Source organism: Eleutherodactylus coqui, chromosome 2, assembly GCF_035609145.1.
Source record: "Eleutherodactylus coqui strain aEleCoq1 chromosome 2, aEleCoq1.hap1, whole genome shotgun sequence".
NCBI lineage: Eukaryota > Metazoa > Chordata > Amphibia > Anura > Eleutherodactylidae > Eleutherodactylus > Eleutherodactylus coqui.
The window spans coordinates 310546284-310603992 of record NC_089838.1 but is presented as its reverse complement, the minus strand read 5'-3'; the positions used below and the strand labels follow the sequence as shown (position 1 = coordinate 310603992).

General features: G+C 46.6%; 1 protein-coding gene across 1 annotated transcript; it reads right to left on the bottom strand.

The window, feature by feature from the left end:
• Positions 1 to 13506: 13506 nt before the first annotated feature.
• Positions 13507 to 47815, bottom strand: LOC136610860 (hepatic lectin-like). Its single transcript, XM_066590059.1, has 7 exons — positions 47691 to 47815; positions 40386 to 40496; positions 39581 to 39646; positions 26290 to 26337; positions 22853 to 22995; positions 21268 to 21389; positions 13507 to 13850 (listed from the first exon to the last, which is right to left on the bottom strand). Exons 1-7 carry the CDS (start codon positions 47746 to 47748, stop codon positions 13718 to 13720), a joined length of 681 nt encoding a protein of 226 aa, XP_066446156.1. The 5' UTR covers positions 47749 to 47815; the 3' UTR covers positions 13507 to 13717.
• Between the last annotated feature and the right edge of the window lie 9894 nt (positions 47816 to 57709).

Below are 57709 nucleotides of genomic sequence, written 5' to 3'. Positions count from 1 at the left end.
ACCTTACAGGTGTTACCGCATTCGTAATGACTAGAGATGAGCGAGCACCAAAATGCTCGGGTGCTCGTTACTCGAGACGAACTTTTCGCGATGCTCGAGGGTTCGTTTCGAATAACGAACCCCATTGAAGTCAATGGGCGACCCGAGCATTTTTGTATATCGCCGATGCTCGCTAAGGTTTTCATGTGTGAAAATCTGGGCAATTCAAGAAAGTGATGGGAACGACACAGCAACGGATAGGGCAGGCGAGGGGCTACATGTTGGGCTACATCTAAAGTTCACAGGTCCCACTATTAAGCCACAATAGCGGCAAGAGTGGGCCCCCCCCCCCAACAACTTTTATTTCTGAAAAGCCCTCATTAGCAATGGATACCGAAAGCGACCCTCTTTAAAAGGGGCGGGGCGATAGTCCACAATGCTGTACAGAAGCAATGAGAAATCCAATCCTGTGCCACCTCCATCTGGAGCTGCACACGTGGGCATAGCAATGGGGAACCTATGTGCCACACACTATTCATTCTGTCAAGGTGTCTGCATGCCCCAGTCAGACCGGGGTTTTTTATAAATAGTCACAGGCAGGTACAACTCCGCAATGGGAATTCCGTGTGCACCCACAGCATGGGTGGCTCCCTGGAACCCACCCGCTGTACATAAATGTATGCCATTGCAGTGCCCTGGACAGCAGAGCTAACGTCAGATGAAATGCAGGTGGGCTTCGGCCCACACTGCATGCCCCAGTCCGACTGGGGTTCTTTAGAAGTGGACACAGATGCATTTACAACTCCCTGTGGACCCACAGCATGGGTGGCTCCCTGGAACCCACCGGCGGTACATAAAAATATCCCATTGCATTGCCCATCACAGCTGAGGTAATAATGTCATGTTTAATGCAGGTGGGCTTCGGCCCACACTGCATGCCCCAGTCCGACTGGGGTTCTTTAGAAGTGGGCACAGATGCATTTACAACTCCCTGTGGACCCACAGCATGGGTGGCTCCCTGGAACCCACCGGCGGTACATAAAAATATCCCATTGCATTGCCCATCACAGCTTAGGTAATAATGTCATGTTTAATGCAGGTGGGCTTCGGCCCACACTGCATGCCCCAGTCCGACTGGGGTTCTTTAGAAGTGGACACAGATGCATTTACAACTCCCTGTGGACCCACAGCATGGGTGGCTCCCTGGAACCCACCGGCGGTACATAAAAATATCCCATTGCATTGCCCATCACAGCTGAGGTAATAATGTCATGTTTAATGCAGGTGGGCTTCGGCCCACACTGCATGCCCCAGTCAGACTGGGGTTCTTTAGAAGTGGACACATGTAGTTACAACTCCCTGTGGACCCACAGCATGGGTGGGTGCCAGGAAGCCACCGGCGGTACATAAATATATCCCATGGCATTGCCCATCACAGCTGAGGTAATAATGTCATGTTTAATGCAGGTGGGCTTCGGCCCACACTGCATGCCCCAGTCAGACTGGGGTTCTTTAGAAGTGGACACATGTAGTTACAACTCCCTGTGGACCCACAGCATGGGTGGCTCCCTGGAACCCACCGGCGGTACATAAAAATATCCCATTGCATTGCCCATCACAGCTGATGTTATGTCAGCTGTAATGCAGGTGGGCAAAAAATTATTGGATTACACTGTAGGCGAGGGCCCACAAAAATTGGTGTACCAACAGTACTAATGTACCTCAGAAAAATTGCCCTTGCCCAACCGAGAGGGCAGGTGAAACCCATTAATGGCTTTCGTTAATGTGGCTTAATTGGTAACTAGGCCTGGAGGCAGCCCAGTTAAAATAAAAATTGGTTGAGGTGAAAGTTTCAACGCTTTAATGAGCATTGAAACGTATAAAAATTGTTTAGAAAAATTATATGAGTGAGCCTTGTGGGCCTAAGAAAAATTGCACGTTCGGCGTGATTATGTGAGGTTTCAGGAGGAGGAGCAGGAGGAGGAGGAGGAATATTATACACAGATTGATGAAGCAAAAAGGTCCCCATTTTGGATGGTGATAGAGAACGATCCTTCCATCCGCGGGTGCAGCCTACGTATTGCTTAGGTATCGATGCTGTCCGCTGGTGGAGAAGAGAAGTCTGGGGAAATCCAGGCTTTGTTCATCTTGATGAGTGTAAGCCTGTCGGCACTGTCGGTTGACAGGTGGGTACGCTTATCCGTGATGATTCCCCCAGCCACACTAAACACACTCTCTGACAAGACGCTAGCCGCAGGACAAGCAAGCACCTCCAGGGCATACAGCGCGAGTTCAGGCCACGTGTCCAGCTTCGACACCCAGTAGTTGTAGGGGGCAGAGGCGTCACCGAGGACGGTCGTGCGATCGGCTACGTACTCCCTCACCATCCTTTTACAGTGCTCCCGCCAACTCAGCCTTGACTGGGGACCGGTGACACAGTCTTGCTGGGGAGCCATAAAGCTGTCAAAGGCCTTAGAGAGTGCTCCCCTGCCTGCGCTGTACATGCTGCCTGATCTCTGCGCCTCCCCTGCTACCTGGGCCGCGGAAATGCGCCTTCGGCCACTAGCGCTGTCGGATGGGAAGTTTACCATCAGTTTGTCCACCAGCACCCTGTGGTATAGCATCATTCTCGAACCCCTTTCCTCTTCGGGAATGAGAGTGGAAAGGCTCTCCTTATACCGCGGATCGAGCAGTGTGTACACCCAGTAATCCGTAGTGGCCAGAATGCGTGTAACGCGAGGGTCACGAGAAAGGCATCCTAACATGAAGTCAGCCATGTGTGCCAGGGTACCTGTACGCAACACATGGCTGTCCTCACTCGGAAGATCACTTTCAGGATCCTCCTCCTCCTCCTCCTCTGGCCATACACGCTGAAAGGATGACAGGCAAGCAGCATCTGTCCCCTCAGCAGTGGGCCAAGCTGTCTCTTCCCCCTCCTCCTCATGCTCCTCCCCCTCCTCCTCAACGCGCTGAGATATAGACATGAGGTTGCTCTGACTATCCAGCGACATACTGTCTTCCCCCACCTCCGTTTCTGATTCCAAAGCGTCTGCCTTTATGCTTTGCAGGGAACTTCTCAAGAGGCATAGCAGAGGAATGGTGACGCTAATGATTGCAGCATCCCCGCTCACCACCTGGGTAGACTCCTCAAATTTTCCAAGGACCTGGCAGATGGCTGCCAACCAGGCCCACTCTTCTGTAAATAATTGAGGAGGCTGACTCCCACTGCGCCACGCAAGTTGGAGTTGGTATTCCACTACAGCTCTACGCTGCTCATAGAGTCTGGCCAACATGTGGAGCGTAGAGTTCCACCGTATGGGCACGTCGCACAGCAGTCGGTGCACTGGCAGATTAAACCGATGTTGCAGGGTCCGCAGGGTGGCAGCGTGCGTGTGGGATTTGCGGAAATGTGCGCAGAGCTGGCGCACCTTTCCGAGCAGGTATGACAAGTGGGGGTAGTTTTTCAGAAAGCGCTGAACCACCAAATTAAAGACGTGGGCCAGGCATGGCACGTGCGTGAGGCTGCCGAGCTGCAGAGCCGCCACCAGGTTACGGCCGTTGTCACACACGACCATGCCCGGTTGGAGGCTCAGCGGCGCAAGCCAGCGGTCGGTCTGATCTGTCAGACCCTGCAGCAGTTCGTGGGCCGTGTGGCTCTTCTCTCCTAAGCTGAGTAGTTTCAGCACGGCCTGCTGACGCTTGCCCACCGCTGTGATGCCACGCCGCGTGACACCGACTGCTGGCGACATGCTGCTGCTGACACATCTTGATTGCGAGACAGAGGTTGCGTAGGAGGAGGAGGAGGGTGGTTTAGTGGAGGAAGCATACACCGCCGCAGATACCACCACCGAGCTGGGGCACGCAATTCGGGGGGTGGGTAGGACGTGAGCGGTCCCAGGCTCTGACTCTGTCCCAGCCTCCACTAAATTCACCCAATGTGCCGTCAGGGAGATATAGTGGCCCTGCCCGCCTGTGCCTGTCCACGTGTCTGTTGTTAAGTGGACCTTGGCAGTAACCGCGTTGGTGAGGGCGCGTACAATGTTACGGGAGACGTGGTCGTGCAGGCTTGGGACGGCACATCGGGAAAAGTAGTGGCGACTGGGAACCGAGTAGCGCGGGGCCGCCGCCGCCATCATGCTTTTGAAAGCCTCCGTTTCCACAAGCCTATACAGCAGCATCTCCAGGCTGATCAATTTTGCAATGTGCACGTTTAACGCTTGAGCGTGCAGGTGCGTGGCGTCGTACTTGCGCTTGCGCTCAAACAGTGGCGCTAGCGACGTCTGGACGCTACGCTGAGAGACATTGCTGGATGGGGCCGAGGACAGCGGAGGTGAGGGTGTGGGTGCAGGCCAGGAGACGGTACTGCCTGTGTCCTCAGAGGGGGGTTGGATCTCAGTGGCAGGTTGGGGCACAGGGGGAGAGGCAGTGGTGCAAACCGGAGGCGGTGAACGGGCATCGTCCCACCTTGTGGGGTGCTTGGCCATCATATGCCTGCGCATGCTGGTGGTGGTGCCTCCCCAGCTGATCTTGGCGCGACAAAGGTTGCACACCACTGTTCGTCGGTCGTCAGGCGTCTCTGGGAAAAACTGCCACACCGTAGAGCACCTTGACCTCTGCAGGGTGGCATGGCGCGAGGGGGCGCTTTGGGAACCAGGTGGTGGATTATTCGGTCTGGCCCTGCCTCTACCCCTGGCCACCGCACTGGCTTGGCCTGTGCCCACACCCTGACTTGGGCCTCCGCGTCCTCGCCCGCGTCCACGTCCTATAGGCCTACCCCTACCCCTCAGCATGGTGTATTAGCAGTAGTGCAGAAACAGAACGCTGTAATTAAATGTGCCGCTTATTGGCCTGTGGTTGGAGGCTGACTTCATTTACGTAACCCCAGGAAATAATTTGGCGTACGCCTGCTGTAACACTTAGCTGGCTGCGTATTTATTTGGAGAACTACTACCCCCAGCAGACACGGACCCAGAACACTGAGCACAGTGACAGGCAGGCCAAATAGATTTTTTTCCAATATTTTTTTGCAAAGGACCACTGCGTATATTCAATCTATAATATATGTCTTCTGTCCCTGCCTACGCACTTCTGTCCCTGGAGTATTACTGCAGGGCGCAATGCTCTGCACGGCCGATATACCAAAAAAAAAAAAATGTGCAACACTGCTAAAAGCAGCCTCCACAGTACTGCACACGGTTAGATGTGGCCCTAAGAAGGACCGTTGGGGTTCTTGAAGCCTACACTAACTCCTAACACTCTCCCTACAGCAGCTCCAACACGATACCACTGTCCCTCAGCTATGTCACAAGGCATGTGTGGCGAGCCGTGGGAGGGGCCGATTTATATACTCGGGTGACACCTGATCTCGCCAGCCACTCACTGCAGGGGGGTGGTATAGGGCTTGAACATCGCAGGGGGAAGTTGTAATGCCTTCCCTGTCTTTCAATTGGCCAGAAAAGCGCGCTAACGTCTCAGAGATGAAAGTGAAAGTAACCCGAACATCGCGTGGTGCTCGTTACGAGTAACGAGCATCACGAACACGCTAATACTCGAACGAGTATCAAGCTCGGACGAGTACGTTCGCTCATCTCTAGTAATGACCCAAACAATGAACATATTTTAATAAGTAGAATAATTTCAAAAAGTAATGCCAGAATTGTCATTTTTCTTTTGTTCATCTCCCAAAAAAGTAATTTAAAAGTCACACGTAAAATTACCAATAAAAACTACAACTCTCACACAGCTCCCTTGCTGGAAATAACAAAAAATGTATGGGTCTTAGAATGCAGTGATGCAGATTCAACTGCTTTTGTTTAAGCTTTGTACAAAAGTAGTGAAAAATAAAAAAAAACTATATAAACTTGGAATTGCAGTAATTATACTGATCCAGATAAGAAAGTTATGTTATATCTGCCAAATGGTGAACTCTGTAAAAGCAAAACCCCAATAACAATGGTTGAATTTCTGGGCAATTTTTCCATCTCCTCACCTAAAAAAAATGTAATCAGTTACATAACACATTATATGTACCCTAGAGTGGTGCCATTAAAATATACAATTTCTCATACAACTATGTCAATCCAATAATGAAAATTGCTTGGCCCTTAAGACACAAAACAAAAAGTAGGAAATGTCCAGACAAGAAGACTTTGTTGAACTGTTTCTTCATTTTTACAAAATGCAAACATGAAAGGTAATATAGAAAATGGGGAGGGGCCCTTTAAGAGCTCTTGAGGGCCCCTTTACATGCAAAGATAACCTTTCAAACAAAGAAAAGATGGAAAGAGTTAGCGCTGTATTTGCATAAAGTGTATTTAATGCCCATTAAGACTTTATCATCTTAATTATATAATTATGTAAAAGGACCTCCAGGAGTTGTTTGAAGAGCCCAGCTTGTGATTAAACACATACCCAGCGGTGCAAACTGCTGCTGACACATTCCATTGTTCTCCTAGCGGCTGGTGTAAACATGTATTTGCTCAGTTTTTCAGCGGCTAAACGATGGATTTTATGTGAAGTAAAATTCATAATTCAAACGAAAACTGCATGATGCCCATGTTTACATGTAACGATTATTGCTAATTTTCAGCCATTTGGACGAATTTTGAGTGCTAATCGTTGCGTGTAAAAGGGCCTTTACACTATAAACAGTAGAGACATAAATCATGCAGAGATAAATGACATTGGAAGTATAATTCATCCTCATTTATAAAGTTCTCTGTTGGGTTCCAGATGTCTAAGACGAGCTCAGAGCTTCTTCTCACAAATCCCGTTGGTATATTCAGAATTACAAGGACCGTCATTCCACCCAAAGAAAGTCCAGTAGGCACAAACTTCAACTTTCCCATAATTATCTTCTCCATGATATCCTTTTATCCAACGCCTGAAAAGAAAATGATTATTATTAAAGATAATGCTGGGCAGTCACACCAGTAAGACTCTGTTTCCCACTACATAGGCATACAATGGGATATATCATGAATAGACTCCCATTACATATGTCTTGACTGTCCTGAATCTTGTAGGGCAGACCTGGATTATGACAACTGAAAGCATGTCCTGTCCTGCCAGACCCTCAATCCCTGCTTCCAAGCCCCAATTAGAAGTAGAACACCCACTATTCTAATCTTCTATTTTTATCCCTCACACAGGACTCAACCTCTCACACAGCAGCGCTCTGTACGTGGGTTCTTCCCCCGTCTTCACCAGACACACTTATTTACTAATACTGTCAAAAGTTAGACAGTCTTACAATGCGCCAGATTTATCATATGGGCTCTGCTGAATGATAAATATGTCAAATTTTAAGTCTGTATGGTCTAACTTTAGACCCCCCTCTTAGCTGGCTTAGCATACACGAAAAATTACACCAAAGTTTGTGCGCAATTTCGGCCATGTTTCTTTTTTTAACAAGTCAAATTGTCCCAAAATGTAAAAAAAAAAGTAAATTTGGCATAAAGCATGTAACAGTGTTTCGTGTTATTTTTGCCAGAAAATTGTATATACAAATGTACAAATGTATTTTGTATTTTAAATAAGGCCAACTGCGCTCAGAGCCGGAGAGGGGGGAGGAGCGTACCTACAAAGCGATGCTGTGTCCCATGTGAGGGATGCAAATAGAAAATGCGGTAGATGCTCTACTAATTGATTAAGGACCATAAGCAGGTAAATGAGAAGCAGAAGACTGACGATGGGGGGGGGGGGGGAAGCACATAGTTCACTTCCTTAGTTCACCTGGAGGGCTGGGGCTTTTTTTGGTTTGATTGACCTACTTCATATACCTCCAGCGTTAAGAAGAACAAGGAGTCCTGGAAGTGATGATCTGGAGCCCAGATCTCATCATCATCCAGTCTGCCTGGGAAAACATGAAGAGACAGAAGGATTTGAGCGAGCCGACATCCACAGAAGATCTGTGCTTTGTTCTCCAAGATGTCTGGGACAACCTCCCTGCCGAGTCCTTCAAAAACTATGTGCAAGTGTACCAAGAATAATTGATGCTGCTTTGAAGGCAAAAGATGGTCACCCCAAATTTTGATGTCCTTTACATTTCTCTTGTTCAGTCACTTAGCATTTTGTTAAGAAAAAAACTTTTAACACTTCTATTTTTGAAAATCGTCTTACTTTGCAGCATTCTTCCACACCCGCTTAAAACTTTTGCACAGTACTGCATTGTAAAACTTAAAAAAAAAAATTAAAAGTGGGGTGAAATGGAAAAAGATGCTATTGTACCATTATTTTTTTCTTCTCTTTTTGGGCGGGGCTTGTTTTTAAAGCATTTGCAGTGTGACCAGAATACACCAATGACGCGTTAAATGTATCCTATTGGTCAGTCCGGCTACGGCGTTAACAGATTCATAAAGTGTTGCACTACTTTTTTTTTTTTTTTTCAAAAGATGCATATTTTTAATTCTTTTTTGTCGCCATCTTTTGACAACCATGATGTTTTGTATTGCTGTCGATGGGGCTATGTGAAAGCTTTTTTTTTCGTGAGAAGAACTGTAGTTTCCATTGGTACACTTTTGGGGTATGTGTGACTTTTTGATCGCTTTTTATTAAATGTTATCGGAGATAGGGGTGACCAAAAAAAGAGAAATTCTGGCTTTGTGTATTACTTCTGACAGTGGTCACCATGCATGATGAATAATGAATGTTTAATAAATCAAACTTTTACAAACCCAGCGATACTAAATGTTTTTTTAACCTTTTGGTTTTTTTACTTTTAAAAACAGGAAATGCCTTTTTTAAAACTTAAGGCCCATTTAGACACAACTATTATCGCTCAAAATTCGCTCAGAAGCCGTCTTTTGAGCGATAATCGTTGTGTGTAGCTGCACTGACATCGTGCCGTTTTCGTTCAGCCATTGCTCATCGTCGTCTTTCAGCGTACTGAAAGACAACGATGAGGCTTATCAGGGATTCACAGCGGGATACAGCTGATACTATTGTTTCAGCTGTATCCCACTTCCTGATGACAGGCAGGGTAGGGAAAACAGAGCTGTTCAGCTCTGTTCTCCATACCCCGCACGGAGCGCTCAGCTGTATAACAGACGGCGCTCTGAGCAGAGAACAGCTGGATGCAGCAGACAAGCGGGGACAACCTGCTTGTCTTCTGTATCCTCCGCTCCGAGCGCTCGGTTGTATGACAGCCGGGCGCTCCCAGCGGGAAACAGCTGGATGCAGCAGACAAGCGGGGACACCCTGCTTGCCTTCTGTATTCTCCGCTCCCAGTGCTCAGCTGTATAACAGCCGGGCGCTCAGAGAAGAGAACAGATAAATGCAGCTGACAAGCGGGGACACCCCGCTTGTCTTCTGCATCCTCCACTGGCAGCGTAAGGTGATCGCTCATCTTGAGCAATCATCTTGCACTGTATATGAAACAACAATTATCGCTCAAAAGTCACGAGATCTTTTGAGCGATAAACGTTGTGTCTAAATTGGCCTTTAATATTTTATATTTTTGTTAAAAAGATAAGCCTTCATTAACCTTTTCATGACGTGGCCCTTTTTTTTCCATTTTCGTTCCCCCCCCCCTTTTTAAAAAAAATCATACCTCCTTTATTTATCCATCGACGTCGCTGTATGAGGGCTTGTTTTTTGTGGTACGAGTTGTAGTTTTTAATGGTGCTGTTTAATGTACCGTATAATGTAATGAAAAACTTTTAAAAAAATTATAAGTGGAGTAAAATGAAAAAAAAAACGACATTCTGCCATCTTTCAGTGCGTCTTGTTTCTACGGCGCACAAACTAAAACAAAAGCATCATGATAACTTTATTCTATGGGTCAGTACGATTACTACGATACCAAACTTGTATAGTTTTTTTTTACTATACTACTTTTTTTTTTCAAAGACATTTAATTTTTTTCAATTATTTTCTGTGGTCATTTTGTGCGCGCAATAACTTTTTTTTTTATTTTTCCGTCGACGTAGTTCAGCGAGGGCTCATTTTTTGCAGGATGTCGTGTTCTTTCCTAAAGTGCCAATTTGGATTATATAGGACTTTTTAATCGCTTTTTATTGTGTTTTTTTCTGGGAGACGGGAGTAACTGAAAAAGGCATTTCTGGCGTTCTTTATTTTTTTTTTCAGACGACGTTCACCGTGCAGGAAAAATAATGCACTACTTTGATAGATTGGACTTTTACGGACGCGGCAAAACCAAACATGTATTTTTATTTTATCAGAAACGCTCTTTTCTCCTTAGGGAGAGCAACTATATACTATAAATAATATAAATAAGTGAGGAGACTCAAATGGCCACGCACGCTCCTCTGGGTAATATGCAAATAAGGGAGATGGAATAAATCCTCCACAGTGCCACCTACTAAAAGGCAGCATTCCTTCGAGTCAAAGTGGGACTTGTAGCAAGACTTGTATAAAAAGTCCCACTTTGACTCGAAGGAATGCTGCCTTTTAGTAGGTGGCACTGTGGAGGATTTATTCCATCTCCCTTATTTGCATTTTTTTATTTTATGATTTACATTTTTTAATAATCGATATGGCAAAAGGAGGGTGATTCAAACTTTTATAACTTTTTGTTACAATTAATAAAACTTTATTGATTTTTTTTTTTTTTACTTTACTTTAAAGTCCCCCTGGGGGACCACAACCAGCGATGCTTTGATCGCTCCTGCAGTAGGACGTAATGCTATAGCATTACGTCATACTGCCATTTGACAGGCAGTCTATCAAGCCACCCCACGGGGATGGCTTGATAGGCAGTCTGCTAAGGCAGCCCTGGGGCCTTTCAAAAGGCCCCCGGCTGCCATGACACCTGCACGGCTCCCCCAATCTCACCACGGGGGGCCTGCGGGACCCCCGAACATTGTTCGGGGGATTTAAGCGGCATTTAAAGGGTTAATAGCCACAATCAGCCAAACAGACGATCGCGGCTATTGGCGCGGGTGTCAGCTGTAGTAAACAGCTGACACCCGCGCTGTATGCAGAGAGGTCGCCCCGCGACATCTCTTCATACATACCCCGACGCTATAGAACATAAATGTACGTCCTGGAGCGGGAAGGGGTTAAACTTACCTTTACAGTCCCCATTGGGGGACTTGAACGAGTCATTGTTTGATCGCTTCAACAATATATTGCAATACTTTAGTATATTGCATTTTATCATAAGGCCCTGGGCTACCATCACATCTAAAGAAAACCTCACAATCTTATTGTGTGATGGGCGATCAGGAGACAGAGGGGGCTCTCTTCCTCTGTCTGACCATCTAAAACACTGCTGACAGTCCTACGGTGAGAGACTACACATTACCCTGCTGCACATAATACTTATACAAGGATAGATCATGTCTTTATCCGTACGGGCCTGGTCCCGAGGGTGAGCCATGCAAAGATACTACCCTTGTTATCTTTCCTAAAATGAGACACTGGAGGTTGAACAAATCCATCCTTAATAATGATTCAATCCATTTGCGGATGCGCTGTGGATTTGAAGGTTAAATTCAATTGAAAGGTAGGGAAAAGGCTGGGAGGTGTTTTTTTCACGTGCAGATGATCCGCAGCGCATCCACATACATCCGTGCGTAAAAAAATCAGCAATATGCGATCTCCCACAAGCCAAATAAATACAATTTAATGATCCGCATCAAATATCCGCGCAGGCCGTATTATGCCCATGGACATGAGACCTAAGTGTAGTGTAGGTTCAAGCCAGAAAGCCATACACAGACAGCTGTTTCGGGGTGTTTGCCCTCATCAGTGTGCAGTATGTTTCTGACTTGGCTGGTGAGAGGTCTGTAACGTTGAAATATAATCCCTACCCCGAAAATCATGTCTAGCTGCAAAAAAAAAAAAAATCAAAACTCAACTAGAAGCGCTGTCCGGCTCTTCTCTGTGGTCCCTGGCAGTCTTCTTCTGTATTTCTGGTAGCCAGGGATTGAAAAAACCCCGCCTCCTGAAAGTGCTGCCTCTGATCGCCTGAGTGCTATGACCAATTAGAGGCAGCACTTAGCCATTCATTAAATGACAGCTGAGTGATGCCTTTGCTTCGTCACAGCGCTCAGCCAATGAGAGGCAGCGCTTTAAGGAGGCGGGGATTTTTCAATCCCCACACAGAAGAAATACAGAAGAAGACTGCCGGGGACCACAGAAAAGAGCCGGACAGCACTTCTAGGTGAGTTATGATTTTTTTTGTTCTGCAGCTGGGGTTGATTTTCGGGGTAGGGCTTACATTGCAAGCCTCACCCCCAAAAAATCATTGCTCTGGGGGTTGCCTTCATGCCATTGAAAGCAATGCGATAGCATCGCTCTCCTCTGTCACAGCTGTAGCAGGGGATTCTTTCGTCCCCGCTTCAGACCCCTCCTCACTGAACAGTCGCAGTGCTGTCACAGTGTTCAGTGATGAGGGGACCTTCTGGGAGCAGCTGTGCTTCTCCAAATACAGCTGCTCCAGTGAACAGGCCAAATTTCATGCACTGCGCATATGAAACTTTGCCTGTGCACACGTTTTCCGCTTATCCGAGCAGCGCATTTTTTTTGGAGCACAGAGTCACACAAAAAAACACGTTCATCTGACCTCGGCCTCAATGTATCAGAAATAATGGCCACTTTCTGTGATTTTTGTCTGTTTGATAATTCCCTTTCTATGAGTTTAAAGAGTAGTACATTGATTTGAAGGAATGCTGCCATCCAATAGGTGGCGCTGAAGAGGTATTGTTCCATCTTCCTTATTTGCAAATATTACCCAGAGGAGCATGCATGGCCTTATAAGTCTCCTCACTCACGTCTTAGGTGTCCCCACACACCTTCTGGGTGCTCTCCGTAGGGAGAGATGAAACCCCCCTCCACCCACTGTAATCAATGTGACCGGCACTATCTTATGGTGCTCTCAGTGAGGACTTCAAAAACATGGTGACGGGTTCCCTTTAAGTAGTTATATATAATAAAAAATATTTTAAGAAATTAATGCCAGAATTGTTAATTTTCATTTGTTCATCTCCCAAAAGCATAAGAAAAAGCAACTCAAAAGTCCCATGTACCTCCAAATAGTACCAATAAAAAGTGCAACTCTTCCTGCAAGAAACAAGTCCCAAAAGAGCTCCGTTGATGAAAAAATTAAAATGTTATGGCCGTGACAGAGCAGACCCGCACCGTATCCAGAGAGGTGAATAACATGTCTATGGCTGCGGGCACAAGTGGATTCTGCTGCGGATTTCTGCACTTGGAATCCGTGCGTGCCCGTGGACATGAGGCCTGAACTTGGCATCGCAGTAATCGTGCTGATCCAGGAGAGGAAGTTATCATGTTATATCTGTTGAATTGTGAACACTGTAAAAACAAACCCCCAAAACATGGAGGAACTTCTGAACATTTTTACCATCTCCCACCAAAAAAAATGTAATAAATTTCATATAACACATAATATGTACCCCAGAGTGGTGACATTAAAATGTATAACTTGTCCGAAAAACAAGCCCTCATACAACTATGTCAACAAGTTAAGGCTCTTGCAATGCCATAATGAAAATCGCTTGACTTAGGGCAAAAAATAGACTTGAGACTAAGGGGTTCAGAAACACTAGGAAAGGCCCAGACAAGAAGACTTTATTCAACCTTGTCTTCATTTTTACAAAAAACAAACATGAAAGTTAATGTAGAAATTGGGGAAGGGCCCTTTAAGAGCTCCTGACCCTATAAACAGTGGAGACATAAATCATGCAGAGATAAATGACATCGGAAGTATAATTCATCCTCATTTATAAAGTTCTAGATGTCTAAGATGAGCTCAGAGCCTCTTCTCACAAATCCCGTAGGCATCTTCATAATCACAGGAAATATCATTCCACTCTCCAAAGGCCTGCAATAGGGCACAATCTTCGCCTTGTTCCCAATCATTTGGCTCTCCTTTTATCCAACGCCTGAAAAGAAATTGATCATTATTAAAGATATTGGTCACATCTTCACATCAGTGGTATACGTTGGGAGAATCCCACCACATAGGCATACAACGGGATGTGTCGCGAATAGGCTCCTATTATATACGTCTCAACTGTCCTGGATCTTGCAGGGTAGTCTTGGATTATGACGACTGTCCCCGAAGGCATGTCCCACCCCTGCCAGATCCCCGCTCCTTGTTCCAAACCTCAGTAGAATTTCTACAGCAGCCTCTATTTTTATCCCTCACACAGGACTCAATCTCTCGCACAGCTGCGCTCTGTACGTGGGTTCTTTCCCCGTCTTCACCGGACACACTGGGGTTTATTTACTAATGCTGGCTAAAAGTTATATAGCCTTACAATGTGCCAGATTTTCAAATTAGCTCTGCTGAATGATAAATCTGTGTAATTTAAGACTGTCTAGTCTGAATTTAGGCCACTTAAAGGAGTTGTCCCGCGAAAGCAAGTGGGGTTATACACTTCTGTATGGCCATATACATGCACTTTGTAATATACATCGTGCATTAAATATGAGCCATACAGAAGTTATATACTCACCTTCCCTGCGCTGGCGTCCCCGTCTCAATGGTGTCGTCTAATTTTAGCGTCTAATCGCCCGATTAGACGCGCTTGCGCAGAAGGGTCTTCTCCCTTCTGGTCGGTCCGGGCACGAGCGGTGTTCTGGCTCCGCCCACTTCTACACGTCATCGCGTAGCTCCGCCCCATCACGTGTGCCGATTCCAGCCAATCAGGAGGCTGGAATCGGCAATGGACCGCGCAGAGCCCACGGTTCACCATGGGAGAAGACCCGCGGTGCATCGTGGGTGAAGATCCCGGCGGCCATCTTGGAGGAAAAGAAGGAAGAAGTTGCAGAGAGGGGATTCGGGTAAGTAAAATTTTTTTTTTTAATTTCAACACATCCCTTGGGTTTGTCCTGCGCTGAACGGGGGCCTATGCAAAAAAAACAAAAAAAAAACCCGTTTCGGAGCGGGACAACCCCTTTAATAGTTGACTTACTTTACGCCAACGATCGTGCCAATATTTATCGCAATTCATTGCAATTTAAAGCAATTTAGACCACACATCTTTTTTAAAAGCTCAGAAAAATTGTCCGAAAGTGTCCAAAAACACAAAGTGAATTTATCACAAAGGATGAAAGACAGAAGTGATTCCATATGGGAGCCTGAGACCCGTGTGAAGGATGGCGATAGACAATGCAGTCGATGTTCTACTAATTGACTGAGGTTTGAGAGCAGGAAAATGGGAAGAGGAGGCCTGCACTATGCCTGAAGCCACAAAATAGGTGCACTGTGCCTGGGGTCACAGAATCGGGCATTATGCCTAAATGGGGCCACAGAGGGGAATATTACTTTGTAAAGTCACAAAAGATCACCAGTACTAGACGGGGTTACTGAAAGGCTCATTGGGTGGTAGTGGCAGAATTGGGAAAGTGTGCAGAGATAGGTATTTGTATTGTGCAGAGACAATGAGAGGCTTGTCATGGCGATCTAGGCCTGGACAAAGAATAAAAAGCAGATGTCAATCAGAGAAAACATTACTTATGACAATTGCAGGTAACTGCACTGTATTCGCTATCACTGTTTAGAGCTGACATCTACTATTATTTAGAGGTGTACAAGTACTGTAAACAGTTCACTGGGGGACAGTTACTGTGCTGGGGGTCACTGAGGGGCACAAGACAGATCATCTGCCTTTTTGTTGATCCAAATTTGGAAGGTATGGTGGAGTCTACTACACTATAGTCCACATTGCAAAAAACGTTATGTCAATAGCACCCTGGAATAAGGCAAAAGAACAATAGTTACGTTCTGCATATATCTCAGGAGATTTACGACCACATACACCAAATGTAGGGTCAAAAGGTGATGTGAAGTGTGCAGTGTCCCAGAACACCATCCTGGTCCCCTCCATAAATGTCATACATGTTTTTCTCGTGTAGATGCCCTGTGCAGAGCTTGTCCTGTCTTTTCCAGTGTGTGTGTTGCACAGCTGTGGTGCTTGAGAGGTTAACTCTAATAAAATCATAGTCTGCCTGTGAATGTATCAGTTTGTCATGTCATGTGGTATGAGTAGAGGTTTATATAGGAGTGTTTGAGAGCTGGAAAGGGTCCATCTTCAAAGAGTTCCATATTCTGAAGCTGCAAGAGTACCACCTAACACGGAGCTACATCGAAGCACCTTCAGCTTCCTTGTGGTGAAGATGGAAGAAAAGGAGAGACTTCCTGTAGCAACTGCAGTTTGGATGTGAGTGAAGTAAACCCCAAGGGTGAGTTCACACGAGCATGTATTTACACGCTTGTATTTACAACAATGCATTCCCTATGGTGTGTGCACATGTCCGTGTTTTACAGGTGCGTGCCTGCAAAGATAGGACATGCGTGCACCATAGGGAATGCACGCATTGTTTTCAATGGAGCCGCTGCTGCTGCCGGCGGCTCCATTGAAGACAATGGTCTGCTGGCGCCACTGAATTTTTTTCAGGGAAGAGCTTTACATATAGGGTCCTCCCTGAAAAAGAAAAATTTTGGTGTAAAAAAAAAAATGCAGCCATTCACTTCAATGGAGCCGCTGCTGCTGCCGGCGGCTCCATTGAAGACAATGATCTGCTGGCACCACTGAATTGTTTTTCAGGGAAGAGCTTTACATATAGGGTCCTCCCTGAAAAAGAAAAATTTTAGTGTAAAAGAAAAAATGCAGCCATTCACTTCAATGGAGCCTCTGCCGGTGGCTCCATTGAAGACAATGGTCTGCTGGCACCACTGCATTGTTTTTCAGGGAAGAGCTTTACATATAGGCTCTTCCCTAAAAAAAAAAAATTTTGGTGTAAAAAAAAAATGCAGCCATTCACTTCAATGGAGCTGCTGCTGCTGCCAGCGGCTCCATTAAAGACAATGGTCTGCTGGCACACCTGAATTGTTTTTCAGGGAAGAGATTTACATATAGGCTCTTCCCTGAAAAGGAAAAATTTTGGTGTAAAAAAAAAAATGCAGCCATTCACTTCAATGGAGGTGCTGCTGCTGCCGGCGGCTCGATTGAAGACAATGGTCTGCTGGCACACCTGAATTGTTTTTCAGGGAAGAGCTTTACATATAAGCCCTTCCCTGAAAATCAAGTAAAAGTGATTTAAAAAGCAAAAAAAATAGATACTCACCTCCCTTCAGCTGCCGGGGCTCAGCCGTGTCTTCTCCTGCTGTCCCCTGCACTGTGGTGCTGATCTATCTGGTGAGAGCTGCCTGTGATTGGCTGAGCACCTCAGCCAATCACATTCAGCTGTTTCAGCAGGCGGGGATTTTAAAAGACCAGGCTGCTGATAGATCAGCACCACAGTGCAGGGGACAGCAGGAGAAGACGCGGCTGTGCCCCAGCAGCTGAAGGGAGGTGAGTATCCATTTTTTTTTTTTAAACCACTTTTACTTGATTTTAAGGTAAGGGCTTATATTCAAAGCCCTTCCCTGAAATCAATTGCCGGCTGCCGAAACCTCTAACGCAGCTGACATGTGTGACAGCTGCGGTAGAGAATTGAAGAATTCCTCTGCTGGGGACACAGCAGCGGCAGACAGGTAAGTTTTTTTTTTTTACACTACTTTTAATTGCTTTTCAGGGAAGGACTTATGAAGCCCTTCTCTGAAAAGCCATTGACAGCTACTGGGGCTCAGCGTTGACTTCTGCCGCTGTCCCCGACTCTGTAGCGCTGCTGAGCTATCAGTAGCCGGGGATTTAAAATCCCCGGCTGCTGCTAGCTGAGAGCTACAGAGACGGGGACAGCAGCAGAAGTCAACGCTGAGCCCCGGCAGGTGAGTATTATTTTTTTTTACTATTTTAAAAGGCTTTTCAGGGAAGGGCTTATGAAGCCCTTCCCTGCAAAGCCATTGACAGCTGCCAGGGCTCAGCAGAGACTTCTGCCGCTGTCCCCGGCTCTGTAGCGCTGCTGAGCTAAAGCACTTCAGCCAACCACCATCAGAGCTACCAGCAGGTGGGGATTTTAAATCCCCGGCTGCTGATAGCTCAGAACTACAGAGCCGGGGACAGCGCCAGAAGTCAGAAGTCGCGGCTTCCCTGCCATTCCCTGGCAGCTGAAGGGAGGTGAGTATTGTTTATTTATTTTTTTTTTTTTCACTATTTTAAATGGCTTTTCAGGGAATGGCTTAAGAAACACTTCCCTGAAAAGCCATAGACTGGATGCCGGCAGCAGGATTCTCTACCGCAGCTGTCATGTGTGACAGCTGCGGTGGAGAATTGAAGAATTCCCTTTGCTGCATCTGCCAGATGTGGCAGATGTAGCAGCAGGGAATTCTTTTAACGAGCGAGAGTGAAGGAAACATCTGATGCATGCGGCAGGTGTGTTCTTCATGCCCGCGGGGGTCACAGCAGTGGCGGAGGGGTACGTTTTTTTTATTTTTTTTTTTTGTTTTGCACTAAAATGTTTCTTTTTCAGGGAAGGGCTTATATGTAAAGCCCTTCCCTGAAAAAGAATGCAGGGGGCCGACAGAGCATTGTTTTCAATGGAGCTGCCGGCAGCAGCCACAGCTCCATTGACAACAAGCACGCAGCTGTGTTCACGCGTGTTTTTGCTCGTACCTAGGTACGAGGTTTTCTGCAGGGGTCTATGGGACTTGTAATGTTAAAACCGTGATTGCAATTTACCGTGAATTGCGATTTTACGCGAACGCGATTTTAACATTACAAGTCCCATAGACCCCTGCAGAAAAAAAAACGCTGCGAATTTCGCAGTGAAAAAAAAATGTAGTGGGTAGTCACCCTTAGAGAGAACATTTGTAAGTACAGGGATACTTTGGGTTAAGAGTGCCTCAGCTTACAAGCTTTTTGAATTCAGAGCAGGCTCTCTCACAAATTTTTGCTCTGATTTAAGAGCAAAACTTGGGTTAAGAGCCTTGCTCTTAAGGGGCCGCTGCTGCTGCTGGCCCCATTGAAAGCAGTGGCCTGCTGGCAACCCCTGCAGTGATCTTCGGGGAACGGCTTTAAATATAAATCCTTCCTTGAAAATCTTCCCTAGCTGTAGTAAAAAATAGATACTCACCTGTCTATCGCTGCCGGGGCTCAGGCATGTCTAGCCACTGCTTGTTCTTCCTGCATTTTTAATCCCAGCCTGCTGAAAAGCTTCAGAGCAGTGCAGGGAGAACAAGCAGCGGAAAGTTGTGCCTGAGCCCCGACAGACAGGTGAGTATATATATTTTTAATTTTTTTACTACAGCTAGGGATGATTTTTAGGGAAGGGTTATATTTAAAGCCCTTGCCTGAAAATCACTGTGGGCGTGCCGGCGTCCTATTGCTCTCAATGGGGCAATGCCATCCCCATTGAAATCAGTGGGAGAGCTTCGCGACCTGGAACGGATTATTGGCTTTTTCATTCATTTCAATGGGGAAAACGAATTGACTTACGAGTGTTTTGAGTTAAGAGCTTCGCCACGGAACAAATTAAACTCTTAACCCAAGGCACCACTGTAATCACTTTTTTTGGCAAGACCCAGTGCAGAGGTACTAATTCAACATCACAAGCTTTTCCTACACAGCCGTCCAGAGTAAAGATCACTGTGTAGAAGTATACTGCAAGTCACACCCATGCGTCTCTAGTATGGGGTGCAAATCCTAACAGTAAATAATTACTAGTACAGTGTCTATGGAGTGAACCCTACCCCCTTCCTCCTCTGGAATGCTCCCAGTCCAAGAGCGGTAGCTGACAGATAACGTGGACTGTAGGACCGGCTTCATCCTGTGCATCCTCCCTGACCTCTAGCCTTCCTTTCTTACCTGCACTTGTGAAGAATTGTACCTGAATTGTTGTGAATAATTGTTTTGCCAAAGATTAATCCAAGTAAAGTTTATACCGGGCCCTAACCGTTCTTGGCGACCCAAGGTAGTATGCACCAGTGTCTGTGATTATTCTCTGCCGTCTGGTATACTGGTGTGTGGGAATGGTGGCGTCACCCAGGACAACTGCTACCCCCATCATCCTGTTTATTGGCATTCCCTATCCTAGCGGTGTCGACGGTGGCCTGAAATCCCGCTCTGGCATTGGCTACGTGTCATCCCTCTGGGAAGAAAGCCTTGTAAGCGCTGCCGTGAGAAGCCAACACTTAACCCTCCCAGCTCCCCACGTTTGTCAAGTCTCCAGGTTTCACAGCAATAACCCAGCATAGCATTCCTGTGGTTACTGCACGGACAGCTTCCATTGAAGTCAATCGAAGCTGTCCGAACCATGGACATATTCATTGACATTGCAGATAGGCTGCAGATTCCGTGGGAATAAAAAAAAAATCTGCACTGCGCATGTCCGACGGCGAGCCATGTGGACCATCTGCAGTACAGAGAAGCCACAAGAAGACAGGTCCGCACAGACGCCGGCGAAGAAGGCTGTCTGCACATACAGATACGCAGGGTCATCCCCATGGTCAGGGCCGGATTCTGTGCGGGATTCCCTAAGCAGAATCTGTACCCGCTGTGTGCATGAGGCCTTAATCTGATCTAGAGCTCTATTTTGTAAGTAAGATCTGTAAATAATAAGGGCTCAAGAACAAGGGAGAATGTTGCCTGGTAACTGGACAACCCCTTTAAAGGACGTCCATCGCCTACATTTGGGCCTACAAATTGACTATACTATACAATGTGTGCTGTTATGTGGAATCCATAGATATCTTTATTTCTATGCAGTGTGGCTTCACTGTCCAGATATTAGTCTTCAGATTTATCCCACGCCATATGTAACTTAGCGGTGGGCCATCCGGTGGGCAATCTACCGCTGCCTGCAATCCGGGCTCTCCCTCCCCAAAGTTTGAAAAACCCTATTCCCCACTTAGTGAAGTCTCCAGCTCCGATCGCTGGGGATGACAATTGGTACTACACTTGTTCCACAGTGGATGATCCGGCGCATGCCCTGTGAGTCCTTCCTGGCCGGGACTAATGTCACGCTTGTGCGGTGCAAATGCAGTAATGGTGGAACGTATGTCATCTCCACAGAGGGGAGCTGAAGACATCACTGAACATGGAATGTGGCAGTTTTTCAAACATTGGGGAGGGAGGGAGCCGGACCACGGGCAGCGCCAGACCACCGATTGGATGGGCTAATTTGCATATGGTGCAGGATAAAGCTACAGACTCATATCTGAACAGTGAAGCTACACTGCAAAGACATAAATATATCTATGGACTCCACATAACACACACATTGTATGGTGTAGTCAGATTCTAGGACATTGTATAGTATATTCAGTTTGTAGGCCAAAAAATAGGTGATGGACTTCCTTTATATAAGATGGTTGGATGCAAAAGTCACTAATTGTATTTGGCAAAAAGTTCATTTCCTTCCTACATTATACATTTATAGGTTTATTCAACCTTATCATCTTCTTGGGAAGCTTACTTGTAAGATGTTTCATAATGTGTTCCATCGATCCATGTCCAGGTTCCTTCTTCATGCATATCATGGAGTCCAATCCAATAACGTCTGTATGTAGAAGCACCAGATATAGCTGTAAGGAATATCTGAAAAAGAGAGAGCAGCTAGGAACAAAGGAAGCAACAGGTGCAGACAGGGGCGTACCTAAAGGCTCAGGGGCCCGGGTGCAAAGGTTCAGCTCAGGGGCCCCCTACCTGGGCCTCCACCTCACACTCCCCCGTACCCATATCTAGATCATGCTGCATACATGATCTACCCCTTGGTGTAATCTTTTCAAACATGACGCATTTCCTGCACTACATGGAAATTTGTTTGTAGCCCCGCAGGCCACTCTCACACACACAAACCGGTTTTTACCGCTATTAGCTCGGTGTCCCGAGCGCTGTACTAACCACGGTACAACGTTCCCATAGATTTTAGTGAGGTTACTCAAACCTGCGCTTGAATGCGGTGTTCCTAACGCCGCGATTTTCAAGAGCTGTCTGTTCGATTTTTGCGTTTTTTTTTTTTGTGTGTAAAGGGTGAAATTATATACAGTAAATCCAGGGAGATGTATAACTTATACCAGAGATAGATAGATAGATAGATAGATAGATAGATAGATAGATATGAGATAGATGGATAGATAGATATGAGATAGATGGATAGATAGATATGAGATAGATAGATATGAGATAGATAGATAGATATGAGATAGATAGATATGAGATAGATAGATAGATATGAGATAGATAGATATGAGATAGATAGATAGATAGATAGATAGATAGATAGATAGATAGATAGATATGAGGTAGATAGATAGATAGATAGATAGATAGATAGATAGATAGATAGATAGATAGATAGATAGATAGATAGATAGATAGATAGATAGGAGATAGATAAATGATAGATAGAAAGATGGATAGATAGATAGATATGAGATAGATAGAGAGATAGATAGATATGAGATAGATAAATGATAGATAGAAAGATGGATAGATAGGAGATAGATAAACAGGAGATAGATAGATAGATAGGTGTTACTGGCAGCCCATTGCATTCAATGGTGCCTCCGCTGCTGGCGGCGGCCCCATTGAAAGGAATGCTGCAATGCGGAAGCAGGCTTGTAACCCAAGTTTTTGCTCTTAAGTCAGAGCAAAAATTCAGGACAGAGCCTGCTCACAAGTCAGAAAGCTCACAAGCTGAGGCACTCGCAGCCCAAAGTATCACTGTACTATGATTTGCAGTAAAGATAAGTTGTAATCTGTTACCAAATGTTCAGTAAATTTCTAGTTTCTGTTTTCCTGGGTTCGCGGCCTCTGCCTTGTTTGTCCTGCACTACCCCACATCCACCATCATCCATTGGTTCATCTTTATCTTGTAGCATAGCAGATGGGAATCAGAATATTTAAACAATGTGAAACTGATCTCCAACTCTCACTGGCTACACACATAATATTTACTGCCTAAATGCCACAGAAAAGTTTAGAACATGGTAAAAGCACACTGTGGAAACCCAGCCTAATATTCCACATGGCACTCACATGTTGTACAATTATCTCACCTGCTTCCGCTCACTGGTGATTACAGCAAGGTCAGCTCCTTTCTTGAGACATGAATCTCTGGTCTTTGCCCAGGTAGTTTTAACTACAGTAAGGAAATAGCAACTGTCATCAAGCTGCTTCCATCCTTTCTCACAAGTCTTCTCTGAAAAACAAAATACCATGACATTTACATGTTCCCGTGAAATGTGCTACATTTACAGCATGTAGATGGCCCAGAAGCTGAGCGCTCCCAGGTATGTGGCTGCTGACACAACTAGAGGCCAAGACACAGTACCTGAGCGTATAAACAGAGGCATAGTTAAAGGAGTCCAGGATCAAGGCAGGCAGCACATACTTCAACACGAGACAGTCCAGATGTCAGGGCACACAGAGCAGGTTCAGCACAGGATGAACAGGCCAGGAGTCAGGGCAGGCAGCAGACAGGAGGATGGTCAATATGCAGTGGGCAGGGTCTATCATTTGGCCGGGAACGATGGCAGTGTAGTGGTCCAAAACACCATCCTGGTCCCCTCCATAAATGTCATACATGTTTTGTCCTATGTAGATGCACTGTTCAAAGCTTGTCCTGTCATATCCAGTGTGTGTTGCAGAGCTGCGGCGCTTGAGAGGTTAACAGTAATAAAATTACTGCCTGCATGTAAATGTATCAGTTTGTCTTGTTATGTGGTACAAGTGAGGTAATAAATGTGAATATTTGAGAGTGGGAAGAGGTCTTCTTATCTACCTGAGAGAGTGCTAACACAGAGCCACATGGAAGCACCTTCAGCTTCCATGTAGGTGAAGACGGAAGAAGAGGAGCGATTTCCCGTAGCGTTTGGAGTGTGGATGTGAAAGGGGTGAGTCCTACCATCAGAGAGAGAGAGCCCTACAAAACGTTCTAAATAGGTACCCGTTCACACTACAGGCTTTTCCTGTGCGGCCGTCCATATTTAGGATCACCGTACAGAGGTACTTTACTGTGTCACACCCACGCGCCTGCCATGCCGGGTGTTTATTGACTAAGCCTTCCTGTTAATAATTGTCTGCCAGAGAGTCTGCGGAGCAATCCCTACCCCCTTTCCTTCTCTGGAGTGCTCCCAATCCAGGACCGGTGACATACAGATAACTTGGACTGTTGGACCATATTCATCCTGAGTATCCACCCCACCTCTAAGCTATAGCCTGCTGACGTTTTACAGTGAATCGTACCTGCATTACCTGTTGTAAAAGTTTATTATCAAGGAAAAGTTATATCGGGGGCCTAACCATTCCTGAGGACCCGAGGTACTATACACAAGTCTCTGTGTTCATTTCTCCCCCGCGTAGCATACTGGTGTGTGGGAGCGGTGGCATCACAAGTGATAATCCCTACTACCCCCATCAACTCGTTTATTGGCATTCCTTATCCTAGGGGTGTCGAAGCTGACCTGCGATCCTACTCTGATATTGGCTGCGTGTCATCGCTCCGAGACCAGAGCCTGGTAAGTGCCTCCGTGACAAGCCAGAACTTATCCCTCCCAGCTCTAAATGTTAGCCAGGTGCCCAGGGTCACCCCTCTGAGCTGTTGCAGCGGGGTAAAGGTTGGGATTTAGTAATGGGTGGCTGTACCATCAGCTCCCCATCGATACAAAGTATAGTAGTCTCAGCCGCACACAAGAGCCACTGAATAGCAACAGCTCTGAATAAAGTTTGTTACCTAAATTGTACTCTTGACGGCAGTACCTATTTGTATATTCCAGCAAAATATGTATGAGAGCAGCACTCCGGGGGTTCAAATCAACGATTAAATCTTTATTGTGCCCACAACAACGTTTCAACCCTCCATCTGAGGGTCTTTCTCAAGTTCTCAGATGGAGGGTTGAAACGTTGTTGTGGGCACAATAAAGATTTAATCGTTGATTTGAACCCCCGGAGTGCTGCTCTCATACATATTTTGCTGCACAAACTACTATCCAGGATCCAGGATTGCTGATGAGCGTGCACTGCCTGGTGAGAACTGTCTTCCCTGTATGTCTAAGGTGAAGTGTGTGCTGTGATCTATTATCTACATGTGATATTTGTATATTCCAAATGAAATAATGAAGTCCACAAGAGTTAACTTTTAAACCAGAGGTAGACAGTTGTTCTTTACTTCAATTTTCCATAGTTAACAGTCTCAAACATTACAATGCAAGACTCCATTGTCAGAGGATTCTTCCATCAACAAGTTTGTATCCAGAAGTCACTTTTACCTGTCTTGTATATCTGCAGTCTACAGTATCTGTTGGACCTGTGCAAACGTGCTACCGTTACTTGTCGGGTTCACTCCACAGCCACTCTCACTTTCTCCCTTAGGTTCCTCCTCCTCTCCGTTGCAGTCATTCTTGACCACTTACTCACACAGTCTCAAAAGTGTGGTTGATGAACGAGAGTTCCATACACTTGCCATTGCCTACTCAAAGGGTACAGAATCTGGTCCTCACACTCCTCCGAGGAAAGGCCTCCCATGGCCACAGAGCGGGGCCTGAGCTCCAGCCCCGAGGACCTCCAGAAGTTCTGACTCCTTCACATTCTCCTCACTAGACCTGTACACTGCTCCTCCAGAACACATGCTCTCTCTCTTCCACTTTCAACTACAACTCTCTTTCAGCTCTTCTCATCAACACCTCTTAATGTCCACTGACTACACACATCTCCTAGCTCCTCCCCCTAGCACCTGACTTACTCCACATCAGGTTAGGAAGGACAATACACATAGCAAGACTAAACTGATACAAAACCAGACACCAGACATTACCTCTTAAGAGACCTGTCTGAGTCAATACACATAACAGAACACAACAATGCAATGGGATTAGCACTACATAGAGACAATACACACAACTGACATAGGCTGATGTAACACACAGCACAGACATCAGCACACATGTAATACATAACTACCACACATCACATGACACTACAAATACAACAAGCCACGGTCAGGAGTGGAGAATGCAAAGCAGTCAGGGTAAAGCCAAAGGAGTTGGAAACCAAGAAATCAGCATAAACAAGTAGCATCTTCAGCTGGATAAAGAGGACAGAAGCTTAGGTACCTTCCTTAGTGGGAAGGTGTTTGAAATAACCAGAGGTGCTCAGAGATTGGAGGGAGGACAGAAATACAGGATGAGCACTGGCACTTTAAGACCGTAGTCTTAAAGGCATGTGTGTGCTCTCCATGGAGCAGTGAGACTGACAGTAGGTCACAGCATGGCACATGCCACAGACAGGAGGAGCATGCATGCCATGGCCAGCAATGGGGGAAGCTGAGGAAAAATGGTGGCGGCCACTGCGACTTGTAAAACAAGTCATATAATGGCCAAATACAGTGTTATTCCTCAGGGACACACATAGTAGCTTAGTCTGAGAAGTCACTTAGAAAGTCAGGTAGGCTTTAACATTAAAACATTTGCTAATGTCACTTCACTTGTTGACTTACTCTTTAATGACGTATGTAGATCATCCATAGCTGAAGAAAGGTTATGTACTGTAGGGAAAAAATATATTGGTTAAGATTTAATTGACATAGAGAGCTCCGTGCATGGCCTGAATATTATTTAATGGGATCCCAGGTCGGGTGTGATCATAGATCTAGGAAATATTGCACGGAATCCCCAACCCTGGTGAATAAGTGGGCACAAAGTTTTTTGTACCACATAGTAAAACAGCAGCTCTGGAAATGGCACCTGACTGAGTGAGGGTCCTTTGTGGGTCATTCAGGGGGACCATTTTAGATGAAAACATGAGAGAACTGGATGAACTGAAGGGTTCTTGTACTATCGTCTGTGAAGGCCGAAGTCACACGCAGAGTCCTGCTACTTTATTCTGACCTTGTTATAAATCCCCAGCAAAATAATGCAGCAAAGCCGAGTGGGAATGTAGCCTGATATCAGTGACTATATGCAGTATATGTGTATATATATATCCTCTGTATACGAGTCACTGACTGATAAACAGATAGAACAACTGTGACCAGGATCTGCTACACTGCAATACCTGAAGGGGGTCCCTGTACAGATTTTACATTGGGCCTCTTGCATCTTCAAGCGATGGCTGTAGGCGCTAGGCATAGTAAGCATTTTACAACCAGCATAGTCCTTCCATTTTAACTATCCAGACATTTGTTGGGAAGCTCTCTCAGGTAAAAGTAATGGATCTAACAAATTCTTATCCGCTCTTGCTGACAACTTCATCTTCCAAAAATTAGAAGTGAAAACAAGGGCATTTGCTATCTTGGACCTAATTCTTACCAACAGGGAGGAAATGTTAGAGGAAGTAGGGGTGGCTGGGACTCTAGGAGGCAGCGATCATGCTATTGGATAACAAGGGGAGGAAGACCTGAGAAAACTCAGACCTCAAGGTTGGATTTCAGAAAGGCAGATTTTAATGGACTCAGAAAGAGGGTAGGAAGAATCCAATGGCTGGATGTTCTTTAGGACAGAAATGTCCAAGATGTTTGGGAAATATTGTGAAATGAGATTCTCAAAGCACAATCGTTATCAATCCCTAAAAGAAGGAAGAATGGGAAGCATTTAAAGAGACCAGGATGGATGAACACAGAACTTGCACACATGTTAAAAACAAAGAAAAATATGTTTAGCAAATGGAACGAGGGGAGAATATCTAAAGAAGAATATAATGCAGTCTGCAGAAACTGTAGGGCAAGTGTCAGAAAAGCTAATAATGAATGAGGCTTGCAACAGAGGCCAAAAGGAATAAAAAAAGGATTTGGGGGATATGTCAAAAGCAAAAAAAAGTCAATGTTACTATTGGATGTTTACAAGATAAAATTGGTGAATTGGTTAAAAATGATGTTGAGAAGGGCGAACTTTTAACGTTCTATTTTTTCAGTTTTGCCTCAGAAAGTAAATGTAAAATCAAAGGGCCTTCCCTGTGCTATTAGAGGTATTAAAGAATGCAGGCTATCTATAAACAGAGATTGTGAGGGAACATTTAGATAACTTAAATGAATTCGAGTCTCCAGGACCAGATGAATTAAATCCTACGATACTAAAAGAAGCATTGGAGGTAATTGCTGAACTACTCGCTGTAACCTTTGAAAATTCCTTGAGAACAGAAGTCCCAGAAGATTGGAAAAGAGCAAATGTTGTGCTTATCTTCAAAAAAGGGAAGAAGGTGGATCCAGGAAACTACAGGCCTGTTAGCCTGACTTCTATACTGGGAAAGATGTTTGAACAAGTTATTAAACAACATTTCTTGGATGAGGATGGAGTAACTAACCAGAGCCAGCATGGATTTGTAAAAATCAAGTCATGACAGACTAATCTAATTTTCTTCTATGACAGAATCACTGACTGGGTTGATCAGGGAAATGCAATATAGTATATCTTGACTTCAGTAAAGCATTTAACAAAGTATCTCATAACATACTTATTGAAAAATGACCAAATATGGGATTGACAAGGCAACTGTCAGGTCTGGTGGCTCTGGGGGTCTCCGTGCCCGCACTACTGGTCCTATTACCGGGGCTATGGGGGTGCAGTGCAGGGGAGCCCTGGTTTTGGTGACCTGCCCTAGCCGCCATAGTCCTGGACACCAGCTCTGGGTGCACGCTCCCGCCTTGTTAGCTGGGTTGCTGGAGATGAGTCGGGTTTCCACGCTGCGTCCCCTTTACCATGACACCTGGGCGCGCTTGTTCTGCACCACTGCTTGAGGTCTGGGTCTCTGCTCTGCACTCACTGCTTGAGTTCTGGGTCTCTGCTCTGCACTCACTGCTTGAGTTCTGGGTCTCTGCTCTGCACTCGCTGCTGGATGTCTGAGTCTCTGTCTGTCCTTAGCAAGCACTGGGGGCTGTTCTCCCAGAGTCCAGTGATTGGGTGCTGCTGCTGTCAGGCTCCCCGCCCCAATCAGCTGCTGGGGCAGGAGTTCTGTCAGCATTTAAACGTCTCAGTTTCTGTCAGACACTGCCATTGTTTGTTTGGTCTCCAGCTACACCCACGTTTCTTGGTGTTGATCTCCTGCTTTGACTTACCTGCTCTGGACTGGACTTGACTTTGCCTTCGCCTGACCCCTTGTACCGCGTTTTTTCCCGTTGCCAACCTGGATTGCCTGACCTGCCTTTGTGTTTGTCTGTCTCTTGTATTTGTCTGTTAGTCTGACTCTGCTACGCATCCCTAGGAAGTCTAGGGACTGTCGCCCAGTTGTCACCCTAGGACCTAGCCTAGGGGAACAAGTAGGTAGGGACCGGGGTTGCGGGAAGTTTTCAGGGACTCACAATTTCCCGGACCCCAGTTTCCTGACAGATACACTGGCCCAAAAAAGGTCAGACTTTTGTATCCGACCGGACCAGCCTGGTCTGTCCAGCCACCTCCTTGGAAGACCAGACCCTTTCCCCTCTCTCTGTTGAACCCATCGAACTGGGAACCATGTCACCCAAACAGTGAAGGGAATGCCAACTGAAGAAAAGACTCTGTTTATACTGTGGAGAGTCCGGTCATCGGATTGCAACCTGTCGGAAGAAGCCGCAGCAGGAAAACTTCTACTCCTAGTCAGTTGTAGGGAGGACTGTCTAGGAGCTATGGTGCTCCCAATAGTGTCTAAGATGTTCTTGCCCTGCACCTTAGAATTTCGTTCTTTCTTCCGTGCCAGGCAACCCTTTATTGATTCCGGGGATGCAGCAAATTTCGTTAAGTTTGATTTTGTGGATCAAATTTTTGGTTCCTTGTTACGTTTAAATCCTCTGATTCAGGTTTCTGGGGTAGACTCCACTCCATTGCGGGCTGGCCTCGTCAATCTTGTTACCCCAGAGTTAAAGTTTACTGTGGGAGTCTTACATGCTGAGTCCTGTACATTAATCGTCATGAAAGACCTGTCAGTGGACATAGTCTTGAGGCTACCTTGGCTGAGGGGACACAACCCTATTATTAATTGGGACACATTGGAACTGGTCAAGTAGGGCACCCGATGTGCCAATCCCATGAGTCTTGTGGAGATGGATATCTCTGCTTGTGAGAGTATTGAGTTACCATACTTTCTCTTTGAATTTTCTGATGTTTTCTCCTAACAGCTTTCAGAAGTATTGCCACCTCATAGAGAATATGACTAAAATTGATTTAATCCCAGGTGCCAAACTCCCAAAGTGTCGGATCTACAATGTAACTGTCTCTGAGCGGAAATCTATGAAGGACTATATTCAGGACAGTTTGGCCAAGAGGCATATCTGACCCTCGGAGTCTCCTGTGGGCGCCGGGTTTTTCTTCGTCAAGAAGAAGGATGGGGGTCTCAGACCCTGCATTGATTACAGAGAGCTCAACAAGATAACCGTCAGGAACCAATTCGCTCTTCCGCTCATCCCCGACCTCCTCAGTCAGGTTTCCGTCGCCCATTGGTTTTCTAAGCTCGACCTGAGGGGAGCTTATAATCTAATCTGTATACGGGAAGGGGATGAGTGGAAGACGGCCTTTAATACACCTCTTGGCCACTTTGAATACCTGGTTATGCCTTTCGGCTTATGTAATTCTCTGGCTATTTTTCAAGGGTATATGAATTCCATTTTTCAGGATATCATTGGCGTGTTCATCGTGGTATACCTGGATGACATCCTAATTTTCTCCTCTGACTGGGAGACATACCGTGCACATGTACATATCGTGCTGTCTCACCTCAGGACTAACAAATTGTTTGCAAAGATTGAGAAATGTGTTTTTGGTGTTCAGAAAATATCATTCTTAGGGTATAGCCCTGACCTACCATCCAGGCCAGAGGCGCTATCGCTCATACTCTAGATCAGAAAAATGCATATCAGCAATAGGCAGTGCTAGTAAGAAAGCAATAGCAATCAACCCTGCACTAGTCTTTGTAAGACAGGCGTTTATCTGACTATGGGAATTCCCAGTCTATGCTCTAATTATCAGATCTAAACTACATAGAGAAGCTGCCTGTTCATCACAGACTGCTATCTCCCTCTAAAAAATAATAATAAAAAATATATAGATCTCAGACTTGTATTATATAGAGAGACTACCTATACATTAAAGGTAGTTCTCTCCTGAAAATATACAAATCTCATACATAAAAAGAACATCTTATTGTAGTAGATCTATATTATATAGAGAGGTTGTATGTTTATCACAGACTGCCTTCTCTGAAAAATATATAGATCATAGATCTGCCCTATACAGAGAGACCACCTAAACATCAAAGGTTGTTCTCTCCTGAAAATACATAAATCCTATATAGGAAAAAGAACTACTACTACTACTGCCTACATCATTTCTGACAGAGTAAAGCATCAGTTTACATTGAGTAAATAAAACTCTGGAATAAGGTATCAAATTGCAACTACAGCTATAATAATATTCAATTAATCTCCTGATGACCCGCTTAAATTAGCGGAGAAACGCGTCGAGATTAAAAAGTACTACAATCTGAGCCTACGGATGCTCAATTTGAGATTATAAAAAGAATAGTAAACACAAACTACTGAAAACATGTGTGTTCATACAGTCAATCAACAGTCATTGGAAAGGAATTGGGTTTCTCTCAATACCAATGAAACTGTATGACATCAAACATATTTGATCTCACCTTGACCAGAGTTCTATGACATAGCGACAGCCACCGTATCACCTTACTTTATAAACATATATCATATGGTGCCTTCTCTAAATAAAGGAAGGGTACGATAAAATCAATTAAGTAGCTCTAGTCGCTTGTCTTTGATTAAGAATTATATACCTCTGGCAATTTAGAGGGTTATTTGTAGTGCCCTGTTCTTGTCGTCTGTGTTTTTAAAGTTATCTAATAAAAGGAATTGATTTTAATTTATGTCTAAACTGTGAAGGGCTTTGACGAATAAATTAGACTTCTTTCTGCCTCTGTGACTACATTCTTAGGGTATATCATTAAACCATGCGATATTCAGATGGATCAGGTGAAAGTGAAAGCCATGACGGAATGGGCTCAACCTGTCACCTTGAAGGCTCTGCAGCACTACCTTCGGTTCGCAAACTACTATCGTAAGTTCATTAAGAACTTCTCTGTGGTAGCTAAGCCTTTAACTGATCTCACCAAAAGGGGGGCAGATGTGAGTACCTGGTCTTCTGATGCACTTACGGACTTCTCTACCCTGAAAGCTGCCTTCTCTTCAGCGCCCGGCCTCATCCAACCTGATTTATCCTGTCCGTTTGTGGTGGAGGTAGACGCCTCCGAGTTTGGAGTGGGAGCGGTACTGTCTCAAGGTCCTTTCACCCTCACCAATCTCAGACCGTGTGCCTATTTTTCCAGGAAGTGTTTGTCTACCGAACGGAGTTACGACATAGGCAACCGGGAATTACTAGCTATAAAGTGGGATTTTGAGGAATGGAGGCATTTTTTTGCCAGGGGCACACCATCAGATCACGGTACTCAAAGACCATAAAAATCTCATTTATTTAGACTCCGCTAAGAGGTTGAATTTATTGGCGGCCTCATATGGCTAGGTGTTGCGTCCTCCGGACGTGCAACCACAATAGCACAAACAAAAAGCACAAACTGTGCAAAGGAAACATAAACTAAGGGGAATTCTCTCCCAATAGTCCCCTAACCCGGGAGGGGGCCCTGCCTACTCGGCGGACCGATCGCTCTGACAAGTGCGAGCCCACACGCGTGCCTAGGCCACTGACAAATCCCTATCAGGGAGCCCTAGCACAAAAGAAAGGCAAAACAGAAAACCAAATGAAACAGAAAAGCACTTAGCTAGCATGGAGAGCTTCAGCTAAGGTGTGTTCCTCCGTCGCTGTCCAAAGGCAACTGAAGTAATTGACCAGCACAGGAGATAATGCTGGCGCTGTTTAAGTAGGAGCCAGGCTACTCAGCACCAGGTGCTGACTGACATTACTCCTGCAGCTACCACACCCCTCAGCTCCCGGAGAAGCAAGGGCACACCCAAAACCTGGTCTGGCCTGCCAGCAAGGTGCAGGCTTCAGAATGGCTGCAACACTAGGGATGTCCAGTCATTTGTGACTGCATGTCCGGTTTGCGCCAGGGGGAAGAGTCTCAGGAGACGTCCTGAGGGCACTCTTCTCCCCTTGCCCATTCCATCCAGGCCATGGTCCCATCTGTCCATGGATTTTATAACTGATTTGCCGCCCTCGCTGGGGAACACGATCATCTGGGTCATAGTTGATCATTTCACCAAGATATCACATTTCGTTCCTCCGTGCAAGCTATCTAAAGGCAAATTATTATCTGAAATGTTTATCAAGGAGGGAGAGCGTGGGCTGGGTGGTGGATTGAGATGAGGGAAGCAATGTAGGGCTGGGCGGCGCTGTGGAGGGCTTTGTGGATGTGGGTAATGAGTGACAGGCACAGGGCAGAGGCGTCTGAGTAGCGGCTAGACAGGAAGATGAGCCTGATTGACGCATTCAAGATGGATTGGAGGAGGTAGAGTCTAGAGCAGGGGAGGCCAATCAGCAGTGAGTTGCAATAATCGAGCCGAGAGTGGATGAGGACAACAGTGAGGGTTTTTAGCATGTCCACGGTTAGAAAAGGGCAGATTCTTGTGATGTTCTTGAGGTGGTTCTGACATGTTCGGGTGAGAGATTGGATGTAGGGGGTGAAGGAGAGATCAGGGTTGAAAATAACCCCAAGGCAGCAGGCATGCTGGGAGTTATGGTGGTACCACACACTGAGATGGAGATGTCAGGATGAGGTCGGTTAGTAGAGGGCGGAAACACCAGTAGGTCAGTATTTCAGAGGTTTAGTTTTAGGTAGAGAGAGGACATAGGCTAGGGTCACACAGGGCGGATTTGCCACGGTTTTGCCGCAGCAGATCCGCCCGCGGCAAAACCGCCCGCGGCCGCTAATCCCGGGATTAGCCAGCCATGTGGATGAGATTTCTCAGAAATCTCGTCCACACGGGACGGCTAATCCGCTGCGGTAAATCCGGTTGAAACCGCGGCTGCGGCGGCCGCAGCCGCAGTTTCAAAAGAAACAGCAGGTCCATTCTTCACTGCGGCCGCGCTCTCCTCTATGGGAGCGCCGGCCGCAGCGCGGCCGGGCCGCTTCAAAGCCACCGCGGCGGTTCTCCCGGCGGAAATCTCGCGGTTTTTGCTGCGGCCAAACCGCGAGATTTCCGACGAAAATCCGCCCCGTGTGAACCCAGCCTTAGTGTTAGAGACAGCAGACAGTCAATGGCATTCTGGAAGAATGTTTCTGTGATGTCATGGGAGGAGGTGTAAAACTGGATGTGGTCAGCGTAGAGGTGGTACTGAAAGCCAAATCTACTGATGGTCTGTCCAATGGGGGTTGTGTAGATGGAGAAGAGGAGAGAGCCGAGTAGCGAGCCGTGGGGGACCCCAACAGCAAGAGGAAGGGAGGTAGAGCCAGCAAAGCAAACACTGAAGGAGCGGTCGGATAGGATGGGAGGATCGGATAGGATGAAACTGAAAGGGAGGAGACACAGATTAGACATTAGAAAAAACTTTCTGACAGTGAGGGTGATAAATGAGTGGAACACAGGAGGTGGTGAATTTTCCTTTAATGGAAGTGTTCAAACAGAGGCTGGGCAGACATCTGTCTGGGATGATTTAGTGAATCTTGCATTGAGCAGGGGATTGGACTAGATGACCTTCGCAGTTCCTTCCAACTCAACGATTCTATGAGAAAATGGGATAGCGGTATGGATGTAAAATGTCTGTACTCAACATCATATGAAGGAATTGCACTCCTCTGTGGTGAACTGACAATTTTACATCACAGGTTCATTTGCTTCTGGGGTATCTTATCCTGCATTTTCACATTGAGGAAGCAATATTAGGGGCATATTAAAAAGTTGATCCACTACTCAAAGTTTCATGGTTATCTATTTGTCCTTACATTGGTTCCTGAATACTCTGTCTTATTTTTTTTTTATTAGTATATTTATGCTAGAATAAAGTATGGGAATGGATTCCTCTATTTGTTTCGGACGGTTTGATATATAAAATGTATGGTTTTGGATTACAGGGCGCATAAACCAATGGTTTTGGTTGGCGTCGATTATTTTCGTTCTTATGTATATATTGTTGTTTTATTCTATAATTTTGTTTTACTTATCTATGCAATTATGTTTTACTTATCTATGTAAGGCCGCCTGCAGACGAGCGGGTCGGATCCGGCAGCGAGAAATCTCGCCGCGCGATCCGACCCCAGAGCCTGCAGGGGCGAGCGCGTACTCACCCGCGCCTGGCGGCCCCGGCTCTTTCATGTGCCGGCTGCCGCGCAGCCGGCGCATGCGCAGACCGGAGCCGGCGGCCGGGTGAGTGCGTGCCCCGCAGAAAATTAGGACATGCCGCGGTTTGTTTGCCGCGCGAGATTTCGCGCGGCCAAACCGCGGCCGTCTGCATAGGAGTGCGTATTGTAATGCACTCCTATGCAGACTTTCAGCGGCGGAAATCCCGCGGGAAATCCCGCGGCGGGATTTCCGCTCGTCTGCAGGCGGCCTAATTATGTTTTTTACTATCTATGTCCCCCATGACGTTATATAAGACCTCTGAGGGACTGTAGGCAGTTAAAGGGTGAAGTTGTGGATGGAGTATATCTCCCTCCCAGGCTCTTAGTATGGACAGCGTGGCGATCCAGTCCATAACTTCAGCTTGGTTGTCAGAGAACTCAGCTGTAGGCATTGACCCCGTTACTGAGGCATAAAAGACTGCAGGTCTAAGGAGTCAGTGTCTGACAAGCTGATAGTGTCTGACAGTGTCTGACTACAGCTAGACCCAGAGAGGCTGTGCAGAAATTTCTGCAAATGATGACTCCTGACGATGATATTGAGGCCTATCTGACTGTGTTTGAGAGAACCGCCGAACGAGAGAAACTCATCAAGGCTGAGTGGGTCGAGGTTCTAGCACCGTTCCTCACTGCGGAACCGCAGAAGGCCTACACTTGCAGAGGGCACAGGAGGCCCAAAGCAGAGTGTACAATCGTTCTGCCAGGGTGAGAACTTTTAGTCCCGGTGACCGAGTTCTCATCTTGGTGCCTACTGTAAAGAGTAAATTCCTCACTAGATGGCAGGGTCCCTACGAAATCATTGAGAAGGGAGGTGATGTAAACTATAGAGTACACCAGCTGCGAAAAAGGAAGCCGTATCAAGTGTACCATGTTAATTAAATAAAACTCTGGAAGGACAGAAAAGCTTTGGCTACCTCAAGCATTAGGAGGGGTGTGCCGCAGGCCTCCCTGCCCGATGTTAGAGTAGGTGAGGCTCTTTCGATGTGACAACGGCAGGAGGCAAAAGAGTTCCTGCAAAGAAACAGAGACAAATTCTCTGACCTGCCAGGTCGTACACACGTCATAACACATGATATCATAACTGAACCTGGAATGAAGGTAAACTTAAAACCGTATAGGATTCCAGAAGCACGTAGGGAAGCAGTTTCTGACAAGGTTAAGCGTATGCTGAAATTAGGGGTGATAGAGGAATTAAAAAGAGTGGGGTCAAGCCCCATTGTGTTAGTTCCGAAACTGGACAGTACTTGGAGATTTTGCAATGAATTCAGGAAGTTAAACGAAATCTCCAAATGTGATGCATATCCCATGCCCAGGGTGGATGAATTAATTGAGAGAATGGGTAATGCCAGATATATCACCACACTTGACCTAACCAAAGGGTACTGGCAAATACCTCTGACTGACAAGGCCAAAGAGAAAACAGCCTTCTCAACCCCAGAGGGCTTGTTTCAGTACAAAGACATGCCGTTTGGACTACATGGCTCGCCTGCTACCTTTCAAACGTTAATGGATAGGATTTTGAGGTCTCACCATAACGATTCTGCCGCGTACCTAGACGACGTTGTAGTCTATAGTGCCGATTAGGAGAGTCACCTTGGGAATGTACAGGCAGTCATGGATGCCATAAAAGGAACAGGTTTAACCTTAAACCCTGGAAAATGTGCACTAGCCCTGGAGGAAGCCAAGTACCTTGGCTATGTTATTGGCCATGGCGTCATTAAACCCCAGGTCAACAAGGTAGAGGCCACACAGGCATGGCCTAGACCTTTAACAAAAAAACAGGTCAGAGCCTTTTTAGGAATGACCGGGTACTACCGTAGGTTTGTGCCTAACTTTGCCTCTATTGCGGCACCACTTACGGACTTGACGAAAGGGGGCAAATTGGTAATGATGGCATGGACAGCCGAGGCCGAGCAGGCCTTTCAAAATTTAAACTCTTCTCTGTGCCAACAGCCAGTATTGATAACGGCCGACTTCTCGAAAGAGTTTATTGTGCAGACAGATGCTCCTAATGTAGGGCTGGGTGCAGTGTTGTCCCAGTCCATAAATGGGTAAGAACATCCAGTATTGTATTTAAGCCGGAAACTATCTCCTGTGGAGAAGAATTATGCTATTGTTGAATGTGAATGTTTAGCAGTAAAATGGGCACTGGAAACATTAAGGTACTATCTCTTGGGGGGAGATTTCAAATTGGTGTCAGACCATTCCCCCTTGACCTGGATGAAGCAAAATAAGGAAAATAATGCAAGGGTGATGAGGTGGTTCCTTTCACTTTAGAACTTCAAGTTCACCCTCGAATATCGACCAGGCAAATCATAAGGTAATGCTGATGCCTTGTCTAGGGTGCATTGTCTGGTCACCAAAAAGGCCCAGCCCTCCGGTCTGGAGAAGAGGGGGGGGGGGGATGTGTAGGCAGTTAAAGGGTGAAGTTGTGGATGGAGTATATCTCCCTCCCAGGTGCTTAGTATGGACAGGGTAGTGATCCAGTCCATAACTTCAGCCTGTTTCTTAGAGAACTCAGCTGTAGGCATTGACTCCGTTACTGAGGCATAAATGACTGCAGCTCTAAGGAGTCAGTGTCTGACAAGCTGAGCAGGGAGTACAACCTTACTGCATGGACCTGAAGAAACCTCTGAGCACCCTGCGTGGTGCATCTCTGCATATATTATGTTGAATGGACTTTTTGTTGCTTTGCCTGGAGTGTGCTTTACAGAATAAAACTGAAGTAAGTTTTATGCACTTTCTAGTCCAGAGTGTCATTGCCGCCCCACTCCCTGGAGGACTTTGTTACAGGGACATTCACATATTTTTGTTTTTTTATTTGACACTTTTCCACCGTAGCTGGGGCATCCATAGGAGCCCCACGTACAAGAAAAACATCCCCTGTAGTGACATTAGTCACTGGCAGAGCAGGTCAGGTCTAGTACGACCCTGCAGCTCTGCTATAGCAGGGAATCCAGGCGGTCATGTGACCCTCCACCCCCACCCCCGGCTCCCGTAGTGGAAGTTAAACTTCCACTTTCACTTTTCAGTACAGAAGCGCTCATTGAGCACTGTGTACTCGGGGAAGGAAAAGGTAAAAAGGGTTAAAAACCCCTCCTGCCTTCTCATCCTTGTTATCAGCTGTTACAAAGCTGACAGCCTGTCCTGCCTCTGACTGATTGCAGAGCAGAAGGCTTAAATCCCCACCGTAATTTTACTATTGGTGGGCTTTAAGCCCAGGACCAAGCGCCGTATATTTACCGCGCTTGTTCTTTAATGTGTTAAGGATAATGATACATTTCATTGTATTCTCTTTATTGAAAATCAATAAAACTATTGCAAAAACTTTTTTTAAGACCCATCTAGATGGTTTCTCTACTGAGATATATAGGTCAGTGGCGTAGCTATAGGGGTCGCAGGGGTTGCAGTTGCAACCTGGACCCTTATCACATGGGAGACTTGCAGTCCTCTCCCTTTTATTAAACACATTCTTCACCCCTCTGACCGCTCACATCCTTCTCACGACTACAGCGCCTTAATATCACAGGTTGTCAGTGCTCTTTCCTCCACGGCCCTGTCTCCTTCACTCCAGTACATCAGAATACCAGAGAGGATAAGGAGACAGGGTCAAAGAGGAAACGGCACTGACAGCCATAAGGGCACTATTACTGTGAGTGAGAAGGGGACTAATAGTGGCTCTTACTGTGTAATTACTGTCTGAGGCACAATGGATGGGGAGATCATGTAGAGCTGTAGATAACATAGGAAAGATGCTGAAAAAGCAAGGAACTAAATAGGTTTGTATATCAATTTCTGAAGGGACAAATTATGACCTGGAGAAGCTGTCATGGACTGAATATAGAAGAAAAGAGAAAGCGGACATCTTCAGTCAGAGGGAACATCATCTGTGATCACTTATACAGTCATCGAAGTGCCGTGTAGAGCTGGTATCTAATTCTATATGGTTACTGTATGACTGTATGGGGGTAATATTGGTCATAGTATAAGTAATTTTTTTTTACCTGGACATTTTTTTGCTCTTTTTATTCTTACTTTTATTGTCTGTCTCCGCAAGTACTTGAACTATTGGTCCCTGGTTTGCCTGGCATGAAGAGAATTTGGGGAAGGGAGCGAGGTCCAAGCTGAACTTTCGCACCCAGGCCATGAAACTTTAGCCCCTGATATAGGTAGAACCTCCACTAGTTTGGATAATAAGTAAAGATGGCCGTACACATTAAACTAAGGTTGGCTGAACCCAAGCCACTGTCTAATGTGTTTTAGATGTTCAGCTGGTGTTCATTCGGCAGATGTCTTGGGGAAAGAAAAAAAAATCAGGCAGGAATTCTGGTAATGATTTACTCCACTCTTCCTATTGAGAACAGATGCATGAGTGGCCAAACCGAGCCCGCATGTGTATGAGGAGATCAGGAGGAATGGCTGTTGGACGAATGAAGGTTCAGCCCACCATCACTGAAGGTGTATGGCCACCTTGTAGACTCTGCTCTTACAATGATGAACACACAAACATTATATATTACCTCTTTCCCTAAAGGCATTCATCTCTTTTAAAGTGACCAAATGTTTACTGGTACTGGAGACATTGCCTGTAAAATAAAGTGTAATTTTTATATTAGTTAATACCTCCAAGGCAGTGATTACCAACTTTATTACTATATAAAACATCTTAACAAATGTCCACCCTCAGGCTACCTTTACTCCTCTCATCAAAGAAACCTTATGTAGGGGCGGGTAAAGCATTTGATAAGTCATAGTGTGGACCAGTATGACGTTGCGTAGACCAAAGGCTTATATACCGAAGAGTCAGCCCATGTAACTACTATGGGGAACTTCTAAAAAGGAGGCCCAGCTTTGGTTGGCACCATGCCCTTTGTAACTTCGTGGTCTCTGCAGGACTTCCCTCTAGAAGAAGAGCAATATGACAAAAAAAGGGAATGGGGAAGCGGCCCAAGGATCATAAAAAAGGCATTTTGGGTGAATGAAACAATGGGCCTTTCTGTCCTGAGTTGTTAAACCCATCCCCAAAATTAGGGACCCATCTGATCTTTGCTATAGAACCCTCTCTCTTCTATGTACATCCCTGCTATAGGCATACTGCAGGCTATATAGGCTTCTCACAGTCTGCTGTCTGCAGGACATCTAAAGCATCACTAAAATTTTGACGTGGTCAAACTCTTGTTCATCACAGGGAACAATTAGGGCGGAACCACAATGACCACAATTTGCCAGAGTTTCATGTCACCGTGTACTGAATGCCCAGGTATTACAATCCCATCAGAATTCACTGAATTGTGACACTTAATAGCAATAAGAAACCATTATTACCTCCAGAATATACAGTAATAAAGAGGGCCAGGATGAGAACATACAGTAGGGCCAGCAGCCCATAGGAAATCCATTCTGGTTTCCGGGTGTAAGAATCGTACCACCTTCTGCCTGTAATGAGAAGACGCAGTAATGTAATATATACTGATATTTACCAGCCTGGTATATTTTGACTTGATTTCATAGTCGGCCCTCGGACTGTGCAGAATGTCCTTATAGCTGTCTTTGCATAATGCTCTCTCAAATTAGAGTCTTAAAGGGGTTGTTCATCTTAAAACCTGCTAATAGCCTATCCTCAGGATAGGTCGTCAATAGTAGATCGGCTGGGGGTTGCTGCCTGGGACCCCCGCTGATCAGCTGTTTGCTGGGCTGGTGCATTCATGTAGAAAGCTGATTTTAGCAGGAAGCGAACAGCTATGTTCCCTCTGCAGTGGCTCGTCTCGGTATTGCAGAAAAACATCCAATTCACTTACTGTACAGATAAAACTAGTAGACAGTAGTTTGGTCCATTTGGTAAAGGTAGAGGGCAGCACACTACATGTAATTGTATGGTAAATGTAGCACAAGTAGATGGCACTACAGTACACATAGCTTACGTAACACTATCACTTTGCAGTGAGGCAGTTCAAGAAGGCAGCGCCCCCTGATTATATCTGCAGGGTATTTCACTTAAACACAACCCAGTAATTTCACAAGATTTGTGTTTGGGATGCTGATATCTCACGCTCGCTCTGCTTCTTGGTAAGTTCAGAGTCATCACAGAAGATGTTGAAAGCGGCCACCACTGACCTCCAAGAACTTCTGACCTGCAATGAGGACAGTTTTGATAAAAGAGACCCACCTTATCTGGAAATGTGAACTGCATGCACAATACGCTCATGATGGGAAATGGGACAGGAGTTAACAATAAACACTAGACTCCTAAAAATAGTGCAATTCTATACAAATCGTGATCTTAAAGGGGTGGTCTCGCGAAAGCAAGTGGGTCTATACACTTCTGTATGGCCATATTAATGCACTTTGTAATATACATCGTGCATTAAATATGAGCCATACAGAAGTTATTCACTTACCTGCTCCGTTGCTAGCGTCCCCGTTGCCATGGTTCCGTCTAACTTCGGTGTCTTCTTGCTTTTTTAGACGCGCTTGCGCAGATGCATCTTCTCCCTTCGGCTGGTCTTGGAAGCATCGGAGTTTTGGCTCCGCCCCCTTTTCGCGTCATCGCGTAGCTCCGCCCCCGTCATGTGCCGATTCCAGCCAATCAGGAGGCTGGAACCGGCACACGTCATGGGGCGGAGCTACGCGATGATGCGTACAAGGGGGCGGAGCCAAAATGCCGATGCTGCCGAGCGGAGCCGAAGGGAGAAGAAGGGAGAAGACGGATCTGCGCAAGCGCGTCTAAAAAGGCAAGAAGACACCGAAATTAGACGGAACCATGGCGACGGGGACGCTAGCAACGGAGCAGGTAAGTGAATAACTTCTTTATGGCTCATATTTAATGCACGATGTATATTACAAAGTGCATTAATATGGCCATACAGAAGTGTATAGACCCACTTGCTCTCGCGAGACCACCCCTTTAAATAAGGGTTGCGCTTCAAGTAAAATACCCTTTACTTGCCTTCAATGTGATGCACTGATTGGCCGTTGACTATGACTAATCACAGGAACTTTACTAGTGAAATGCTCATGCTAGCAGGCTGGATCTTCCAAAGAGCGGCACTGAGGCACTGTTGAAAATTGGTTCCAGTTTCAGCAAATTAAAGCTTTATATAATAAAATGTTATACAATTTTCACATTTAGCACAGTTTACAAGACCAATGCTTGGTGTTATTCATATGGAACTTGTATTATTTACACTTGGTGGTCATCAAAAGTTGATTGACATGGAGCCAACGCTCGGGCTACCTGCCGATCAGCTGTTTGCCGTTCCCAATGTCATGATAGACAGCACTGAAGAGAATAGTGCTGCCCATATTGCAACAGCCATGGTTGGTACTGCAAGCACAGCTACCATTGAATTCATGGGAATGGAGATTGCGCTGAAGCACCAACCCAGGCTGCTGCAATATTGACAGCGCTGTCTACATCCAGTACTGTCTGCACTGACGGGGGGTCTAAGTGCCGAACTGTCTCTGCTAGCAGCCTCTGAGTTCACAAAGTCCATCTCCTCAGATGTGTCCCATAGAAGGAATAGTGCATTTGTACATGCATTGGGCTTGACAACCTCATGGCGCACGCTAGACTTGGCAGCGCTACGTAGAGGATGCTTACTGCATCATCCTCGTCTGAGGACTGCGGAGAACACAGCAATGTCAATATTGTAGAGCTGCTCTTGGCTTAGATTACTAAAATCTGATGACAAGTTCCTTTACCAGCATAGAGTTGTTTCACAGTAGCACTCCTCGCAGCACATTCAGTTTCCCAAGGAAGCGGTTTAGTTTGCACGTCCAAGCACAGGCAGGACCCAAGCCCTCAAAACATCCACAGTAAAAGGTAAGGAGAACAGCAAACTGCAGATGCCATAAAAAATTACATCCATTAGGATGTGTCTTACCTCCTTCAAAGCCATTAAAATTAGCGACGTTTCAACTACATCATGTAGTCTTTATCAAGCTTGACAAATAGTACCTGATGTAGTCGAAACATCGCTATTTTTAATGCCTTTGAAGGAGGTAAGACACATCCTAAGGCCTCATGTCCACTGGGTAAATGGAATTGCGGAATCCGCAGCGGATTTTGCCCATAGGGAATCATTGGCCATCCGCGGGTCCATTAAACTGATTTTTGCACCCGCGGATGGCATTTTAAAAGAATTCCGTTTTTCATGCGAGGGAGAAAAAACGCGGCATGCTCCATTTGCCGCGGATTCCTGAATCCGCGCGGATCGGCAACATTGCTATCACATCTGCATGCGAAAAAATGCCATTTAAAGCAAATCCATGCAGAATCCGCCGTGGAAATCCGCGGCAGATTCTGCGCGGATTGTATTTTTTGAGTGGACATGAGGCCTAATGGATGTAATTTTTTATGGCACCTGCAGTTTGCTGTCCCCCTTACCTTTTACTGTGGAAGTTCCTTTTGACATAGATTTTCCCTAGCAACAGTCCTCAGCTGAATAGGAGCAACAGCCGTCAGCCACATTCCATCAGTTATTTTCTTCTATTAAAAGCAGGCTGAATCTGTTAATTAAATATATTAGAAAAAGTCTTAAAATCATCTTTAGATTTAAACAACATTAAATGACAAGAAAGCAAGATTGTTCCCCATGTACCACCTGTACTCAGCATGCCTTACACCAAACCACCATTGATAGTAATATGTTTATAGTCAAAAAAAATCAAGCACCAAGAAGAAATTATTGGAATCAAGTGAAACTTTCTGTGTGATTGTAACACTGATATAAGTATATGTATAGTGATACAATATTACTATAGTGTATATAGAGCAAAAGGATCATTTATTGTGGAGAGCTGACTCCTTGCGGAGAGGCTCTAGTACCCTGTTGTACCGCCTCTAGCTTGGATACAAGATATGACATGGGTGAGCATAGAGGCTCTAGTATCAGAATCTGATTGCCATTATGGAGTCGGGTAGGAATTTTCCCCGAAATGGGCTAATTGGCTTCTGCCTCTTGGGGTTTTAGCCTTCCTCTGGATCAACTAGGGGGTTGATATAGGCTGAACTAGATGGACATTGTCTTCATTCAGCCTAACATACTATGTTACTATGTAGTACCCTGTTGTACTGCCTCTAGCTTGCATTCAAGATGTGATACGAGTGGGCATAGAGGCTCTAGTACCCTGTTGTACTGCCTCTAGCTTGGATACAAGATGTGATACAGGTGGGCATGGAGGCTCTAGTACCCTGTTGTACTGCCTCTAGCTTGGATACAAGATGTGATACAGGTGGGCATGGAGGCTCTAGTACCCTGTTGTACCACCTCTAGCTTGGATACAAAATGTGATACAGGCAGTGGAGAGGTGAGAGCGAGCTGCAGCTATGACATGCACAGTGACATTTCAGCCCATACCCCACACAATACTGCTATGTCATTGTCACGTGATAGGTAATGTTTTGGAGTTTCCCCCTTCAGTGATGCTGCCCTCAGCCACATCTCTTGCAGCTTATATCTGCTCGTATGTCTAGGGGACTACCACTGTCGTTAGGACACACCCCTCTCTTTAACCATGCCTCCCTGTGATGCCTAACAAATCAATAGAGCGTTCACAAGCGTCTCTCCCCTAGCACCATGGTAACTGGAACGCAAGCTTGTGCTCAAGACCCTTGAGCGGGGAGGAACCCATTCCTGGAAGCTTAGAAGATTGTATTTACCGGGTAAACACCGTATGGTGCCACTGCCCCCTTAGAGGCTTGATAAAGATGGTAAGAGAATACCGAAACGCATTGCCCACTACTGTATGTGTTTGATATCTATTGTTTGTCTTTATATAGAAAATTAAGCCAATACACTTTAATTTAATATAAGATTTTGAAATGCCATCCTGCTGGATTACTGTAAAACCATTCCTGTGATCGACCGCCAAACAGGATTAAGAGGTGTTCTCATCTGAGATTTCCATGTGAAGTAAGTGACCTATTTATTCACTACCAGCCTATGGTTTGCCACCTGGAGCACTGGGGTTTTTTTCTCCCGCATTGTCTACTTTTTCTCTTGTTATGTGATATTCCCATTCGGAGTCCCCATTGACGCTCTCCCTATCTGTCAGATGTCCATGTGACCAGGGTCAGTGGACCAAGAAAATCTCTGATTTTTACTGTCTACTGGGACTTCAGGCGTGGCAGACTGCCCTCCCTCTGGGCGGCCCCATCACACCAGGTGAGTCACCTTATTTTTTTGCCGCATATCTATCCCACACTTCCTGATCTCAGGAGCACTGCCTTCGCTAATTGCGTAAAACATGTGATACGGGCTGGCATGGAGGCTCTAGTTCACTGTTGTACCCTATTGTACTGCCTCTAGCTTGGATGTAAGATGTGATACAGGTGGGCATGGAGGCTCTAGTACCCTGTTGTACCTCCTCTGGCTTGGATGTAAGATGTGATACAGGTGGGCATGGAATCTCTAGTACCCTGTTGTATCCTATTTTACTGCCTCTAGCTTGGATGTAAGATGTGATACGGGTGGGCATGGAGGCTCTGGTACCCTGTTGTACAACCTCTAGCTGGGATTTGAGATGTGATACAGACAGGCAAGGAGGCTACAGTACCCTGTTGTACCACCTCTAGCTTGGATACAAGATGTGATATGGGCAGGCATGGAGGCTCTAGTACCCTGTTGTACCACCTCTAGCTTGGATACAAGATGTGATATGGGCGGGAATGAAGGCTCTAGTACCCTGTTGTACCACCTCTAGCTTGGATACAAGATGTGATATGGGCGGGCATGAAGGCTCTAGCAGTCTGTTGTACTGCGTCTAGCTTGTATACAAGATGTGATACGGACGAGCATTGAGGCTCTAGTACCCTGTTGTACCGCCTCTAGCTTGGATACAAGATGTGATACAGGAGGGCATGGAGGCTCTAGCACCCTGTTGTACCACCTCTAGCTTGTATACAAGATGTGATACGGACGAGCATTGAGGCTCTAGTACCCTGTTGTACCACCTCTAGCTTGGATACAAGATGTGATACGCGAGGGCATGGAGGCTCTAGCACCCTGTTGTACCGACTCTAGCTTGTATACAAGATGTGATACAGACGAGCATTGAGGCTCTAGTACCCTGTTGGGCTACTTCTTGTTTGGATACAAGATGTGATATGAGCGGGCATGAAGGCTTGCTGATTCTGTATGGTATCCTATGGCATACCAGTCCACATTTGCTGTAACTGAACCTCTAGATCGTCAAACATGTAGGCTGTCAAAGTTGAAGTCCCAGATGGTCCCATACATGTTCTATTGGCAATAAATCTAGAGACCAGGCAGCCATCGAAGTGTGACAATGTTGTGGGGACATTCCTGTGACAGTCTTATCATATGCAGCCTTTGGAACCATCCGGTCTCCTCTATCTCCAGGTGCGCAATTCAGAAATGAAAGGATGTTATAAATGGCTTCTACAGGCTTTATTCCAAAAGTGAGATGAGCAATAACAGTACAAAATATACAAAAAAAAAAAAAAAAAACTAAGCAACGCGTTTCGAAGGCTAAACACCTGCCTTTTTTCAAGCAAGTGACCCGTTCACATCAAAGGCATTTATAAATCACAGTAGTGTAAAAAACATGGTACTTGATTGGCTTTCAGCTACTCACCAATCAGATGTGGCCACTTGGATGGGCGGCCATATAGTCATACTTGTCTAATAAAAATGTGTCCCATCAGCAATAATAGGAGTAAATGCTAATCGCTATATTTATAAGTGGCAACGGTGGAAGGGGATCGTCACACGCCAAATGGTTGGCAGGGCAGCCCGCCAGAAGAATATGGCCGCCACTAGGGAGTCACCACGGGCTACTGCTGGGTGATTCATTTTCGGCTGGAGGAAAATGGGCGCCGTCAGTGAATCACACAAGGGCAGCGAGTGAGTGTGTAAATGCCTTTGATGGGAATAGGTCAGGTTCCTAAAAAAGCTGGAAGGTGTTTAGCCTTTGAAACGCATTGCTTAGTTTTATGTTTCATCTTCGTGTACTGAGCATACATAATGGCAAGCCAGGAGCCCCGTATCTGGCATTCTTTTGCCATGGCAACCCATGCACACTCTGTGATGTAATTGCGGAGGGCCGATGATGTCACAGAGGAAGTCTGCCCCCTCTGTTAACACTTTGCATGCCGCAATCTACACAGATTGTGTCATGTAGAGGGTTAACAGCGGGGATAGTTCTTATCTATCCATGCTGTTGCAGCAGGAGAACGGCTACCAGTCACAGTTGGCTCCCACTGTGGGATGGCTCAGCTTCTGATCCTGCACCAGCCACAGGATGTTAGTTTACGTCCTGTTGCATTAAGTATCCCGCAGCCAGGATGTAAACGTACATCTTGTGGTGTTAAGGGGTTAAAAATGCACAGCAGCCCAAGTTTCAGCCATGCAGGGCCATTGTCATGCAGATATAAGGTAAATACAGCATGAGCAGTACTGCATGTCAAGGAGATAAATAAAGACAGTGTCTTATGTTTTGGATGCCTCTGGTGCCTTGGACTGTTCTCCATAGATTGACATTACTGACTGCTGCTTACTTACAGTCGTCAGTCACTAATCTGGAGAACATAAAGAGGCAATAACATAGAAAACAGAAAATACAAAAAAATATACAAATAATCTAAGCAGAGAAGTTAAATGAATGTACCTGACGGTCTTTCCTCATCATGAAGTCTCTCATGATCAAAGCTGCTTTCGGAGTCCATAGTCAGAGAGGGAATGGTGACTATATTCAGTGGTTTTATGCTTAGATTTGCTGAATCAGGAAGGAAGTATCTGGGATGAAAACATGTTTGTTCCATATCAGCAGCTAGAAAAGTTTACTTATGAAATACCTAATAACTGTAATATACATCATGTGACTTGTTACTGTGGAATTCTGTTAGGGTGCTGACCATTGAAATCCACTACAATGACTCAAGTACTGCACCCCCATTAGAGCAGCGCAATCTCTGTCCTCACTATCGCGGCTTCTCGGTTGCGACAACATTGGGACATGGTGCCTTCAACACAGGCAAAGACCTGTTGCCTTGTTAAGCAGGTCAAGGGTTAATGCACCATGTGCATGTCAGCATGGGCAGATATTGTGGTCGCCGTGGCCACACGGCGGACACTATTGCCCCTGTGGCGGGTGTGCGGCGCAGGGGGACTCCGACACTGGTCACCACTCCTGGCCACTCGGCTCCTATATGGCGCAGAGGTGCTAGGAACATGGCAACTGCTGCCCAGCGCCGCGTTCCTATTGCCATGGCAGCCTGCTGCATCTCCTTTGAACTAGTTGGATCTGCTAGTTCTGAGGGAGGTTCTCTCAGCACTCTCTGATTGTCCTGCTGCTGTCAGGTGCTCCGCCCCAATCAGATATTTGGGCGGGAGCTCTGACAGCACTTTAACCTCTCAGATGCTTCCTGACACTGCCAGTGTTTGTATAGGCTTTAGAGATGAGCGAGCACCAAAATGCTCGGGTGCTCGTTACTCGGGACGAAATTATCGCGATGCTCGAGGGTTCGTTTCGAGTAACGAACCCCATTGAAGTCAATGGGCGACCCGAGCATTTTTGTATTTCGCCGATGCTCGCTAAGGTTTTCATGTGTGAAAATCTGGGCAATTCAAGAAAGTGATGGGAACGACACAGCAACGGATAGGGCAGGCGAGGGGCTACATGTTGGGCTGCATCTCAAGTTCCCAGGTCCCACTATTAAGCCACAATACCGGCAAGAGTGGGCCCCCCCCCCCCCCCCCAACAACTTTTACTTCTGAAAAGCCCTCATTAGCATGGCATACCTTTGCTAAGCACCACACTACCTCCAACAAAGCACAATCACTGCCTGCATGACACTCCACTGCCACTTCTCCTGGGTTACATGCTGCCCAACCCCCCCCCCCCCCCCACAGCACACACCAAAGTGTCCCTGCACAGCCTTCAGCTGCCCTCATGCCACACCACCCTCATGTCTATTTATAAGTGCGTCTGCCATGACGAGGAACCGCAGGCACACACTGCAGAGGGTTGGCACGGCTAGGCAGCGACCCTCTTTAAAAGGGGCGGGGCGATAGCCCACAATGCTGTACAGAAGCAATGAGAAATATAATCCTGTGCCACCGCCATCAGGAGCTGCACACGTGGGCATAGCAATGGGGAACCTATGTGCCACACACTATTCATTCTGTCAAGGTGTCTGCATGCCCCAGTCAGACCGCGGTTTTTAATTCATAGACACAGGCAGGTACAACTCCCTATTGTGAAGTCCCTGTGGACCGACAGCATGGGTGGCTCCCTGGAACCCACCGGCGGTACATAGAAATATCACATTGCATTGCCCAACACAGCTGAGGTAGTAATGTCGTGCTTAATGCAGGTGGGCTTCGGCCCTCACTGCATGCCCCAGTCAGACTGGGGTTCTTTAGAAGTGGAAACAGATGCATTTATAATTCTCTGTGGACCCACAGCATGGGTGGGTGCCAGGAAGCCACCGGCGGTACATAAATATATCCCATTGCATTGCCCAACACAGCGGATGTAACGTCAGCTGTAATGCAGGTGGGCTAAAAATTCATTTGATTACACTGTAGGCGAGGGCCCACAAAAATTGCTGTATCAACAGTACTAATGTACATCCAAAAAATTGGCCATCGCCAACCAAGAGGGCAGGTGAAACACATTAATCGCTTTGGTTAATGTGGCTTAAGTGGTAACTAGGCCTGGAGACAGCCCAGTTTAACGAAAAATTGGTTCAAGTTAAAGTTTCAACGCTTTTAAGAGCATTGAAACGTATAAAAATTGTTTAGAAAAATTATATGAGTGAGCCTTGTGGCCCTAAGAAAAATTGCCCGTTCGGCGTGATTACGTGAGGTTTCAGGAGGAGGAGCAGGAGGAGGAGGAGGAGGAATATTATACACAGATTGATGAAGCAGAAATGTCCCCGTTTTGGATGGTGATAGAGAACGATGCTTCCATCCGCGGGTGCAGCCTACGTATTGCTTAGGTATCGCTGCTGTCCGCTGGTGGAGAAGAGAAGTCTGGGGAAATCCAGGCTTTGTTCATCTTGATGAGTGTTAGCCTGTCGGCACTGTCGTTTGACAGGTGGGTACGCTTATCCGTGATGATTCCCCCAGCCACACTAAACACACTCTCTGACAAGACGCTAGCCGCAGGACAAGCAAGCACCTCCAGGGCATACAGCGCGAGTTCAGGCCACGTGTCCAGCTTCGACACCCAGTAGTTGTAGGTGGCAGAGGCGTCACGGAGGACGGTCGTGCGATCGGCTACGTACTCCCTCACCATCCTTTTACAGTGCTCCCGCCGACTCAGCCTTGACTGGGGAGCGGTGACACAGTCTTGCTGGGGAGCCATAAAGCTGGCAAAGGCCTTGGAGAATGTTCCCCTGCCTGCGCTGTACATGCTGCCTGATCTCTGCGCCTCCCCTGCTACCTGGCCCTCGAAACTGCGCCTTCTGCCACTAGCACTGTCGGATGGGAAGTTTACCATCAGTTTGTCCACCAGCGCCCTGTGGTATAGCATAATTCTCGAACCCCTTTCCTCTTCGGGAATGAGAGTGCAAAGGCTCTCCTTATACCGTGGATCGAGCAGTGTGTACACCCAGTAATCCGTAGTGGCCAGAATGCGTGTAACGCGAGGGTCACGAGAAAGGCATCCTAACATGAAGTCAGCCATGTGTGCCAGGGTACCTGTACGCAACACATGGCTGTCTTCACTAGGAAGATCACTTTCAGGATCTTCCTCCTCCTCAGGCCATACACGCTGAAAGGATGACAGGCAAGCAGCATGGGTACCGTCAGCAGTGGGCCAAGCTGTCTCTTCCCCCTCCTCCTCATCCTCCTCATGCTCCTCCTCCTCCTCCTGAACGCGCTGAGATATAGACAGGAGGGTGCTCTGACTATCCAGCGACATACTGTCTTCCCCCGGCTCTGTTTCAGAGCGCAAAGCGTCTGCCTTTATGCTTTGCAGGGAACTTCTCAAGATGCATAGCAGAGGAATGGTGACGCTAATGATTGCAGCATCGCCGCTCACCACCTGGGTAGACTCCTCAAATTTTCCAAGGACCTGGCAGATGGCTGCCAACCAGGCCCACTCTTCTGTAAATAATTGAGGAGGCTGACTCCCACAGCGCCGCGCAAGTTGGAGTTGGTATTTCACTATAGCTCTACGCTGCTCATAGAGTCTGGCCAACATGTGGAGCGTAGAGTTCCACTGTGTGGGCACGTCGCACAGCAGTCGGTGCACTGGCAGATTAAACCGATGTTGCAGGGTCCGCAGGGTGGCAGCGTGCGTGTGTGATTTGCGGAAATGTGCGCAGATCCGGCGCACCTTTCCGAGCAGGTATGACAAGCGGGGGTAGCTTTTCAGAAAGCGCTGAACCACCAAATTAAACACATGGGCCAGGCATGGCACGTGCGTGAGGCTGCCGCGCTGCAGAGCCGCCACCAGCTTACGGCCGTTGTCACACACGACCATGCCCGGTTGGAGGCTCAGCGGCGCAAGGCAGCGGTCGGTCTGTTCTGTCAGACCCTGCAGCAGTTCGTGGGCCTTGTGCCTCTACTCTTCTAAGCTGAGTAGTTTCAGCACGGCCTGCTGACGCTTGCCCACCGCTGTGCTGCCACGCCGCGTGACACCGACTGCTGGCGACGTGCTGCTGACACATCTTGATTGCGAGACAGAGGTTGCGTAGGAGGAGGAGGAGGGTGGTTTAGTGGAGGAAGCATACACCCCCGCAGATACCACCACCGAGCTGGGGCACGCAATTCGGGGGGTGGGTAGGACGTGAGCGGTCCCAGGCTCTGACTCTGTCCCAGCCTCCACTAAATTCACCCAATGTGCCGTCAGGGAGATATAGTGGCCCTGCCCGCCTGTGCTTGTCCACGTGTCTGTTGTTAAGTGGACCTTGGCAGTAACCGCGTTGGTGAGGGCGCGTACAATGGTGCGGGAGACGTGGTCGTGCAGGCCTGGGACGGCACATCGGGAAAAGTAGTGGCGACTGGGAACCGAGTAGCGCGGGGCCGCCGCCGCCATCATGCTTTTGAAAGCCTCCGTTTCCACAAGCCTATACGGCAGCATCTCTAGGCTGATCAATTTTGCAATGTGCACGTTTAACGCTTGAGCGTGCGGGTGCGTGGCGTCGTACTTGCGCTTGCGCTCAAACTGTGGCGCTAGCGACGTCTGGACGCTACGCTGAGAGACATTGCTGGATGGGGCCGAGGACAGCGGAGGTGAGGGTGTGGGTGCAGGCCAGGAGACGGTAGTGCCTGTGTCCTCAGAGGGGGGTTGGATCTCAGTGGCAGGTTGGGGCACAGGGGGAGAGGCAGTGGTGCAAACCGGAGGCGGTGAACGGGCATCGTCCCACCTTGTGGGGTGCTTGGCCATCATATGCCTGCGCATGCTGTTGGTGGTGCCTCCCCAGCTGATCTTGGCGCGACAAAGGTTGCACACCACTGTTCGTCGGTCGTCAGGCGTCTCTGTGAAAAACTGCCACACCGTAGAGCACCTTGACCTGTGCAGGGTGGCATGGCGCGAGGGGGAGCTTTGGGAAACAGTTGGTGGATTATTCGGTCTGGCCCTGCCTCTACCCCTGGCCACCGCACTGGCTCGGCCTGTGCCCACACCCTGAAATGGGCCTCCGCGTCCTTGCCCGCATCCACGTCCTATAGGCCTACCCCTACCCCTCAGCATGGTGTATTACCAGTGATTTGATTTCCCAGGCAGGAAATAAATTGGCGCAACCCTGCTGTTAAACGTAGCTGGCTGCGTATGATTTGTTTACTATCTCCACCCACCACACACGTACACAGAACGCTGAGGACTGACAGAGGCAGGGCACATAGAATGTTTCCCTTTTTTTAAAAAGAAAAGGCCCACTGACTATATTCAATCAGATAAGAAATCTGTTCCACAGAAATGCAGTTATATGAAGTGCAGCAGAGCGGAGACTTTTCACAGGCAGCTAATAAATTGGCGCAAGGCTGCAGGACAAATAGAATGTTTCCCTTTTTGGGAAACGGAGGGCCCACTGACTATATTCAATCAGATAAGATATGTATTGCACAGAAATGCAGTTATATGAAGTGCAGCACAGCGGAGACTTTTCACAAGCAGCAAATAAATTGGCACAAGCCTGCAGGACAAATAGAATGTTTCCCTTTTTGGGAAACGGAGGGCCCACTGACTATATTCAATCAGATAAGATATGTGTTGCACAGAAATGCAGTTATATGAAGTGCAGCACAGCGGTTACTTTTCCCAGGCAGGAAATAAATTGGCGCAAGCCTGCAGGACAAATAGAATGTTTCCCTATTTGGGAAACGGAGGGCCCACTGACTATATTCAATCAGATAAGATATGTGTTGCACAGAAATGCAGTTAAATGAAGTGCAGCACAGCGGAGACTTTTCACAGGCAGCAAATAAATTGGCGCAAGCCTGCAGGACAAATAGAATGTTTCCCTTTTTGGGAAACGGAGGGCCCACTGACTATATTCAATCAGATAAGATATGTGTTGCACAGAAATGCAGTTATATGAAGTGCAGCACAGCAGTTACTTTTCCCAGGCAGCAAATAAATTGGCGCAAGCCTGCAGGACAAATAGAATGTTTCCCTTTTTGGGAAACGGAGGGCCCACTGACTATATTCAATCAGATAAGATATGTGTTGCACAGAAATGCAGTTATATGAAGTTCAGCACAGCGGAGACTTTTCACAGGCAGCAAATAAATTGGCACAAGCCTGCAGGACAAATAGAATGTTTCCCTTTTTGGGAAACGGAGGGCCCACTGACTATATTCAATCAGATAAGATATGTGTTGCACAGAAATGCAGTTATATGAAGTGCAGCACAGCGGTTACTTTTCCCAGGCAGGAAATAAATTGGCGCAAGCCTGCAGGACAAATAGAATGTTTCCCTTTTTGGGAAACGGAGGGCCCACTGACTATATTCAATCAGATAAGATATGTGTTGCACAGAAATGCAGTTATATGAAGTGCAGCACAGCGGAGACTTTTCACAGGCAGCAAATAAATTGGCGCAAGCCTGCAGGACAAATAGAATGTTTCCCTTTTTGGGAAACAGAGGGCCCACAGACTATATTCAATCAGATAAAATATGTGTTGCACAGATATGCAGTTATATGAAGTGCAGCACAGTGGTTACTTTTCCCAGGAAGCAAATAAATTGGCGCAAGCCTGCAGGACAAATAGAATGTTTCCCTTTTTGGGAAACGGAGGGCCCACTGACTATATTCAATCAGATAAGATATGTGTTGCACAGAAATGCAGTTATATGAAGTGCAGCACAGCGGAGACTTTTCACAGGCAGCAAATAAATTGGCGCAAGCCTGCAGGACAAATAGAATGTTTCCCTTTTTGGGAAACGGAGGGCCCACTGACTATATTCAATCAGATAAGATATGTGTTGCACAGAAATGCAGTTATATGAAGTGCAGCACAGCGGTTACTTTTCCCAGGCAGGAAATAAATTGGCGCAAGCCTGCAGGACAAATAGAATGTTTCCCTTTTTGGGAAATGGAGGGCCCACTGACTATATTCAATCAGATAAGATATGTGTTGCACAGAAATGCAGTTATATGAAGTGCAGCACAGCGGAGACTTTTCACAGGCCGGAAATAAATTGGCGCAAGCCTGCAGGACAAATAGAATGTTTCCCTTTTTGGGAAACGGAGGGCCCACTGACTATATTCAATCAGATAAGATATGTGTTGCACAGAAATGCAGTTATATGAAGTGCAGCACAGCGGTTACTTTTCCCAGGCAGCAAATAAATTGGCGCAAGCCTGCAGGACAAATAGAATGTTTCCCTTTTTGGGAAACGGAGGGCCCACTGACTATATTCAATTAGATAAGGTATGTGTTGCACAGAAATGCAGTTATATGAAGTGCAGCAGAGCGGTTACTTTTCACAGGCAGCAAATAAATTGGCGCAAGCCTGCAGGACAAATAGAATGTTTCCCTTTTTGGGAAACGGAGGGCCCACTGACTATATTCAATCAGATAAGATATGTGTTGCACAGAAATGCAGTTATATGAAGTGCAGCAGAGCGGAGACTTTTCACAGGCAGCAAATAAATTGGCACAAGCCTGCAGGACAAATAGAATGTTTCCCTTTTTGGGAAACGGAGGGCCCAGTGAATATATTCAATCAGATAAGATATGTGTTGCACAGAAATGCAGTTATATGAAGTGCAGCACAGCGGTTACTTTTCCCAGGCAGGAAATAAATTGGCGCAAGACTGCAGGACAAATACAATTTTTCCCTTTTTTGGAAACGGAGGGCCCACTGACTATATTCAATCAATAATATATGTCTTCTGGCCCTGCCTACACAATTCTCTCCCTGTAGTATTACTGCAAGGCGCAATGCTCTGCAGACAGACGATTTTGAAAAGAAAAAAATATGCAACACTGCTAACAGCAGCCTGCACAGTACTGCACACGGATAGATGTGGCCCTAAGAAGGACCGTTGGGGTTCTTGAAGCCTACACTCACTACTAACACTCTCCCTACAGCAGCTCCGGCACCAGCAGCACTGTCCCTCAGCTAACTCACAAGGCATCTGAGGCGAGCCGCAGGAGGGGCCGACTTTTATACTCGGGTGACATCTGATCGCCCCAGCCACTCACAGCAGGGGGGTGGTATAGGGCTTGAACGTCACAGGGGGAAGTTGTAATGCCTTCCCTGTCTTTCAATTGGCCAGAAAAGCGCGCTAACGTCTCAGAGAGGAAACTGAAAGTAACCCGAACACCGCGTGGTGCTCGTTAAGAGTAACGAGCATCCCGAACACCCTAATATTCGCACGAATATCAAGCTCGGACGAGTACGTTCGCTCATCTCTAATAGGCTTCCTTGCACTCACCAGCGTTAGGGCGAGCACCCACTGGCGTTTTTTTACCTGCGTTTTGCGTTTTGCGTTTTTCCTGCACAGGCATAGAGATAACATGTGTTCCTGTCCACTGGCGTTTTTTTTTGCGTTGCGTTTGCGTTTTTAACATAGGAACTGTCAGTTGCATATGTGTCCTTATTTTTCTCCTAATGCACCCATGAAAGTCAATGGAAATTAATGGAAAAGCCGCGAAAACGCCGCAAAAAACGCCGCGAAAAACGCGCGGAAAAATCGCGGGAAACGCGGCGAAAACGCTGCGTTTTTTCCCGCGGAAAACGCAAACGCCAGTGGGTGGGCGCCCTTACTCTGCATTCCTGATTATTAGTGTATTGACCTCGGCTTTTCCCCTGACCTGATTTCGTCTCCCCCTGCCTGTACTGTGTTTCCCGGACTGGCTTTTCGTGCTTGACCTTTGGCTTGCTCCTGGACTGGTTTGCTGTTTTCCCTTTGTACTTCGCTCTGTTTGTCTGTCCATTTGTTTTCTGTTTCCAGGGATTGTGGTTTTCCCCAGCATTCCCCTAGCCAATGTAGGGACCGTCGCCCAGTTGCCCGGCTGTGGTTAGCCAGGAGTGGAGGAAAGTAGGCAGGGACAGGGGTTGTGGGCTATGTTGCAGGGACCCCCGACTCCTGCTTTCCCTGGTATCCCTGCCAGTGCACAGTCTGCTGGTGCTGTCTGCTGTTGCTGAATGGATGCATGCTGGATTAGCCATGCCTGGGAATAGGGTGGAGGTGTGGTCTTCCATTTACTCTTCCAGTTTTTCAGGTGCAGATTGGCTATAAATTCTTACCCCTCCAGGTTATTAGTGCTGCTTATTCTGTTCCATAGTGGAGAAGTTGGATTTTGGAGCTCTGCTGTGCTGGGTGTTTTTTCTACTTTCAGATAAGTTGCTGCGGGTTCTTTTTCAGTTGTATTGTTGCTTTTCATTTCTGTTTCTGCTTTGCATGTTGGTTCATCTCTCCAGGGGCTCCTATAGGGACAATCAGGGCCCAGAAAGAAGACCGTGGGGCCGCCTTTTATTGAGGCAATGACCCTGCTTTAGGCAGGGACCTGTCACCTCCCTGCTAGGTTAGGGCCGGGCTTCCTTCCCACTCCCTGGAGTGGTGCTACCATCCCGCATAGCATGGTGTGCGGCTTTTTCCAACTGTGTGTATGTTCCCTGTTGCCGTGCTGTGTGTAGTACTTTTGTGTCACACGGGCTTTACATCTGGGCTACATATTTCAGTTGTGGTGCGCACTGCTCTTCAGTGCATAAGTCTTTCTACTAGTAATCATGAACATCACCCTGCGTCTGTGTTAAGCGTGGTGCTTGTGAGCCACACGACGTGACATAATAAGCAGCCAGACGTTTCCTCAGTGGCTTTTTGTTTTCCTGGCAAGGTCATGGATCCCATCGAGATATCATCCAACCAGCTTAGGTCTCTAGCTATCATGGTTGCTAAAGTCAAGCAACAACACTTAGGCTGTATGGGTATGGTTAGAGAACCTAAGCTGGATCTACCAGATCGTTTCTCTGGTAAGAGGCAGGAATTCTTTGTTTTCAAAGGATCCTTTAAATTGCATTTTAAACTGTGCCCTGGGTCTTCTGGTGATGAGTCTCAGATGGTAGAGCTGGTAATCTCCAGGCTGCAGGGAGATCCCTAGGCCTGGGCGTTTTCATTGCCTCCCACCCCTGAGGCTTTTTGGTCGGTGGAATCATTTTTTTTCGGCTTTAGGTCTGATCTACGATGACCCCGATAGGGTGTCCCTGGTGGAGGGTAAGA

What these genes read in the sequence shown, in the direction of transcription:
- LOC136610860 (XM_066590059.1), bottom strand. Translation starts at nt 47,748, where the DNA reads ATGGACTCCGAAAGCAGCTTTGATCATGAGAGACTTCATGATGAGGAA. An exon ending in TCTACATACGTCATTAAAGA is followed by an intron (nt 22,996 to 26,289) that starts GTAAGTCAACAA and finishes TTTGTTTTTCAG; the next exon opens with AGAAGACTTGTGAGAAAGGA. An exon ending in CATTATGAAACATCTTACAA is followed by an intron (nt 13,851 to 21,267) that starts GTAAGCTTCCCA and finishes ATTTCTTTTCAG; the next exon opens with GCGTTGGATAAAAGGAGAGC.